General features: G+C 33.0%; 7 protein-coding genes across 10 annotated transcripts; 3 read left to right on the plus strand and 4 right to left on the minus strand.

Moving 5' to 3' along the window:
• Positions 1–1,594: 1,594 nt before the first annotated feature.
• Positions 1,595–5,381, minus strand: LOC139096380 (23 kDa integral membrane protein-like). The gene is made up of 7 exons (XM_070648083.1): positions 5,252–5,381; positions 4,277–4,421; positions 2,673–2,716; positions 2,391–2,519; positions 1,934–2,030; positions 1,793–1,871; positions 1,595–1,727 (listed from the first exon to the last, which is right to left on the minus strand). Exons 1-7 carry the CDS (start codon positions 5,318–5,320, stop codon positions 1,652–1,654), a joined length of 639 nt encoding a protein of 212 aa, XP_070504184.1. The 5' UTR covers positions 5,321–5,381; the 3' UTR covers positions 1,595–1,651.
• Positions 5,382–11,494: 6,113 nt separating this feature from the next.
• sprt (PDZ domain-containing protein sprite) lies at positions 11,495–17,858 on the minus strand. Its single transcript, XM_070648067.1, has 5 exons — positions 17,719–17,858; positions 15,350–15,416; positions 15,129–15,280; positions 13,003–14,151; positions 11,495–11,857 (listed from the first exon to the last, which is right to left on the minus strand). The coding sequence occupies exons 2-5, from the start codon at positions 15,386–15,388 to the stop codon at positions 11,533–11,535; spliced, it is 1,665 nt and encodes a 554-aa protein (XP_070504168.1). The 5' UTR covers positions 15,389–15,416; positions 17,719–17,858; the 3' UTR covers positions 11,495–11,532.
• A 473-nt stretch (positions 17,859–18,331) lies between these two features.
• mask (multiple ankyrin repeats single KH domain) lies at positions 18,332–32,310 on the minus strand. Of its 3 annotated transcripts, none has more exons than XM_070648065.1 (15): positions 31,742–32,310; positions 29,840–29,878; positions 29,071–29,441; positions 28,541–28,994; positions 27,890–28,304; positions 26,607–27,832; positions 26,444–26,528; positions 26,185–26,378; positions 25,742–26,117; positions 25,621–25,676; positions 25,115–25,357; positions 24,766–25,050; positions 19,635–24,707; positions 19,421–19,570; positions 18,332–19,356 (listed from the first exon to the last, which is right to left on the minus strand). In XM_070648065.1, the coding sequence occupies exons 1-15, from the start codon at positions 31,904–31,906 to the stop codon at positions 19,330–19,332; spliced, it is 9,159 nt and encodes a 3,052-aa protein (XP_070504166.1). In that variant the 5' UTR covers positions 31,907–32,310; the 3' UTR covers positions 18,332–19,329. The 3 variants fall into 3 exon arrangements, with proteins under 3 accessions (XP_070504166.1, XP_070504165.1, XP_070504167.1); XM_070648064.1 differs by having other exon boundaries at positions 26,444–26,549; positions 31,742–32,308; XM_070648066.1 differs by lacking the exon at positions 29,840–29,878 and having other exon boundaries at positions 26,444–26,549; positions 31,742–32,307.
• A 720-nt stretch (positions 32,311–33,030) lies between these two features.
• Positions 33,031–33,647, plus strand: LOC139096337 (protein FAM32A-like). The gene is made up of 2 exons (XM_070648034.1): positions 33,031–33,363; positions 33,431–33,647. Exons 1-2 carry the CDS (start codon positions 33,106–33,108, stop codon positions 33,503–33,505), a joined length of 333 nt encoding a protein of 110 aa, XP_070504135.1. The 5' UTR covers positions 33,031–33,105; the 3' UTR covers positions 33,506–33,647.
• MED27 (mediator complex subunit 27) lies at positions 33,371–34,687 on the minus strand. Its single transcript, XM_070648035.1, has 5 exons — positions 34,543–34,687; positions 34,301–34,471; positions 34,092–34,245; positions 33,938–34,035; positions 33,371–33,869 (listed from the first exon to the last, which is right to left on the minus strand). The coding sequence occupies exons 1-5, from the start codon at positions 34,612–34,614 to the stop codon at positions 33,516–33,518; spliced, it is 849 nt and encodes a 282-aa protein (XP_070504136.1). The 5' UTR covers positions 34,615–34,687; the 3' UTR covers positions 33,371–33,515.
• Positions 34,688–35,422: 735 nt separating this feature from the next.
• Positions 35,423–45,622, plus strand: LOC139096363 (inner centromere protein A-like). Of its 2 annotated transcripts, none has more exons than XM_070648061.1 (6): positions 35,423–35,967; positions 41,739–42,108; positions 42,292–42,594; positions 42,659–43,565; positions 44,051–45,197; positions 45,276–45,622. In XM_070648061.1, exons 2-6 carry the CDS (start codon positions 41,809–41,811, stop codon positions 45,355–45,357), a joined length of 2,739 nt encoding a protein of 912 aa, XP_070504162.1. In that variant the 5' UTR covers positions 35,423–35,967; positions 41,739–41,808; the 3' UTR covers positions 45,358–45,622. The 2 variants fall into 2 exon arrangements, with proteins under 2 accessions (XP_070504162.1, XP_070504163.1); XM_070648062.1 differs by lacking the exon at positions 35,423–35,967 and adding an exon at positions 36,226–36,438.
• Positions 45,623–45,755: 133 nt separating this feature from the next.
• Positions 45,756–48,582, plus strand: LOC139096334 (mitochondrial glutamate carrier 1-like). The gene is made up of 6 exons (XM_070648031.1): positions 45,756–45,896; positions 46,319–46,353; positions 46,608–46,707; positions 46,781–47,303; positions 47,367–47,470; positions 47,541–48,582. Exons 1-6 carry the CDS (start codon positions 45,844–45,846, stop codon positions 47,686–47,688), a joined length of 963 nt encoding a protein of 320 aa, XP_070504132.1. The 5' UTR covers positions 45,756–45,843; the 3' UTR covers positions 47,689–48,582.
• The last annotated feature ends 3,875 nt before the right edge of the window (positions 48,583–52,457 follow it).

Here is a 52,457-nt window from a genome sequence, read left to right on the forward strand (position 1 = left end):
TTGGTTCCATATACCAGAGTTGCAATCTGTGACAGGTCAACAGAAACAGTCCATCTGTGACAGGTCGTTACCTGTTGACAGGCAGAAAAATTTGGCCTGTCACAGGTCTGACCTGTCGCAGGTCACGCCTGTCACAGGTGATGGCCTGTCGACAGGCGAAATTTTTCTGCCTGTCACAGGCGCGACCTGTAACAGGTGTCACCTGTCACAGGTGATGACCTGTCGACAGGTCAAATCTGTCTGCCTGTCACAGGCCTGACCTGTCACAGATGTCGCCTGTCACAGGTCTTCACCTGTCGACAGGTCAAATCTGTCTGCCTGTCACAGGCCTGACCTGTCACAGGTATCGCCTGTCACAGGTCTTCACCTGTCGACAGGTCAAATCTGTCTGCCTGTCACAGGCGCGACCTGTCACAGGTCTTCACCTGTTGACAGGTAGACTTTCATATATCTGTCACAGGTTTGACCTTTTTTTGTTGTTTAATCTATGTTTTTTTGTTAAAAATATGAAAATATGAAAAATATATAAATAAAATTTGAGATTTGAACTCTTTTCTCTGAAAACAAAAAAAATTGGATAAATTTTGAATGAAATTTTATACTTCACAAGTGAAAATTTTTTTTAAAAAGATGACAGGTACATATAACAGAAACAGGTCGAACCTGTGACAGGAAGAAAAAATCTGCCTGTGGACAGGTGAAGACCTGTGACAGGTGTGGCCTGTGACAGATCGCGCCTGTGACAGACAGACAGATTTGACCTGTCGACAGGTGAAGACCTGTGACAGGCGACACCTGTGACAGGTCGCGCCTGTGACAGGCAGAAAAATTTCGCCTGTCGACAGGCCATCACCTGTGACAGGCGTGACCTGCGACAGGTCAGACCTGTGACAGGCCAAATTTTTCTGCCTGTCAACAGGTAACGACCTGTCACAGGTCATCTTTTGACAGAACCTGTCACCTCTACCTGTGACAGGTACCTGTCATCGCAACTCTGCCATATACAATTCGAGTCGACTTCGAGCTCTACTCTTTTTCATCTGCATCACTAGTGGCTGAAGTCTGGTAGAGGCGGTAATATTAATAAACTCGAAAAAACAAGTCGGTAAATTGATCTAAAAATTGGCACTAGTCCATCGTGTCACTGACTTGGTGCCGGATTCGGTTAAAATACTGCACCATGCCAGAATCACTCTGACCAGATTTTTGATCAATTGCCTAATTTGTGGTATTTAGGAAATGAATCCGCGACGAAATCTTGAAATTGTAAGACTTAACTTAAAGACTGTACTTAAGACTGTCTTTAACATTTACAGTCTACTTAGAATTTGCATGGGAATGTCGTCTTAAATCGACTATACCTCGTATAAAATTAGAATCAATTTCAAAGTCTGGTTTTAATTATTCAGTAATTAAATCACTTCCAAACACAAATGATTGTCATAAATAAAAGTGAAAACACGCAAACAACTCCAGATGTTCGCTAAAATAGATCACATTCAACATGAATAAACCAGAAACATAATTTGATGATATTGTCAAAGCCCTTTTATGAAATTTAAATTTATAAAAAAAAATAAAAGCATCATAACGGCCTTACTACAATAAATATAACGTGTGAAAGATACGAAAAAAATGAGTGAATAAATTTTTAATAAAAATATTTTCGATTCATAAAGGCATCATTAGCATAAATCATGCTGTTACATACCGTGTAAACGCGATCCCTATAAATAAATTAAAATATCATTAGCATCTAAAATGTTTTTAAAATGACATAATCATAACTTACATATACAAAGGAGCTGCATTCAAGCAATTTTGCGTTTCTCTGTCAATATATTGTGGGCGGCAGCAACTGGCGGGAACAGCTTTAAGAATAATTATACTCATTTGTAAATCAAACATATAGGAACAAATTTTAATTCCATACCTTCTTTTGTCTCATTCTTTTCGAACCAATTTCTGGGTCCATCAATTCCGCAACATTGTAATTTCTTCTGGACGGTGTCCCATGCCATCATATCGTCCTACATTAAATTGAAATTTCATTTTTAATTATTCATTAATTATATTAATTATAATAACATAAGAGGAACACATGTCTTAAGAATTCCCCCAAATTCATCAAAGGTAATTTCTCGAAGATAATGCGCACTAATGCATTAATCAACACTAATTTGTTAAAAAGAAAACACATTAGTGCATATTAAGGAATACTATTTTATGATTATAAAGGAAAAACATGATAATTAATAAGTACACATAAAGGAACCCTTTTTCACTTCTTTAATATCCTTAAATGCATTCGGTTCTGCCCAAATGCTCACAAAACAAAATGCAACAATAAGCTATAATTATAATACAGGAACACCATAATATATACTGACCTTATTTTGTCGAATCATAGATTGCCTTAATTGTGTATTAAGAATTCCTTCCAAATCATTTCGGAATGTTATGGCAGCAATTCCAACAGCAATTTCAATTATGAAAATGATGGCAAGCAGGAATGCAAACTGGCAAAATGGACATAAAATATTCTTAAGTTAATAATAATTTTTATCTAATTGCCGGTAACCTTGACAGGCTTTTTCACCCTTTCCACATGCTTTTTTTCTCGTATTGATTTAAGTGGAAGTAAAAAGAGAGAAAATTTTGTTTTCACTTACCGTATATAGAAGCTTTGGACTTTCTTTCAAAGCACCATAACATCCTAATAGGAAATTAATCATTTGTTAAAGCATGAACAATTTTTCATTAATTTTGGATAGGAAGAAAAAAAATGATGTTAATTTTGGGTTTTTCTTTCAATAATGACGTCTAATAGGTAGGTCAGTGAAATAGTCTTGAAGAATTTCTGGGTCAAAATTTATCCATTTTTTGGGCCGGGACCGGGAAATTTTGAGAAAGTCCCGTCTCCGTTCCTTCCCGAGTCCCCAAAATCTTCTGGACCGGGAAGTCGGGAAAGCATATCAAAATTAAAGAAATTCTTCAAATTGCAAGGGTATTTTGAGAAATTTCCTTGAAAAATTGGAAAAACCCACATTCATAAGATTATAGGCAATGTTGTTCGCATTGGTGATCAATTGAAAATTAATTTTGAAATTTCCAAACGTCTGATCTGTATCTATGGAACTATGATTTCAAATTTTAGAATATAGATCAAATTCATAAAATTTAACGAATTTCTTTATTTCTTTTGGAAATATGATTTCCTTCGACTACGAAATTCCGTCCTATTGTGACTTTGTCCTGATATTATTCGAATCTGACTCTAAATCATGGTATCAGATTTAAAGTTACGAGTCGAATTCTCATGACTCGTAAGTCAGTGTACTTAGACTCGAAACTCTAAGATTTGTCAGAGTCTCTTACGTGTCTCTACGTGACGCCGAGTTACGGATCTATTTCTAATATTCAGGTGAGTTCAAGAGCATTCATACAGCGATATAATTAATTTAACTTAGACTCGTAAGTCAGTGTCACTAGTAGACATGATTCTAGCCATTTTTACTCAAAGTCACTAAGATTTGTAACTAAGAGTCACGAAGATCCGGTTTAAATCTGGTTTTATGACAGAGTCACGCTAGGCTGGTACCGGAATTCTGATCGATTGACCGATTAGATATATTCAAGACCATAGATGATGCGTTCAAGAGCAAATAAATTCATATCAGCACATATTTTTTTGTCAAATTCCGTGTACGTTAAACGGTTATGGTTGACTAGACATTAACTAGACATAATTTAATTTTTTCCAAGTTAGTCGTCCCTATGTCAAGTTCCTAAGGCTAGTTCTTTTAACTAGTTTTGGTAAATTTCGACATTTCCAATTTCCAATAATAGACATCATTTTTGAATAACCCTTTTATAAATTATAAATCTTGCAACTCATCATAGCAACAGTAGAAAATTGTTGAATTCTTACAAATTATCAATTTAGATTTCCATATCCCTACTAGAAATGAGTTTGTAACTTTTTAAAATCACTCTTCAATTCATTATCTTCTAAGTTTGAGGTTTGTCACAACTCGAATAAATCTAAAAAAATTTAAAACCCTTAATTTTCTCAACTTCTACCTTTAAATTCCCCTAATTCTATTAAATTCGCAAAAACTCAAATCTCATCACAATTCTCAAAGTATTTTTTCAAAAAAATCATTAAATATATCCAAAGTCTATTCTGTTCTTATAAATTCCATAAGCCGTATTCTACATACATCGTGCTATGATGAATTATCATATGCCTCATAACATGAATAATTAATATTACCGAAAAATGCGATTAAAAATATTAATAATCCAGCAACAATGAGTATTATTGGTGGAGCAGTGATTCTGTCATCAAGGAAGTGATTGAAATCGGTTACATCATGAAGAACGACGATTCCAGCAATTAAAATTCCCAATCCAGATATCTGTAAGGAATAGAAAATGATTTATATTATTTTTCGGATATTAAATTAGGGGAAATAGTCAATGCATGCACATTTACGTGTCACTAATAATGATCAAACACCAAAAACTACACATCAATACTAATGACCATTGTGGGCGATTGACATTTTCAGCCTTTTTTTGGTGTCAACAAAAATTTATTAGAAATGAAATTTTCTTTTCCTTTTTAATATGTAATTGGGACAATTCATTGTCGAATGGTCAATGGAAACGGAATTTGTTCTATAGATTCCAAAAAAAAGTTTTTTCCCATTGGTCACACGTAAGTGAAAAGGAAAAATAAACATAAAAGGAAGAAAGTTTTGTGTGAAAAGAATAATTTATTGTTTGTTGTACTTGTGCCTTCATTAAGCTTGAATATTAAATGATCATGACCACCGATAGCAAAAAATTGGATTACTTAAGTTCATGCCTTAAGATAAACTTTTGAGGGTAATTTTGAAAAAGAAAGAACTTATGGTAATTTTGTAAAAATTTAGGGCATGAACATGCTGGTTGGCCTCAATTCTCAGCAATTTGAATTAAAATCCAAAATCGATTATGGAAAAATTATTCTAATTGAGAATTTATGCGGCTGTTCATTTGTGGAATGGCTTTTTCAATTTCTTGCTATTTTCACTTTCGTGCTGAGCTTTATGATCCTTTTTAAACTTTGCATGCTTTTTAATTCCTTTTAAAACTTCACATGCTTCCTTAATTCCTTTTTTTCAAACTTCAAACCCTTTAATTCATTTCAAACTTCAAACTTTTCAAACTTAAATTCCAAAAAATTTTTTCAAGTTCAACTCACCAAAAAAAGAAAATTGAAGAAAAACAGGAGATATTTAATAACTCCTTTGGTAACTTCTGAGAACTGCATTTCTAATTAAATTTTATAAATTCTTTTCCACTTTCACTTTTCAGTACTATTCTGGTCAGCGGTAAAAAATGAACTAAGTGACCTATACACGCTGCTTTCTCTTTGACTAAAAGTTTACTTACGATATGTACTATCGTGCTGGTGGCGATTATACTCATTACCATGTTAGAAAAAGAACGAAGATTCTTATTATTAATAAACTTCTGTGTGGATTGTTTGATGATTGAATTTCACTTGAGTATGATTAAATTTGTTTGATGTTGCATCACTGGGAACTGGAAATTTAGACTTTATGGTGATAACGGAATTGCATTTTAAGAAGTCTTGTGTCCTAATAAGGTAAAACTGTTCATGATTATTACGCACTGAAATGATTTCACTTGACCGTACAGGATCAATTCTTCCATAGCCTCACCCTAAGATGTCGTACTGAATTGGCTTATTATGCTTATTTTTCGCTTGCCAATTTTCAATACCAAGTGCAAAATTGTTTCTGTCAATAGCCTCTTTCCATGAATTCTTTGAACATCCTCATCAGATATTAGGCAATGAGTAATAATTTTTTGAGACGTAATAAAATCTCAACCCCCTTCCACCTATAAGCGTTACATAATAAGTGAACGACCCTAAACAATGATTTCATGTACGCTAAGTTTTCCCGAATAGCACCTTGCTCGCAAGGTTATTGCCACGTCGGCTTATTAACAGAAGAAGCAAAGTTGCCCTAACCCCGTTTAACAGATATTCGTTAAACTAAGTTCAAGGCAAGTTAATTTCTAGTCGATGACTAGTTCTAAAGGTTTTTTGTCCACTCGGAAATAGCAACATGACGACAGATTTAAACACATTTTTGCAGCAAAAAATTCGACTCGCCGCATTGTGTCGCTCGGGTCTATTGAACTAACAGTTTTTCAATGATCAGTCTATCAAGGAACAGATGGAAGGAATCTAAAACCAAATAATGTTCTTCACCTAAAATTAACAACAAAATTCCACATTCATATAAGAATACAGCACGGAAGTTTTTATATTGACCACTGCTATGGCATTTCTTACCCATTAGTCCTTTTTTTATGTACATTATTAGGGGAAAGTGTAATTAAATATTTAGTAGCTAACGAATAACGAACAAAATATACATATAATTTACTTTACTTTGATTTCTAACACTTTCGTGATATTTGTGCTGTATTCAAATACTTTCTCATAACTTTGACGCATATTTTGCCTTTTCGTTCTCAGAAAAAGAATTAATACATTTATATATTTTTATGTATTGTCGCCTTACAACTTACTTTCTCGCTTTTTCATTAGTTCATGAAACTATTTAGTAGCTTTTTTCAAATGCAGAATAAAAAGAAGAAACGAAAGCTTTCGTTCGGAATGAATACAAGTATAAGAAATTTTCCTTTTGATGATCTCATGCACGTTCGTCCTGTAAAAGCATGAAATGGCACTTTATCTACAAATTCATTTATGCTATTATTCAAGATTTATATCGTATGATTTTTTGTTTAATAAAAGAATTGTGATTTTTACTGGAAGGATTATAGCTATTGTATGTGATGTGGATATTGCAAAATTGATAGCTAGGCAATATTTTAAGTTGTTGAACGTTGATTAAAGTTCTAGATTTTGCAATATTATTATGTTAATATGGGACCATAATTTATTGATCTTGAGCAATGGTGGGAAAAATATTTAGAAATGCCATGAACCGCATAGGCTCTCGGTCGAGGTTTTCCACCAAGGTGTGCCGCGAAAAAAAAGGTTGGCCATCACTGACCAAGTGGAAGGAGCAAAGAGTTAGGAGATCTGGTGTATTCCATTCAAACTCTTCAAAACTAACATGAATTATTTTATATCCCAAAAATCCGTATGGTCGCTAATTTATAATACAGAAAATATGGGTTCCCAATGCTAAGACCAAGATCGAGACTTCTCAGGTAGTCTCGGTCTCAATCTCAAATTCAAATTATCGAGACTGACACTACAGAAAACCTTAACAGAAAACCATTAGCTTTTTAAAGCGTCATTGAGATCCAGAACTGTGCTAGACCGTTTCGCGACTAAAAATTATTTAACGAGTGAGAGCAAGCCAGCGTCTTTTCACTCAATAGGCCTACAGCTTATATTGGAATCAGTAACCACTATTATAAAAGCATTAATATCTGTAGCATACAAAGAAAGAATATGAGCCGCGTTTCCACTACATATGATTCGAAAAGGACAATCGGAAGATTTCTCCTAACGAGTCTCGAACCAAGGATCTTAAATTGGGTATTGAAATAATCAGCTCTTGCAGACAATGAACATATTCATCTAAATGAGCATGCTCATGAGGAAACTCAAAAAATACAGTTGAACAAGCTTACTTTTTTGAGTAAACTCATGAATTTGCTCCTGGTCTGTTCGGGTAGGTACCGAAGTACTATATTATTCCATCAGCGAGGCACTTCGACTCATTAACATATTAACATATCCCCATTAAAATAAAAATTATCCCTTTTTGATTAATAGCAACAATAACCGCCCGACAACAATAATTTACATATTTTTGATAATTCAATCAAAATTTATCACCTCCACATTTTTAATATTTAATGATAAAAATCATAAATTACTCATAACAGCACTCAACACTAGTAAATACTTTCATTTTTCTTCTTGCTTAAATTCTAATAAATGAAGTAGGTATTGACTCATTCATATTCCATAATAAATTTATTACATTAAATAATCGATATTAATGAATTTATTGACATCATGCGTACTATCTGGTGGATGGAAGGAATCGATGATGGAATTACATGTGGCTAAATTTATCATTTCCTTCCGAAAAAAAGTCTGAATTATATCAATTTAAGTGACATCAGAATGAATGATGGATTAAATGGAAAAACTTCTGTTGAGTCCAGAGTTCAATAAACTTTTTAGGCCTGTACAACAGGCATAGAAATGTTAAGGCATAATCTTGATTATATTCTAATTAAAAGCTGACTAAATAATGCCTCAAAATGTCAAGAAAAATTTTTATATTCTGTGAAAGCTCACGTTTAACGAAATGGAAATCCAACAAGAAGCTTCATTCTGAGAAAATAAACCTGCCATAATTTTAATACCTTCTTGAGCTTTATGTCGAGACAACATAAATAAAATTGAGTTAGAAACGAACATTTAAATAGAAAAAAAAATATTATTTGTGAACGTGCTTTTATGACTTACGAGTTCAAGAAACTTTTCTTATGTTCGGACCTTCTTTGTGGAAATTTTGTGGTTTCTATACATTTAGTTGCATATTTGCTACTTACTTAGTACGCTGGCGTACAACAGAAATGTGAGAATGTCAACTAGATGTCAAAACAGAGAATTTGTACAAACTTATTGACGTGGTTAGCAATAGAGCTAGATTCGAAGCCTTTTGTGATGACCTTGGCTCTAAGTTAAACCATGGTTCCATTAAGAATTAAGTAAGTTACTTTGCCGATCATATAGATCAATTGTGATCCATGGCATCTCTTTGTTTACGTCTGAAACAGACTTTATCGCTGGCTGCTTTATAGCTTCTCTACCAGCAGTCTCTTTTCAAGAGTTCTTCCTGGAATATTCCTTTAAAGGGCAATTTTAGAATCGGTCATTTTCTTTTCTAGTTAAGCTTTTGTCACTAGACATAGAGAATCATTCAATTCATAGGTATTTTCATGGATGATGTCTATATATTGTGATTTATGGATCTAGATCAGTGTTGTTCAAATTTTTTGTGCCACAGTACAGCTTGATGTAAACCCTAACAAGTAAATAAGAAGCTTTCATGGTACAGAAAGACCACTACGGTATCTAAAAGCAGTCTCTGTGTCTGCTTGGGCATGTTACGACCAAAACTCAAAACGGCAAGATTTTCATTGCATTTCCGAAAATTGCACTGGTGTGTTGCAGTACACAGTTTGGAAAACACTAGTCTAGATGATCAAATGGATTTGACATCAGAAATCTGAGGGTCTTCCTATCGAAACATGGTGTAAGATGGTAAAAAAGGAATGTCAGTTAGATGTCAAAACTGAGAATTTGTGCAATCTTTGTGATTCGGCCAGCAACAGAGTAAGGTCGAAGACCTTTTGTTTCAACCTAGGGTCCAAGTTCGAGCACTCCAGTTAGTAGATCAGAAAGTAAGTAAGTAAGTAAGTATCTTTGTATGAATCTGGGTACAGGATTTCCCCAAATCCAAAGTGTTTTTCTTAAAAACAACTCAATAACATCCAATTAAGATTAGTCATGACCGCTAAAAATTACTCAACAGTGTGGAAATATTTACATTTATTCATACATTCCGTGCCAATTATCTTTTTTTTGCTCAAACAATACAAATTTATTGTGGATTAATTTACCAACCTGATATATAAAAAGCAACTTTGATGAAACACATGTGATAAAAATCTATTCTATATTTTTACGGTAGAAAGTCACGAATAAAAATGTAACCTTCAGTAACACAAACTTTAATGTATGTCCAAATGATGTCTCAATTGTGTTTTTAAATTCCCATATTTTCTCTTTTTTTTGAAAATTCATTCCAAAATAAAAGCAACAAATTATCTCAGATCAAAAAAAGAAATAAGAAGCTCAAAAGCTTGTAAATTGTGTTTGCTTTGAAGATCGTTTTGTTCATGTCGCATTAATGTAAGTAGCTTTTCAGTGGGCGGTACATAAATTATTTATGAAGTCAAAATTTTTGGTTTAATGTAAAAAGATAATAAGAGGCTTAATGGATCTTAAATAGACAGATGGAATGCCTTTTGTAGAAACCTAAGCTCCACATCAGAGCATGGTTCCAGTAAGTAATTAAAGATCATGATATATCATGGCACACAGCGAGAAAAAATTGGAAAAAAGTGATCCTAGGCTTGTGAGACTCAAGCTTCGAGTCGGATACTGCAAAGTCCGGCTTCAATCCAATGTCACGCTGACCTGGGGACACGCCACAGAAACACACCAAATCCCGTGTTTGAATGATTCAAGTTACTTACTTACTTACTTCGCTGGCCGTACAGATCAAGTGTAATCCATGGCCTCCCTCAGTCGGCTCCTGGAGCTGACTCTATCGCTGACTACCGCTTGCCAATTAGAATGATTCAAGTTAAAGAAGTTAAATGGTGCAGTAGTAGCTTCCTCCTAATCTGTAAAGCTTGGTCATCATGAGTTCAAAACTCGACTAAGTAACTTATTGCTTTTACAATTTTAAGTCCTGAAAACGCAGCTTTAAGTCTATCATTGACCCAAACGACACACATCAGCCTATTGATCCAAAATGTGGCACCAGACTTACATGACTCTGGCATGATGCCGGATTTAAAATGAATCGATTTAAATCGAGTCCGGTACGTTTATGTCAATTTAAATCGGGGATTCGAGTTAAATCCGATTCGATTCAAATCCGGCAACATGTCAAGGTCACGCTTGTCTATATCCGGATTTGTGTTGTTCAAGTAAACACTTCTCTAAATTGAAGTTCCAGATTTAAATCAACGATTAATTTTTGAATCATTAACCACTATAACTAGGATTTACAGATCCTTAATAAACCTGAAAAAATCCATATAAATTCTTCAAGGACACACCGACATCCTTTAAGAACGGTCTGAATATATTCTCAAGTTCCAACTATTTATATATAATTTTTAACATGTAACGAAGTAATGAGTAGCCGAAATACAAATGAACTGCCGTTTAACATCCTTTGTAGCTCACGAAACTTTATGTAAATGTAAATTGAGTTCAAAGACCAAATAATATATTTAACGTACAGTGAGGAACGACGAGAAAGTCCAAAAAAAAAATTGAATATATTTGCAACTGCTTATTTAAAGATTCTAGGAATAAAAGATTAAAGTGTCTCAAGGATTTTTCACGATGAATATTTTATTGCTTTTTCGCATGTTTCAGGATTATTTTGGATTCTATATCATTTGAATTCTATGCTGACATGTAATTAAGCGATTGCTGGAAAAAGAACTAAAATTTAACTCAAAACTAAATTTTAACGGTTTTTTAAATTTCAAAAATTTGTAAAAAATTTTCCATAAATTTTTATTAAGTACACTTTGTAAATCTACACGCAAAATTCGAGGCAAGTTCCGTTTAAAATAATATCATTAGACAGGCTTATAACTTGATATATCAATTGACGTGTTGTCTATCTCATAGTCAGTCAGTTCCTACAGCTGCTGCTGTATTTCATTTTTATGGATACGCTTCATTGCACGCTTCTTATCGATTGAAATACTTAATGGCATTAATATATTATCGCTGACTTCCTGCAAACTTTTCGTACGTTGAAGAGATAAACGTTGTGGTTTTGTCGGTGGTGTTGGACGTACCTTAATTGCATTTACCGGCTCGGACGTATAATTATAATTCACATTATTGTCAGTATCGTAATCATAACCTAAGCTTTTCGTGCTCCTTGCGGTTGAGCTTTTTTGTTTCACATACAATTTATCCGTCTGATTTATCGATGTATTTGTTGTGGATTTATTGACGCTAATTAGAGTAATTTGTGAAAAAGAAAATTAATAAAATAAGCAGCAATTATGGTTTAAATGAGAGATTTCATGCCTCATTCATGCTTTAAAATTGCAATTAACCAAAATAAATTCAAGTTTAAATTTTTTTAATTAGCAACTGCGATTTGGGTTATTCACAAGTGACGTCTAGCAGGGAGCGATTTCTCTGGTAATAGTATTCCATGGTACGGTATATTACGGCATGGTACAATATGGTACAGCATGGTACAATATGGTACAGCATGGTACAATATGGTACGGCATGGTACAATATGGTACGAAACGGTACGATATGATACAGCATGGCACAATATGGTACGATGGTACAATATGGTACAGCATGGTACAATATGGTACGGCATGGTACAATATGGTACGGCATGGTACATGGTAGTTATGGTACGGCATGGTACAATATGGTACGGCATGGTACGGTATATGGTATGCATGGAACAATATGGTACGGCATGGTACACCATATGGTACCGTATACGGCATGGTACATGGTACAATATGGTACGGCATGGGCATCAATATGATACGGCACAATGGTCACGTACTATTTCTCCGTACCACCGATGCACGGAATAGTTCGATACTAGGTACACCACTAGTCGTACACCTGGTGCGGCAAAACTATCGTAACTAATGGTACTAGTGGTACGATGGTACGGTAGTGGTACACCAATGATAAGGTTGTGGTACACCAGTAGTACGGTATGAGTACGGTATAAATGCACTAATCTAGTACTATTTTTCGTTCCACCGGCGCACCTTTACCGTACCATTGGTGTACCAATATCGTACCATCGAACACTATTACCGGTGCATCTTTAGTACAGGTAGACATACTACTTTGTCATACTAGGTTACCACTGTACCATATCAGTGGTGTACTTATACCGTACCATACCATATCGTACCGTACCAAACCGTAGCATGCCGTACCAATAACGGAAGAACCGGTCCCAGTCAATCTATTTTCAAAAGACGTCATATGTGAGTGATCCCATGCTAAATTTTCAAACACAATAATTAGTAAGCATAAGAGAGTTTCAAGAATTGTATAATAAAGATTTATATGACCTAAAGATTTATATGATAAAGTTTTAAAGAACTTACCTTTTTAGAACACCTCTATTAATATATTTGAGGTCATATCGTTCTCGTTCTTTCTTTTCCCTTTCTTTACGATATTTCTGTAAATGTATATCAGTGCTTACAGAAATACGAGACAGAGAAGCTGATAAATTTTTGATATTTTTTGATGGACTATTCATTATGCTTAGTTCCTTTTGCATATTTACATTTGTTGTTGACGATGATTTCTGTATTGAATTGGATATGAAGTTCTCATTCGAGACATTCTTACCGCCAACAATTGTTGTCACGAATGAGCCACGTTGATAAATGACCGGTCGATCTTCATCGGATGGTGACGATGATATGCTTATACTTGTTATGTGAGTTCCACTAGTCTGTTTTCCATTTGGTACAATAGCTGTTGTTGTTGTATTTGATGATGATGTTGTTTTTCCTTTTTGTGTGTCAAGCAGTTCTTTAACTTGTTCTTCTAGATATGATATTCGATGCTGAAGTCTTAGATTGTCAGCTTGTGACTTTTGTAATTGATGATAGTTGGCAATATTAGCATTCAAAATGTTTGCAGATATAACTTTTTTACGTATCACAACCATGTCACATCGTGTACAATTAGCACATGATTTTTGCAGTTCATCCTTCTCACGACCACTCAGGATTTTACCATTAATTTCAATTATTCTATCACCACGTTGCAGCTCCTCATTGTCCATCACCCAATCAACATAAAATCCATCACTATCACATTTTTTATTTGCATTCCATCGTCCCGTTGAGGCTTGAACTGCATGTAAACTAAATTGATGTCCTTTTGATAAAAGGGCATACAAGGAATTGCTATCTGCCTTATAATTTTCACTTTCTAATTTTAATTGTAAATTTTTGACTTCTTCTAAAATTGTCAGTAGCTGCAGTTCCTCTCGTCCTAATGCATACTCTAATTCAGCTTGCTGTATCCTTAAATCTATATCTGATGTCGTTCCTTCACTTATACATTGCGTCACCCTATGTAGAGCATTTTTTAAATTTTTTATTGCCGACTTCTTATTCTTCACATCATTCTTCAATAAATCAACTCTTTTTGCATTATTCGTTATTGCTTCTTTTAAATCTTTTTCATTGTGCGTATCTAAAATACGTTGCGGTTCTTTATCCAGCGATGTTCTTGAACTAGTTTTATATTTTTTTGTGGAATAACAAAGAAAAGAGAAACAAAATAATGAAATGAAAATCCATAAATTCCATTCAATTATTCAATACTCAGGGGGGGTCCATGATTTGAATAAATTTGGTTTTGATCAATTCTCAATTTAGTTGGATGTTCACAAAAATAATGCTCTAACATATAAGCATATGCTTAATGTGCATCTTACGGGACTTAATGAGCATGCTCAATGAACATCTTACGGTATCTAGTGAGCATGCACCTTACGGTCTTAATCTCCATACTTAGTGAACATGCATATGTTTAGTGAGCATGTACTTAATGAGCATACAGATCAATACCGCAAGGTGCTCATAGAGTATATGCTTAGTGAGCAAGCCGATTGGTTCCATAAAGTGCTCTGATTGAGCATACGCTTAGTGAGCATGTAGATTGGAACCTTAAGATGCTCATTGAGTATATGTTTAGTGAACATATACTAAGTAAATATGCAGACTGGTACCGTAAGGTGCTCACTGAGCATATGCCTGTATGTCTTACAGTACTTAGTGAGCATGCAGATTGGCACCGTAAGGATGCTCGATCAGCATATGCTTTTAAGTCTTACGGTACCTAGTGAGCATGCACCTTACTGTACCAATCTCCATACTTAGTGAACATGTATATGCTTAGCGAGCATGGAATTAATAAGCATGCAGATTGATACCGTTAGGTACTTAGTGAGCATGCACAATGGTACCGTAAGGTGCTCATGGAGTATATGCTTAATGAGTACGCAAGTTGGTACCATAAGGTATTCTGATTGAGCATATATTCAGTAACCATGCAGATTGGTACCATAAAGTGCTCATTAAACAAATGCTTTTTTGTGAGGGAAGTCCATCAACAATTGAGATTGATTAGGGTAAACTCTCTAAATGATGCTTTTCAAATCAGTAACTCCCTTCATATTGAAGACACACAAAAAAAATGTTTAAATTACTTTTGTAAAAATTGTTTATGATCGTCACTCGACAATCGACTCATCGTGTCTATTTTCTGTGGTGAATGAATCGATAAACTTTTGATTGATGATCCCGATTTATGTCGCCGGGGTGATAGAGAGAAGCATAACGACTCCTCTATATTTGCCATCTGCGTGTGTAATTTACAACTTGTATTGTTCAAACTCAATCACGTAAAAATTAGTAATGAAAATATTACCTTCGCCTCCAGTGATTCAAAAGTCGTCATTGTTGTCATTTTTGTATGTACAAAAAACTACAATGTTCTGTATTGAGCGTTGGATAGGAAATAATGAAATGAAAAAAAAATGGAAGAGAGTTAATTTTTTAAATTCATCAAGTAAATTAAATTGCACATTTAACATTTTTTCATTCATTAAGTTTATGAGGAACAATTAAAAAATCTCTCGATGATTCGCTGGCAAAAATGCTGGTTTCATAACCGTGCACTTTATGGAAATCCTTTATCAATTACATAAAACATTTTTATTGCATTTTTGCAAAAAAATGAAGCTTATTAATATACTTTGTTCGACTGGCTGGTTGTCTGGCAAGCCGGTTGGGTGGCTGAGTAAACAACCAAATCTCAGCAACCATACCTCGTAAAAGTATCAATAATTAACGTGAATATAGATTATGGTGCGCTTCAACACCAATTGATACTGGAACTCGATGGCACAAATGTTGGGCGACAATCTGCTGCATTTTTGCCTGGACGCTGCTATACTTTTCAACCTTGCTGCTGTGCTCCGACAAATCCTCAAGATGTCCCTATTTTTCCAAAAGTGTCCCGATTTTTTGCGAAAATCCTCTGACCACCCTATACAAATGCTTTTGTTTGCATTAAGTCGATGATTAGTTATTCCAGTATCAATTGGTCTTGTAGCGCCAAATCATTTCTATTCATGTTAATTGATGATTTTTCATTTCATAAACATTTTTAGAAAAGAAAAACGATAAAATTTTAAAATATATTTAAAGCGTTGCTTTCAATAAAGAAAATTTGAAATTTTAGAAACCGTTAAAAATTTAAATTCTAAAAAATCCTTAAAAATATTTTTGAAGCCTGGTTTTAAAAACTTCGTTATCTGATAAATGGAAAAATTATTTAACTTTTATCACCAAAATTTCAACAATTGATTGGGAATATCAAATTGATTCGTGTTAATTCATGCCGTGGTACGCCTATAACTAATGGATAGCAACAGAAACGCGTTAAAGTCGCTCGATAAGGTCGATACATTTGTAATTGTTCATCATATTAATCCAATTAAGCCATAGTTTATTTATTTTTTAATTGCACCGCGGAATTGCTCACGGAAAATTTCCCATTAATAACCCGGAATGACCTTCAAGAAAGTAAATATTATAATTCACATAATGACGACAGTCAACCTAGTCTGCGACAATCAAAATGATCATCTATAATTCAGAGGGAAAATTGCGCCAAAAAAAGAACCTCGTCATTGTATAAAATTTTAAAAAAAGTCATTAAAAAAAATTTGACGTAGATTGCAAAATTCCAGAACTGCCTAATGCCTCTTCATGTGTGTTTGAGCATTTCAGTAAGACGTAAGTAGTAATTCTTTTATACTTTTTTGAAACAAAAATTTTTTTTTGTATTTTTTTCAAGAGTCTTATGCTCCGTCAACCGTATCGCCTCGACTTAATAGTCATTCTTATGTATATATATTTTGGGGTCAACTCCTCTAGACTTGAACACACACACATAATTCATCATCAAAAGAAATTTTTCCATTCCCAACCAAACAAGATGTTCAGATGTTACACATTTCTTATTACATATTTTATGATGATCACATTATTGTTTCTGATGCGAAAAAATTGGAAATAAATTCAGGGAAGAATAATTTATCATTGGATGTCTGTTAAGTGAAATGAGAGCAATTTTAATATAGAAAGTAAGTATCCACTATTTTCAAATGGGAAATTTGTATTTTTTTGGTAAGAAATCTTTTTATTACTACGCATTGAAGTCAAGACTTTCTCTTTCATTATGATTTCCTTTACTTGATCTGTAATCATCATCCATTAATTATTATATCGCATAAATGAAATGGAAATGAAAATTGTAGTCATATTTTTTTTTTTGCAATCTTAAAGTCACACACAGCGTAAGTGTTAAGTTATTTATCGAGCATAAAATTGGTTTTTGTTAAGCACTTCTCTGTTTTGGGATATCAACGCACATAATCTCTGTACGCGCACTAATACAAATGAAAAAAGGTTAAATTTGACTGTTGCTGCCTTCTCATAAATTATTGAAGTTCTTTGAATTCCATTGAATAATAATAACAAAATTATCGTAGGCTAAATGCCTCTCATAAACTACTCCTTATATGCACTTTTGAATTAATTATTCTGTAATTTGATACTTTTTAGTCAGTCACTCTCATGCATCTAATTTTAATATTATTTTTTTTTTTAACAGAATCCGACCTTACTTTATGTATTTTTAATAATTTAACTTAAATCATTTTAATGATTTTTTATAAACCACTTCTTCATTCTCTTCTTTTATTCCTTGATTACATATTATTGAAATACCTTCTATTCTTCCTTTCTTTTTTTTTCACCCTTATTCTATACACAAAATTGGTTTTTGTCTTTTAACTTCTATGAAATAAATAAAATATAAAAATTTAGATTAAACGGACGAGTATTAAAGAAAGCATCTGTTGTCTAACAACAACGATCAAATGTGAACTAACTACTCACCAACTGTTATTTCTCTCAAGCCGAAATTTGTTGATTGTTTCATGATGCTGAGTACATTGTTTAAGTATGTTGCGCATGTTTTATGCGAATGTTTTAATGTTTTCTTAACAGACATAGAATATAGAATAAAAGAGGCATTTTTTTTGAGGAAGAACGGAACGAGTAAAATATTAAATTTCCATTGGGGTGACTTTAAAAAATTGTATCAAAATATTGTCTGATTTTATGATAAATTTGGCAAAATAAAGTAAATATTTGCACGATGACTAATGCCAATGTTTTGTAACCTTTTGAACTTGCTCATTTCCTTCTTTTTATTTGAAGAACGTGTGAATTGACCTTAATCAACCTGAAAATCAACAAAAGTATTTGTGAATGAATGAAACACAATATTTTTTTTTATTCTTTTAATATTCAGTTTTTATATATTACTATAGTAGAATTTCATCATCCTTTTCCAGTGATTTAAATGTTTTTTTTTTTTTTACTTTTTACTTTTCATCATGCATAATAAGAATAGTAATAATAATTTATTATATTATCATTGCAATTTCTCTTGCATCGTTTTGAATTATTTAGCAAAATTCGTATTTTCTAGCATTGATTTTCACGAAATTTTTTATTTTTTTTTTTATATCTTCAAAGCATTTTTATAACTTACAACTTTCAAGAATCAAGTGATTTTTTATATATTTTTTTTTACCAATTTTTTAAAATAAACAATTTTTCTCTCTTCAAAAAAATTATTTCATGCCATAATTTGCATGCTTACTCTCTCAAATATATCTTATAACAAAACAAAACTTTTAGTTTTTTTATTATTTCCTTTACTTCCATGTCATCCACATTGACCATCTCTAATTCTGTTACGGAATCAATTCCAATTTTTTTTGTTTTATAATGTTTAGAAATATAAAGAATTACAAAAAGTTTTAAATCAAATAATAAGATATCAGCGTACACATCTCAGCATAACATGATCTAATTTAAAGAAGGATTATAATTAGAATGCGTAAAATGCACTAATGTTTTTAAAAATTCTTTCGTTTCCAAAACAATAGTGCTACATGTCTCCAAGTAACTTAGTCATTTTCTTATAATTATTCGCCCATTTCGTTTTATTTTTTTCGGTATTAACTTCCTTTTGAATTTATTCTTCTTGTTTAAATATATCAAAGTAAATCTCAGGAGAAAAAATCAAAAATCTTAGGAAAGTATCAAATAAGAAAACTTATGATGTTTGTCGTTGTATTCTGTCTTGTTGGATTAATTTCATTTAATATGAATGGATTTTTTTTTAAATAAAAAGAATAAGAAAAATACAATACACAAGCAGTCCTTAAGACGAATTACATAATTCAAAAATGTCATCAAAATAAAATTATTAAAAGGATTAATGAATTTTTAATCAAGAAGAAAGTTTCCAATATCAACATCAATTTAGTGTGTCCACTTTGCTGTCCATGGCTAAAAAGATATAAATATTTTGTTATTTCCAGCAACAAGATAGGAATTTTAAGCTTGATCATACCTGCTGCTTTTCATATGAAGATTGTTGCAAATCGTTAGTCGTTAGATTTGATAAATCGTTCATATATACATTTGTATGGTAAGGATGATTATTAGGAGCTTGTCCGCCATTTCTAGCATATCCCATTTGTTGATCCAAAGTATATTGTTGCTATAAAAAGGAATTAATAATTAACATCGTTTAATCATTAAGAATGAAATTATTCATTATTTACTTGAAATACATCTGGAATCATGTAGTCAGCTGTAGCTTCATATGGATTTCGAATTACAGCTATATTTGATTGGGCTTGCCACTGATGTTGAGTTTTATCCAACCAAGAGTTTGGTCCAATTTGACCTAGCATTTGACTATCCAAGTCCATTGGATTACTTGGTGGTGGTGCTTGATTCATGGGATATTGGAAACAATTATATTTAAAGTTATGACGTTCTGTTCCAATCGGTCGTGGTGCCTTTCTTGAATCATCAATAACGTTACTAGCATTTGGGCCATTAATTGTGTTGTTGTTATTATTATTGTTATTTGGTGACATATTTGGAGACGATCCGGCTGCCATATAATCCATTGTTTGACCAACAAATGAATGTCCTAAATCACCGAGCCATCTTGAAGGTTGATTATTCATAGAAGTACGATGATAATTTTGATGTCCAGACATGTTTCCAGCCTGTGACTTCATATAATTATTATTACTTGGATTGCTATTATTATTGTTGGTATTTGAGTTAGCAGTACTTGCTGATGCTGTATCATACTGATTTGAATTCATTTTATTTTGAAGATTACTAGTTGAGAAAGCAGAAGCTTTTGGATTTAAGCGAGACATTGAGGCAGGATTCATAAAGTTCATTGATCCATAAGATGATTCGTTTGGCATATATCTGTCGAACATCGTTCCACTTGATCTACCATACACATTAGATACACTAGAATCAATTCTGCTTGTATTATTCATCATGTTTGGTCTTTGAACAGGTCCTATTGGTTGTTGTTGTTGTTGCTGCTGTTGCTGTTGCATACCTGAACCAATTGGTTTAATAGAGTTCATATCACCAAATGTACCACTTGATTGTGATACATTATTTGAAGCATTTGTTGGTGCCTGAGTTGCTAAAACTGTTGATGGTGGTGTAGCTGAGTTACTTGAAGTTTTAGAACTCACTGGAGAATTGATTGAAGCATTTCCACGATATCCTGGAGCCTTTGATGCATCAAAAATTATCGGAGCTGAATGTTCAATAAATGGTGCACTTAACTGCTCATTGAAAGCCACAGATTGTTCCTGTGACCAAGTCTTACAGTTATCGAATAATGAATATTCCAATCCTTGTGCACTAACATGTAATTCGCTTAGTTTTGATTGAATTTGTGTTGTCAAATCATTAACCACTGGATGTGATGATGTAATTGGATTGTTGTATGGCGTACTTAAATCCAATGTGTTAACTATGTGCGAAGTGTGTGGTGATGCATTTGAATTTCTTGTTGGTGGGCCAATTGGTGTAATAGATCGTGTCATATTTGAAGATGTACTTGAACTAACAACTGGCTGAGGTTGTTGCATTTGTACATTACTGTCCGTTGATGCATTTGAAGTATTTGAGAATGGGGTTGGTAGAGATGTTGAAATATTTGACGATGAAAATATTTGCTTCATTGGAGATTGAATAATTTGCGACATATTCTTTTTTTCACCTGCCATTGTCATATCACCAGTGCTATTTAATTTCGATGCAAACGTTCCACTCACTGATGTTTGAGAATTCAAACTAGTTGCTGGTTTTGTTGGTGGTCCATTTGTTGCAATAATGCCCTTCTTTGCACCATCTTGCATAAGTATTTTAGCATTCGATGTTGGTGTTGGTCGGATAATATTGCTTCCAGTGAAAAGATTCTTTGCTACTGATCTTTGATTACTCTTAGCAAGTTGGGTAGGAGTGATTGATTTACCACTTGTGGTTGGAGGAGTAGCAGTTTTTAATGGCGCAGCATATGATGCAGGTTTAACTGGATTAGTGACCGTTGGGATAGTGTTCAAACTTTTTTCCCAAACGCTCGTTCCATTATTAATTGCTGCTGTTGATGAAGGTGATATAATATTGGTACTTGATGATGATCTTACAGGTTGGAAGTTATTTCTTGGAAGCATACTCAAAATATCAGCATCAGGATCTTTGACAAGTGCTGATATTAAGTTATGAGCCTGCTTTGTAGCCTCAGGAACACCTTTAATCGTAATTGAACGATCACCTTGAGTTTTTCCTTGTTTCTCAACTTCAATATGTGCGCCAGTAGCGGCTCTTATAGCATTAATATTAGAGCCTTGTCTACCAATTACTCTTGATATAGCATTTAATGGTACTTGAATCTTTTTATAACCGATTTCATTTGTTGCTGGATTTGATGGTGCAACATTTGGAGTTGTTGTTGGCTTTCTTCCAACTTCTTTCCATTCATCGTCTCCTTTAAATTGAGATTTTGATGCTGAAACATTTGAATATGTTGCTGAAGATGATACCGATGCTGGTTTTGAGGGCGATGTTGTAGATTTGTTAGTTTTTGCTGATGATTGAGTGAATGTGCTAGATTTAGAAAAATCGACATCATAATCATCGCTTGATCTTGAATTGCCAAAGACTAATGATTTCTTATGGTGATTTCTAGCACTCTCTGCATTCTTGTTATCTCTTGCCTTATTATTTGGAACATTTTCCTTTTCGATTGGTTTTGTAGTTTTGTTATCGCTTTCGCTTACTTTTTGTTGCTGATTCTTTTGGTCTCGATTCTTTTTCGTTTCAGTTTCTCGTGAAAATATTTTATTAGGAATTTCAGATACTTTAGTGCTTGTTGATGGAAGTGGACTATTCGATCTGTTTGAATTTTTGCTGCTATTCACTGTTGTGGTATTATTATTATTATTATTAACTTTTGGTGTTTCCTGTTGATTTTTCTTTCTATTCTTATTTTTCTGCGTGCTTTTCGGTTGTTGTTCTTCTGGTACTTCTTGATGAGTGGGCAACATTTTGGTTTTGGCTTCCGTTGATGAGCAGGAACCTTGATCAATACCGGAATCACCACCTTCTTCTTTATCAGGAACTAAATCATTTTCATTATCTTCATCATTAGAGTCTTCCTCTTCTGATTCTTCTTCACTTTCTTCTTGTTTATTATTGTTATTCTTATTCTTTTGATTATTGGAATTATTCTTAGCTTGAACATTTGTTTCACCATTCGCCTTTCTCTGTGCTTCTCTCTTCTCTTGCTTGCGACGTTTCTTTCTCTCACGTCTCTTTGCTGCAGCTGCTTTGCGTGCATCTTCTCTTGACTTTTCCATGTCTAGCTCTTTAAGTAAAATGGATGCATTAATGTTTGCTTTAGCGGCCTGTGTCTCTTTTGCAGCACGAATGATTTTAACACATTCATGACACTTATCAACTACTTCTTTGTCAACAACAGTAATGTAGCGTGTCATTTCTTGATCTGATGGAAATTGAGAAACATGATTAACCATCCATTTTACAACTTTCACATGACCTTTTCGGAAAGCAGCCATTAAACATGACACCTTTCGATTATCTTGTGAATCAATATCTGCTTTTGCATGATAAAGTGCTTCAACTACTCCAAGATGCCCTCCATTTGCTGCTAGCCATAATGGTGAATTTCCTTTTTTGTTTTTAACCTCAACTGCAGCACCTCTTGCTAATAATAGTTCAACAAATTTCAAGTGCCCTTTGTCGGCAGCGATTGTTAGCGCTGTATCTCGTGAGGATGGCACTGGTGCTGCATTAACGTCAGCTCCTTTGTCCAAAAGAACTCTTCCAACTTCAATATAACCTCCACTGGCTGCTTCCATTAAAGGTGTAAGTCCTGTCTTGGCACGATGTTCAACATTAGCTTTGCGGTCTAACAAAAGACTAACTACCTCATGACGACCTTGAAAACATGCAAGTGTCAGAGCAGTATTGCGGTTTGTTTCGATTTGCGCATTTATATCACTTCCCATATCTAATAGAAGTCGAACAGCTGCTGTATGTCCATTCATTGCAGCCAGCATTAAGGGAGAAATTCCTAATTTGCTGCCAGTTCGTGAATTGATCTCAGCACCATGATTTAATAATAGTTTTATAATATTAACGTAGCCACCGCTCGCGGCCAATGACAGTGGAGTATAATCGGATACATTTCTATGCTCCTTATTGGCACCAAATCGCAACAATAATTCAACAACTTCATAACGTCCACCGGAACATGCGAGTGATAAAGGCGTATCTTTAGTTCTCTCAGATTGTGCCTCTAGATCTGCTCCATTATTTATTAAAGTCTCTACGACTTTTTCATGGCCAGCTGTTGCTGCTAAGATCAATGGTGTAAATCCTTTTTTGTCACGATGCTCAATATTAGCCTTTCTACTTAATAAAAGTTCAACCAATTCCTCATGTCCACCAGCACATGCAAGAGTTAATGCTGTATCATGATTAGAATCTGTTTCAGAGTCAATTTCTATAGAACGATCAGTTGTTCCTGTCGAACTAGGAATATTGGCATACTGTAATTGTTGATCATACTGAAATTGATTTTGATTTGATGCCGCTTGCCTCAATGCATAGCGTGACTTTTCCTTTCTTTTCTGATCATTTGAGATATTCGGTTTCTTTCCACATACACTCGATTGTGCATTAGTAGTTTTACTTACTGTTTGTGTAGGGTGCGGTTGAATATCGATCGAATGTGCATGCGATTGGGTTTGAGTACCTACAATTTGGGTTTGTGTAGCAACTTGCTGATAATTTGCTTTATTCATTATTGGCTGAATTTTTTGCTGTTGCTGTTGTTGTTGCATATTACTTATTGCATTTTGAATGTCAGGTTGTAAATTTTGATGTTGTTGCTGTTGCAATTGGAAATTGAGGAAACTTTGTTGGTGGTTTAGCATTTGTGGAAGTTGGATGGGCTGCGCAGTGCTTGCATTTATTGGCATTGTTTGAGTTTGTGCAACATTTTGTTGAACTTTTTGATTTAAATTCGGTGTTTTCATTGTCACTGATGGCTGCTGTTGTTGCTGCTGCTGCTGACTATCATTTGGAAGTTGAAATAGGAGTTGAAGGGATTGTGATGTTTTTTCTCCATCGACATTAAATACAAATTTAGTCTGTTGAGTATCTGGTACACCTTTCTGTTGACCAGTCATAATATTGGAAGGTGACATCTGAAATCCTGTACCCGAGGGCATGAGTATATTTTGAGCAGTCTGTGGATCGATTTGAAGAAGAGGATGTTGTTGCTGGAAACATAAAAATTTTAAATTTCTTTTCACTTTTCAATATTTAACATTTCACTACCTGAAGTTGTGACAGTAACTGTAACTGTTCAACAGTAAATTGAGGTGTATATCCAGTCTGATCAATCATTAATAAATTTTGATCATCTTGCTTTCCATCCATATGATCTCCTTCATTATGAATAATTATGTTTTCTTCTTGCTCATTTGTCGGCGATGTACTCTGCGATGTTATTTGATGTGATGGCCAATGTGGTGTTGACCATTTAGATTTGCAGATTGAATTCAATCCGAAGAAATTAGCATATTGCTCCAAGTCCTGATTATTAATATTTGCGGCAATTTCCTAATATAATAAAAGGAATAATATTGTAATAAAGATTTTTAAAAGATAAATTGCATCTTCTTACGTGAAAAGCATTTGAAATATCAGGCGATACATTTAAGGTTTGCATTATTTCATCAACCCATTCGTAATTGTAAATAGGACCAGTAGCATCATCTGTACTAATTGCTGCAACATCTTCAGTATTGAATGACTCTATTGCCTCCAATGATGGATAAGTGTTACCGCATCCTGAGAACTCTTCGGGATTCAACTGATGAATTGATGTCAAAGTCTTCTCTAATCCTTCAACGTGCATGAGTTCATCCTGTTTCAAGAAAAAAAAAATGATATTTCATTAAGTCTAACGTCAAATTTACAACATATGCATTTGCTAGCAATATTTACTCAATTTTAACAGTTTTAATACGTGTAAATACACAACGTATTGGTATTCAAAAAAATCCGTTAGATAAGCTTACAAAAATTCATCGCACGAAAAATTTACATGAAATATTTTACATTATGTGTAAAATTGGAATTTAAGGCGCATTCTAATTTAGTAATAGAAAAAGAGTCAAGTAAACTTACATTGTTGTCACGTATTCCATTATGCATTGCTTCTTCAATGAGTGACTTAAATTCATCTAAAACAAAAGTTAACATGGAGTATATTAACTAAAGTTACTTTGAAATAATTAGCTATGCTTACTTTCAAGTTTTTTCTCCTCTGGTGAATTTGGACGACTATTGTTATGACTCTGAGGTGGAGTCTCATTAGGCGTTTTGGGCGGATCAATAAGCTGAGCAATTTTCCTGAAAACTTTCGGATCCCAATGAGCAGAACGATTCGACAAATTATTCAGAGGCATTTTTTGAAAAGCTTCAAAATCTACTAGACTGTATGCATGATTCTTTTCAAATGTTGAATTTTTGTTATCTTTGTTGTCATCGACAACTGCAGTTGGTTGATAAGCTGTTAGAGATGCTTCTTGAATGGTTTGAGGAACTATAGTTGCATTAGATTTCAGAGAAACTTGGTCGGCTATATCTTGTTCAATCTTAGATGCAGTGAGTGTTGTTAGTTTCTGTTAAAAATTAAATTAAGTCACATTTAGAAGGATATCCAAGTTTTAAATTCTCAGCTAAACTTACTCCACTTTGAGATTGTTGATTTTGTTGCTGCTGTTGTTGCTGACTCTTGCGAGAATTTTTCGCTTTTACTTTGGGACGATCACTAATGGCAGTTGCTTGTGAAACCTCAGATTTAGTTGCTAATTGTGTTGGTTTATTAATTATCGTTGAAGTATTTTGAAGTTGATTATTTGATGTTAAGTTAATATTTTTGCCTAGTAAAATTTTATTATTAATTCTCGTTTATCTAAATTATATCATATAAATTATTTGGTGTTACCTTGGGCAGCTGTTGTTATATCGACATAAGTTCCTGATGGCAGAAGAGTTGATGGAGGACCCGAATCATGAATGAACTGGATGTTCTTTTGGAGAGTATTATCGAGCTGAATTAATATTGATTTTATATAGTCTATCTAAAGACAAAATCGAATGAAATTTACCTTATCCAAACTACTCTTGATGTATGAAACATTTTCTTCTTCGTTGGTTGTACTCCTAACTTCAACTGTTCCTGTAGGTTGCATATCATTGTATGATCCAGAAGAACACTTTTTACGAGAAATATTTTTCTGTTTATTTGTTGAAGACGAGGCAGAAGACGATGATGACATGCACAAGTTATTAGTGATTAATGGAGGTTGTTGATTATTACATGTTACTACATTAATATTGTTTCCGTTTTGTTGATTTATAATTGAAGATACAGCATTTTGTCCTTTTGTTAATCCATACGCAAGCCCATCTTTAAATCCCGTTGACTGAAGGAGTTTCATTTGAGATAGCATTGAGGAATCAGACACTTGAGACATTAAATTTTGATCAATAATATAATTTTGATTTTGAATCATCTCTGTTTGTGACTGAAACATTCCAGGTGGATCTTGGAGGCGAATAACTTCAGTAACTTCATGAAGGCCTGGTGGAGTAACCATAAATTGCTGTTGTTGTTGTTGCTGTTGTTGAAGAATCTTCAACTGTTGTTGTTTGATTTGTGTTATATTCATTTGCGATGTCTGATGCGGCATTGTTGCAGGAATATAAACAGATTGTTGTTGAGGCGGAGGAATTGAAGTCGGATAATCAAGGAGAAGTTGTACAACACCTGTGTGTCCTCCTTTTGCGGCTTCAATCAACATTGTACTATTATCCTTTAATTTATGATAAGGATCAGCACCATGTGCCAATAATAATTCCACAACTTGCTGATGACCTCCTGCACATGCAAGTGATAATGGAGTGTGATCATTATTAGTTGTTTGACGATTAACATCAGCTCCTTTTTGAATTAAAAACTTGACTGTGCAAATATGACCGGCTCGACAAGCTTTCATCAATGGAGTTCGTCCACCTTCACTTAAATGCTCCAACTCAGCACCATAATGTAACAGGATTTCTGCAACATCTGTATGACCATTTTCACAAGCATATGTTAGAGCTGTATCGCCTGTTTGTGTTTGCGCATGAACATCAGCTCTATTTTCTAACAGAAATTTAACAAGTTCCAAATGTCCCTCTTGTGCGGCCTCCATCAAAGGTGTACTTGCTCCTAATTCTATATCAGCACCATGCTTTATTAAATAGTCTGCTACTTCAAGGAATCCACCACAACAGGCGAGTGTGAGAGCTGTTTCTTGTGTCTCTTCAGTTTGTGCATTTATATTTGCACCTATTAATAATAAAATGTTAAGTAATGTACAGATTTTTGAGACTAAAATTTACAAACCTTGTGTTAATAGTAAAGAAACCATTTCTTCATGACCCTCTCTCGCTGCTTCCATCAACGGCGTATATCCTTCATCATTAACTTCTTCTATGTTTGCACCACGCTCAATCAAGAGCATGGCAAGATCAACATGACCTCCACATGCAGCTAATGTTAATGGTGATTCAAATGAATCTGTTGGCATGTTAACCTGAGCTCCAGAATCGAGTAATAAACGAGCAACTTCAACATGTCCATCCATAGATGCTTCCATGAGTGCTGTATGCATTTCATCGGTCTTATGTTCTTGGTCAGCACCTGCCTCTAGCAGAAAGCGTACCATATCCAAATGACCTTTATAACAAGCAAGTGTGAGTGCACTCTCTTTAAATTCATTTGAATGAGTGTTTATTCCTGCTCCATGGTCCAGAAGAATCTAGAGTAAGTATTAAAGAAAAAATGTTTATGTAATGTAGAATAAAGAAAATAATAGTTTAAATATTTATGGAGAATAAAACATCAGATAAGATCAAAGATATTTCCCATTGCTTGAATCACGAAAATACTCAGTATTATCAGACTCTAAAGCTCAATCATTTGTTTATAATCATTTGTAATTAAAAAACCAATCAAAACAGCTTTAGCATATATATACTTTTTAAAAATAGTTACCTTTGCTACTTCAACATGTCCAGCAGAAGCAGATTCCATTAAAGGTGTGTGTCCATTCTCATTATGATCTTCAACATTTGCTCCATGTGCAAGAAGCACTTTAACCGCTTCCACATGACCACCCGCACATGCATACATTAATGGCGTGTTGCCGGTAGAAGATTGTGCATTAACATCTGCACCGTGTCGTATTAATAGTTCAATAATTTCTACATGACCAGCAGAGGCAGCTTCCATCAAGGGTGTACAGTCATTTTTCTGTCCGCGATCTTCAACTTGTGCTGACATTGCTAGTAAAACTTGTGCAAGTTCATAATATCCAGCTGAACATGCTAACGAAAGAAGTGAATCTCCATCATCTGTGTCATTAAGATTATTTCCTTCCACAAGCAATCTTCTAACTGCATTAACGTCATTATCTGTACAAGCCGCTATAAGCGTTCTAGACAAGAGACTAAAATAGAAGAAATAAATTAACCGTTTTGTATTGATTACTTTTTTTTAGGTGAGTTAGTTCCGAATATATTTACTTTTTATCACGTGGACTTGCGTCACTTCTCATTCTTGTGATTGTTTGGGCAGCTTCGTCTAGAGCAGCTGTAGCATTTCTAAGGACAGGATTTCCACGTTTATCTTTGCTAGCAGCAGCAGCTTCTAATATTGATTCTATTCTCGTTTGTTTTGACATTTGCTGATCGTCATCTATATTAAGGAGAAATTTCTTAGCAGGTCCACTTTGATGAGCTTCATCGGCAGTGGCATCTGAGTCATCGTCTGTGTTATCTTCTTCAGAATCCTCTTCTGATACATCCTCCTCCTGATCATTTTCTGATTCGCAGGACTCTTCATCTTCAGGAAACTCTTCAGTTGATATATCATCATTATCCTGTGGAAATGATTCCTAAAAACAGAATCGATTTTTGGATTGGATAGAATGTATTAAAAGTCTATTCACATGAGAATTATTGTTTTTCTTAGAAAAAAATTGGAGTCATGAATTAGTCGGCACACAAAATAAAACGAACTTCAAAGGATCTTGTTTTTTTATTCACCGCATATCCTTCAACGCCTTTTCGATTCAAAATTAAAGCATTTTCTATGTCAAGGCCACGATCTTTATAAGTTTTGAAAAATATTTAAAGAAAAAAAAAAAATAAAGCCATTCATGCAGAATGCATTTTTTTACATGGATGTATAGGTTAAATTTTTATCATACAAAAATACGTTTTTTTAGTAAAAATTTCATGAAACAATTAGAAAATAAAAGTAAAAGTAAATGTAGAGATTCGTTAAACTTACCAAAAGACCTGGCCTTAAACAAAGACATGCCAGCAGAATCTAAAAATTACACACGATTCCATAATGATTTTTTATTGTATGAAAAGCTTATTGGAATGTATTTTAGAAATAAAGGGGGATTTCTCAGAATTCCTACGTTCATAGTCATCTTGATAAATAATTTAATATGTGTGGACGAGAACATTTAGAATTTCATAAGTCTACCATAAGAATCAATATTGAACATTTTTTTCTTCATTCTGCAAATTTTCTACAAACTGACTTCTTTTCCGTACAAAATACGATAAAATTGTCGAAAATATTCATTATTATGTGTATATTTTGCATATATAAATAATGTAGACAAAAAAAAAAAATAATATTATTATTGACGATGATGATGATACAATGATGATGATGATGACGATGAAAAAGTTTGCAACACTGCGTGCTTCAAAGAGAAAATCACTATTTTTACACCAATACAATAAAATTTAAACACTGTCTCAGTAGTATCACTATTTTTTTTTTCTTTTTTTTTTCATATCGCACTAATACGACATAGTTTCTACCTTCATTAAGTATGAATAGAAGTAAAAAAAATATTTACAAAAATGCATTAATTCACTTTTTGGGAAGAAAGATAAAACGAAAAGAGAAGGATGGGATTTTCTCCGAAGCGGATGGCAGTGTAAAGTGTAAAGTTTAATAGACTCAAACATGAAAAAAAAAAAAAATAGTCAGACTCATTCATGTACACAAAGCGTACGAATTAAAAATATATATTTTTAAATTACTCCGTATAGGACCGGATAAAATAAAAAAAAAAAAATCAGAAAAACTTTCCAGTTTTTTTGATTATAAATAGGTCAATGATTGATAAAAATGATGTACAATGAATGACTGAATCTTGATTAAAAAGAATGAATGATGGATATGGGAGAAATAGTTTGTCATCGTCAGCAATAATAAACATTATTTAAAGTCTGAGACAGTAAGACTTGTTCTTAAAGTCAATGGATTTTTTTGTGGAAATTAAAATTTTCTATTCAATTGAAATAATTGTGAATGTAAGCTTACTATTAACATTTATTCACTGGCAACAATGCACAAAATCATCAGAAATTTCGCATTAAAATCTTTTTTTTTTTATTTTTTCATTAAAAGAAAAAGGCACGAATGAAATTTTCTTTTGTACATTTTGTATGTGGAACAAATAAATTTTTTTCTTCCAAAATAATTAAAGATAATTTCTTGAAGAAAAACAGGTTAAACTGAACTTTTATTCCTAATAACTAATCCATTAGACGAACGAAAAAAAAAAGAGAGGATGAAAAAAAAAATTGCAAGTTCTAATGTGCATTTGCAAATGTATTTTTCGGAATTTGAAATTGATTATCATAATTTAAGAAGCCATTTTGACGATGAGAAGACGTTTTTAACCCTTTTTAGCCACTTTTGGGAGCTTTATGATGATGTAAACACTTTAAATATTGTACTTAATGTCACAAATATTTCAATTTCATTTCATGTTTGAAGAAAAATTTTCCAATGCATGATTAAATAATCATCAATTTTATCTGTTTTATTATAGACTACAAAAAAAAAAGTTCCTTTCTTGTGAGCATAAATTTTATGCTCGAGACATGATAATTTAGTGATGAAATGTCAGAAAAAAACACATATTCATACATTACAATATAGAATCGACTTAAATATACTTCATTTCATATTTTTTTAAATGAAGAATTTTTTTTTTTTTGTAGTTTTGCCTACTTTTTATGTCTCTATACCCCTCTATACATACACTTACAAAATAACATTCACACAAATGGCCGAAATCAGAGAGAAAATTTTCACTTTGGGACAAATAAAGAAATTAACTAAAATCACTATTTATCCCATTATTTGTACGTTTATTACCTCTGAAACAGATTCCTCGTCACTTTCTGATGTATCCAAACGTACATTTTGTGGTGATTCACTAATATTTTGTTGATTTTGTGGTGCTTTTTGATTTTTAGACATTTTTGCATTTGATACTTTTTTATTCACTTTCTTCACTCTACTTTCATTTTCTTCTTGCATTACGAATTCTTTACACTTTAACACCTCTTTTCTAATAATTTTTAAAGGAATTAATAACTTTTAAGAATATTTTTTTGCGACGACAATTTTTTTTTTCTTTCTATAGATCTCACATTTTCAAAAGACAAGGGGGTTCGTAGCTCATGTGAAAATCACATCCATTTCAGCGAAGTTTCCAAAATTTTCGATATTCACACAGTTAAAACCTTTGAATTCTAATTAGTTTTTATGAGATTTCTATTGATTAAACATGCTGGATCTATCCGAAACTTATTACTTTGCAGGCAGTAATATTGTCCCTTTAATTTAATCAACTTGTTGTAATTAAAAATGATAAACTTAATTAACTTTTTTCCTCGAGTGTTTACTGGATGTTTCCCGTTCAAAAACGAAGAACAATGTAAAAATTGTAGGAAAATGGAAATGAATTATGTTAATCGATTCTGTTATGTTTTACTTATTAATCCACTAGTTATCTTAATCTTTTAATTATTTATTTTATTTAATATTACTTAAATTTACGTATTATTTAATTTTTTAAAACCCGATTTGTTTTTTGAACAGATATAAGAATTTTTAATAAAAGATTTTGAATTTCGAAAATTCGTTAAGAATAATCTTTTTAATTCGTAATTTCCACTTCCGTTCTAATTTGTCAATTTTCATTACATCTTTCCCCCTTTTGACAAGTTACATTAGATTAATTATGAGTTACATAGCCATTAGATCTGTCGATATGAAGACATTTTAATAGAATGTTGGATGTACCTAGACTAGTTGGTAAAATTCAATATGTTTTCTATTAAATTTCATTGAAATTTAAGACTTTTACCTTTATTTTATTTAATATTACTTAAATTTACGTATTATTTAATTTTTTAAAACCCGATTTGTTTTTTGAACAGATATAAGAATTTTTAATAAAAGATTTTGAATTTCGAAAATTCGTTAGAAACAAAACATTTTAATTCTAATTTCATTCCTTTCAAAAATTAACGATTTTCAAAAAATTTGAATTGTCGAGATGGAGAGATATTTTGTAGAATTTTTAATGGAATGCTATATGTACTTAGACGATAACGAATTTCATTACTTTTTGAAAATTCAAATTATTTGTAGAAATCGGAGAAAAAAAATCATAACAAAAGATCACAAAATATTTAATTTACTCATATCTCAAGCTTATCAAACGATTAAAGATGTCAGACGATTATGCACAATACACAAAAGGAAAATTGAAGTTGAAGACGGACAGCGAAATATCCAAAAAGAAGAAAAAGAAGAAGAGTTCCAAAAAAGATGAGGAACAAAAAATAGCAGAAACAGACAGAGATACAGTCAAAATTAAGGAGGGTCAGGAACGATTTACAAAGGCCGAATTGGCATTTAAAAAGATGCAGGAAAAAATGCAAAACAAAAGGATTAAGGAGAAGGCTCAAACAACACATAAACAACAGGTAAGAATATCCTTTATAAAGACATTACACAGTTTAATTAATATTTTCCATGATAATCCGTTTATAGGTAGAGAAGTTTAATGAGAAATTGGATCAATTGACAGAGCACTTCGATATCCCCAAAGTTAGTTGGACCAAATAAATTATACTGTCTACTTCCTGCATTCTTCATGAGTTGGGTCTAATGAACGTACATCTCGATGGGTTGGCGGAAGTGCATTCAACAAATGTTTTCCACACATTTTACACGGTTCACTGAATAAAGTACTATAACTTCCAAACCATGTTATGAAACTTCTTATTGCTAACTCTGCGAATGTTGGTGAATAAAAATGAAGCATTGCAGAATGTGCAGCTTTTTGTACTCGCCGAAAGACCTCATATCTCGATTCACTCCAATGATCATCTACATTATCCAAAGATTCGTTGAAGCCTTTCACAGTGACCCATTCGATCATTAAACCGCGTAATATTATTGCTGCTTTCAAAACACGACTCAAGTTTATCTATAAAATTATTAATTATGAATTGTAAGACATAAGAATTTCAATAAATTGTATGTTAAGTAACTCACATGAAGAAATGCATTTGTTGCAAAAGGTCTATAGATTTTCAGTTGCATATTATTAACGTTGAATGTGCTAATGAGATGGTCAACATGTTTTGGAGGAACTAAATGAGTTTAACTTATTAGATACATCAAATACGGCAATATTAAATTCTGTTACCTGTATGTGCTCCTGTAAGTAATCTCCTTCTTTTGTTGGACGATGAGAAATATGATCGTTTTAAGGAATTATGCTGTAAAAGAGTGCTTGCAATTGCTGAATACTGATGAGTCTTTTCATACCACTTGTATCCATTCACTAATTCATTGTACATCTAAAAATAATCTTCCAGTAAGCATTTTATCACTAAACCTATATTAATTCCTTACATTCTGTTTTTCCAGATCAGTTTCATAATTGAGGTACGAAGTATTTCCCAAAGTGAATGGAACGGATGGAGCATTTAAATTGTTTATGCATGTCTCGGTTTCCTTGAAGTTCTGAGTAACACAAGCAATTGATTCTTCAAGCAAGAAAGTTCCTTCAGCAGTTATTGCTGTCTAAAAATGTTTACAATTCGGCGTTTTTAAAAAATCATTAAATATCATCGTAAATTGATCGATTTACTTACTTCAAATATATTGGAGACGCTGGCGCGTAAATTCTTAATTCCATTAAGAGCAGCATTTATTTGTACGTCCATTATTTACTAGTTAATTCAATTATTTTGTAAATTTCGCACTGTCAACAAAAAAATTCTTTTTTTCAACTTCCGCGCGGTTGTTTATCGTGTTGATCTTGAACGTGATATAACATAACGGTTATCCAGAATTTAAACACTTAGCAAAAACATTCGTTACAACGCTGCAACATTGGTTAACAAAAAACAATGATCATTTGATCACACATTCTTGAATGTTTCATACTAATGTATGAATGGAATTTTTCAATATTTACCAATATTAACAGTGAAGTTGAATAAAGAGCTTAATAATTTATTACAGACTTAAAAAGTGACAATATTTACGAAGCGAAATTGAGGACAACGCAAGAATTAGTAGCTTTGAAATGTTAATTTTTAAAACCCTACAATTGTTCTAAAATTGTGTTCTAGAACAATACAAAGAACATTAAAACCGTACAAATTCTTGCAAGAGTTGCAACAATTGAATTGTTTACAAACACGTGAGAATTTGGAAATTTCAGCAACTTACAAAAGATCGATGGACAATGAAAATTATTAATAAAAGAACTTGCAATCGTGAATGAAAAAAAAAAAAATGTATTTAAATAGACAACAATCTATCAAAAAAATGCTTTAAAACCTATTAGACTAAAATATAAAGCGATTAGAGGTTTAACATATATTCCATTATTATGAATATAAAATATTATTTACGCATATCCTATAAAAAAATTTTATTTGCCACAAATTTCTTATGAATAAATTACAAAGTTTCGCAAGTGTTTATGCTTATTTTTAAGAAATAATAAAATAACAACTCCAAATAGTCTACGATATGTATGAAAGAAGCATTTAAGAAACAATGAAGGAAAATATTCATCTTGCAAGCACATACACTACTAAGCTTAGTCAGTCTTTTGGATATTTCCATTGCTTGTAAGTTGCTTTCTCAGTTGTTTCGCGTCAGCCGTGTAGTATTAACCGAAGAAACGAAGACTCTACAACCTCTTATATTATTCCACATCGCGATAGAAATAAAGAATCTAAAGATCTTAGTTGTAGAGCACAAAAAATTTTTCTTTACCTTTATTTTACGGTTTCGTAATAATGCATTTTCTTTAATATAGCATACTTTCTACTTGTCCACCTTTAGTGTGAATCAGTTCTTTTTTTTTGTGTATTATTAAGTTTCTCAACAACTGCTGCACCTTAAGAATCGCAATACAAAAATTTCGCGAGGCCTAAATTTAAAAGGCTATGATGATAGTGACATAAATTACCCCAAAAAAAAATAAAATAAAGTAAAACAAGCAACTTCAACTTTACTTTAAAGTGAATTCATTTATAGCGAGAAGTAAAAAAAAAATCAAGGTAGTTCCATAATTGATTGAAAAACTTTTGTAAAAATATTTAGTGTGCTAGAAAAAAAAACCGATATTTTTTTAATATCCATTAAGTTTGAACCTGCAATATAAAAAACAGTTTTTAATCATGATGTAAAAAATATAAAATTGTGAATTGAATTCCGATGTATTTCAAGTATGTGGCAACTTTCGCGTAAATTAAAATTTCTCTGATATTCATAATAAAATTTTCTTTCATCATCTATAAGATAGTGACGTGATCATCAATGGTGAAATGAAACGTATTCAATATAAAAAAAGCATAAAAATAAGTACGAAAACATTTAGAAAGTTCATAAGCAATACATGCATGCATGTTCCAAAAAAAAAGAGTTTTGTTAAGACTACTTCTTGTGTTTTTGAAGATCAATAGATTTATTTTTCTTAACCCATCGTGCATATTTTTCTTTGGATTAAGTGCCTTATTTTATACATTTTGGTAAGATGGCTGGATGACTACTTTATTAATTTAATTATCGTTGGGATATGAATGGGATAGATTAGTGCCTTCTAAAATACTTTATTAATCTTCGTGCACGACTGCATCTTTCTCAGAATGCTGTCTACTTACACAAGTCAGTCAGAATTATGTATGTACAATCACAGATGACTTTATCATATGCAAAGTCACACAGAACCTGTAAATATGTGAAACAATGTACAAAAATTACTAAGTGCCACGAAGTCTCGTCTCAGTAACTTCCAATTTTCCCTTAATATTTAATGATTGACACCTCGTTGGAATTCAAGTTAATAATTGGCAGTAAATTGCATGCTAATTCTTGATATAACAGAAAAAGTATAATTCCGAATGACTAATCCCTATTGAGATTCGAACCCTTGTTCAAAGACTCCCGATCGCGTGCACTTACTACTGAGCTATCGGGGGTTATTCGACTGAATGACAAAGTGCCAAATATAAAGTATACATCTTCTGTACCCCTTTTAATTCTGGAATACGAATGACATACCGTTCATAGACCTATATAGGAATTCTATTCTAGCACTATTGCTTGCATTTTGCATTGTACGAAACCTTATACAATGATAGATAGAGATCATTCTGATGGGAATCGAACCCACATACTCACAGAAGAGTGAATACAGAGTGAGAACAGATTGCTGTAATTCGGTTTGTTACGAAACTATTCAGCCACAGATGCCTAACTCTCGCAATGACAGATTCCCCTATATATGGCTCGATACCCCAGATTCCATTCTGCTCATACATCGCAATACCTTTAACTCTTAATTAAAATACTCAATAAATTAAAAGAATTAATCTGACTGAACAGTTCTGAACTGTTATCAATCAATCAGTGGAAATGGTCAATTTCACTCGTTGGTGGCTTTTTGTGAGCGCCTTAATCACCCATATCCGCTGACTTTTTTCAACATTTTTTTTTTCTTTCTTCTATACATATAGACAATGTAAAGAATGTATACAAGCATGAACACATTTGTATGCTTAACACACATATTTGTTTCCATACATTGCGCTGTATAAATACACAACAATATTATTTTTTTTTATTTCCATAAAAGCTTCATCCTCTTAATCAGCAGAATATTTTATTTTTTATTTTATTTATTTCGGCATTCCTATACACCTTAAAAATGATTTTTATTGACATTATTTCTATATAAGAAATGAAGTTTTTAAGTCTAGTAAAATTGTATTTTTTTTTTCGTGAGATCATGCTCATCTTATTTCCACAATTCTGTTCTTATTATTCACTGTTTTTCTTGTTTGATGCCACTATGCTGAACGTTTAACACTTTAGCATAAAACCGTTATCGCCAAACGGGAATTTCTCAATTGATGTTTTCAAGAATAGAATCAACATCCAATTGTCGCAAACTATTACACAATAATTATAATCACATCAACAATGCTATGGCAAATAACTATATAAAAAGAGATCGAGGGTCCTTGAGAAATAATATTTTTCATTGCTCTTTACATTTATTATTGTCATGACCGTACAAAAATATTTTTTTTGCTCTATAATTCAATTTTTTATGTGATTTTTATTGTGTGCATTTTTGGATCAAAATTAAATTAGACATTTCAAGTTATATGGGCGGCTCTTTGGATTGATATGCGTAAAATAATTATAACAATTGGCATGACCGAGGAAATTAATTTTAATTTTTTAATGATCGGGTCATTCACTTATTAAGTATGGCAAGTAGGAGGGGTAAGGAGGGTTGCTGGAGACACACAGCAGAATATTGAGGAAGTTGTGAACAAGGTTTTCTGTGTTCTATTCCACAAAGGTTGTCCGCCACTGCTCGAGTGACACGACATAATTGAAAAAAGGCTCTGTCACGATTCAGTTATAAGAACGTTCAGATATTACGTTATGCTGAAAATAGCTTTTTTAGACCCTATCCCCTCCTTTTTACTTAACCATAACACTTTGTATTTTACGAACATTTCAAAAGAAACCCATTTGAATGCTTCAAATGAATGGTCAATTTGATATAGAAAGTAGACATGAACAGCATTGTCCATAGGACAATTCTTTGTCGTCAAAAATAACAGTAAGATGCAGAGTTGTCTTAATGGCACCGTGTTACACCATGTAACGGCAAAAATCCGGCTCTGCACATTGCGTAGCTCGGGAGAGTTTCTTAAAGTCTTTTACTACAGCTCGAAAAATCCTCAAATTTTATATGGAGACCAGTCGACTTACTTACTTACTTACTTCGCTGGCCGTACAGATCAGCTGTGATCTAAAGCTTCTCTGAGTCGACCTCTAAATAACTGGCTCTATCGCTGGCTTCCCTTTGCTAATTGTCAATACCAAGACTGTTAATTGTCGACTTTTTCCTACAAAATCAGAGTCAACATCCAATTCTTCTATTAACTTGATAGACATCATTGGTGGACAAACCATCGAAAGTGTCTTAAAACTTTTACATTTATGGGTTTCTAGACAGTAACGTGAGCTGCTTAAATAAGACTCTTATCTCACGTGTATTTCTAACATTATAGAATAACATTTTTTAAGTATCAGTGGAATTATCTGAATTCGGCATGCGTATCTAGGTGATAAAATAGAGTTGTCATGAGAGAGAATCGGAAAGACATGAAAGAGGCATGTTAATTAAACGAAAGAAGCTGATAATTTATTCATTTTACAATCCATTCACGGCGAAATTTTGTGTTCAGTTTTATTGGTGAAATTAGGAGAAATTTAAAAGCGTTTTGCTTCTCATGTTTTATTGCTGAGTCAAAAAAATTAATATTAAATTTCTGAAGTTTATGCTGCAAATAGTTTTTGTTAATTCAAGTTCAATTATGTATTTAAGCCATTATTGATTTTTATTGGCTTTGTTCGTGAGTCATTTGGGTAGATGAATATTCATGAAATTTGACTTGGAGCCGTTTTTTTATTGTGACTGCTTTTTAGGGACGAGGAGGGTGTGGATAAAGGCGTGACATATTTCTAGACAATTGGCTGCGTAGCGTAATAAGTAAACAGCCCTCTAGCTACTTGCATAACCAGTTCTATAGAATATGACTGATTAAGAAATTGCTTAAAAACTGGTAACAGGCTGTCATTTGCCTAGCTCAGATTTGGAGAAATAGAAATCCCGAATCAAGTCAGACATACGACAGCCTGTGACCTGATTTATTTTCTCCTTTGCCACAACGTATAACTTTCGAATTAGAACCAGACACACAACTAATCAAATTGAAACCTGTTCCTTTGGGTGATTTAATACACAAGAAATATTTTGGCAACATGTCTCGAAACCATACAGCGAAGATATGACTGTAAATCCAGCCTCTGTCCAACTTGACTTTGGCATGTGATCGGATTTCATCTAATCTGGCCGGAAGCCAGAATCATGCTGAACTGGGGCTAGATATTCGATAAATTATACCCCGTGTACCTTCCGGAATCGCTGAATATGATGTTTAAATAAAGCCATTGAGCTTCAAAGCATATGTTAAGTGAACCTTGACCTGTCCTTCAAACTTTAAATCTTCAATCATATGCAATTTAAACAGCTATTATGATGCATGCATCGTCCATGATGCGTTCGAGGCTGAAAGGCAATCTATTCAGCAGTTGTGTCTAAATGCTATTTATATGTGATCATAGGAAGCTTAAGAGTTCTTGAAAATATTTTTATAAAATGTAGATCAGCTGTCTTTGAAATCATCCAAATGAAAGTATACAGCAAGCCTTCCATATGGTACCAAACAAGAGGTAGACCCTCACAATGACACAATTAAGTCACACGAAAGTTCAATTGTTGGTCAAGACTATTTTAAATTGCAGAAGTGCCGTTATTTGTCTTAAAATTATATAAAAGAGTGAAAACCTTGTAAGACAAAAGCTCATTGAAAGAATTGTCCATCGCGAGTGTAATTACTATAGTTTGCATGCAGAATTTTGAATCGACATTATGTTAGACATTTTCAAATCATATTACATTATTAAGTTCAACGCAAAAATAATAATAATGTGGCAATTTTAATGGTAACGGGTGACGATGAGAAAAAATTTCATTTCTTTATTCCGTGGTTTCGGTCATCATAATGAGAAATGAGCTTTTTTACACAATACGGAGTTGTCATAAAACAAAAATATTTTTTTTTAAACAAAAATATCTCCTTAGCGAGATGACGGGTCGGCGATAGCAATAAAGACAAAATAAAAAATTTCATACAACTTTCTCACTTACTTGCTTACCATTGTGAGAAACTTTATATTATATTAAGCAATGAATGAAAGAGATTTTCTACTACATTTCATCTTATTGTATCACCACATCAAAGAGGCCTTTGGAATGAATTTTTTTTGTTAATTGTTAATTTTATTAATTACTCAATTTATGAATCGCAAAAAGAAAAGAAAGAAGAATTGGTGATCCGTACGCATATTTTAAAGATGATGATTAAGTTTCGAGATGATTTTTTATTTATTACTACACTCCTTTCTATGTGCCTTTCTTCTCTCCATACTTTATATTTTCTTTCGCTTTAAAAGAAAGAAATTTCACTTGTCAAAACCAGATTTTTTAAATAAATAAACCTGTTCACTTTTCATTTTTTTTTTTATTTCGAATTACATGCGAGAAAATATGTCTTGCATTTTAGATCTGCATTCACTGGTTAATGATTACATTAAATTCAGTGTTGTCTAAACTGTGTGCCATGTCACAAGATGTGTCACCAATATGTGCTATGGCACACCAGTGTCATGGAATACCATAAACCACATGTTGCGTGTGATTTCGGTTCATGACATTTCGGCTACACACTAGTGCAATGATGGACAATCTGTTTGCTAAGACACACTAATGCGACGTTAAATTTTTGTCATGAACTGTATGCCATATGCGGTTTCCGCCGTTGTTTACCACTAAGATGTGCCGGAGCACACTAGTGTCATAAAATGCCAAGAACCTTATGTCATGTGCAATTTCGGCGGTGGTTTACCACTATGATTTGACGTCGCACACTAGTGTCATTAAAAACCTCCAACCACATACCGTGTGCGGTTGCATACATAGTTAAATACCAAGATGTGTCACGACACACTAGTCACACATGACATTTCGACATGACACATGACACACTAGTGACATAAATTGCCATAAACCTCATGTCACGATTTCGGCTTATAACTTTTCTAAACAGTTTCAACGACACACTATAGTACCGCAGCACACAGTTTACCCAACACTGCAACTAACTCAACATGATAATTTTTTTAGGATTCGCACATACGAGACACATAACTTGATTAAATAACGCGACAGGCAAGTGACACGCCAAGAAGTGAAAATGGGAAACTCAAATAGTATGAATAATCTATCAATGATAGATCATAAAAGGCAGACAACAGAGTTTTTAAGATACTCCCAAATTCCTTATGAGAGTCAATTTCGCACACCTAATTCCAATTCAACCTCACATTTAAATATTCATGAGATTGGTAAATTAAGAAGCTCCACTAATTATCCACCTAATCCAAATCCCGTGAAAGTGCTACCTGATGTTAAGTTTGAACCAAAACTGCGCACGACAAATAATGGAGCAATTCTTCAATCGGGTGGAACAATAAGCGGAAGGAAAGACTCAGAGGTAAGTTAAGTCTTTTCAATAGATGGCTTTAATTAGTTATCTAATAAGATGTAAATTACGTCTTGCTCTATTCGATTTCATATTATTTGGAGTTAAACTTAATGAAATTTGAGGAGATTTCCAAAAGATTTAACGTTTCCGTTGCTCAACAAATTAATGCTTAAAAGTTAATTTCCTTAACAGTGCGGCCTTCATCGTTCGAAAAGCATCTCAGAATCGCAAAATACGTATTTAAGTAATCCAAATGGAACGGCTCAGCCATCACCGCCTGTTTTCAAAATGCAGAGAGCCTCAACGCAACTTTCTATTAATCATAAAGCACCATCAAAATCTAATTTGCCTAGACACTATGATGACACCGTAAAAATGGATACAGTAGAAGTAAAATTCAAAAAGACACATGATATGCAAAAAGCTCATCGAGCACCACAGCCGCCAATTAATAATAATATCAAAAATATTCCGTATCGTGGAAATCAAAAAGAGGTATAAAAAAGAAGAAGTAATGCTTCATGCTTGAAACATTGTCATGAAAATTTATGTTTTATAGGTGGGGCCAAAGCAGCATCCCGTTAATCCATCACAAGCCGTGCCGAATCAAAATCAACGACTTTTTGGTGACACATTAACAAAAAAAATGGATCCACGAACAAAGACATCAATATCGGCATCGACACAAAATTTAAATAGTCCAAAAATTAGAATGCAAAGGCCAGAAGTTCCATCATTAAATCCGGTCAAACCGAACATGACATCATATTTGAGACGTGAGAGAACTTTTGATATGACATTAATGACTGATGTTGGACGAAAGAAGGAAGAAGTGAAGCCAAAATTTTCACCACAATTTCAACGTAAAAATCGTCAACTTACAACACAAGAGCGATATAAAGCTAATGTTACGTCACAGCCACCACCACCTCAAACTAGTACGACTCAAACTAGTGCCATATCAAAGCAACGCCCAGTATGTGTTAAAAGCCATGAAAAAATGAAAACTATTGATAGGAAGAATGTAAAGAAAAAGCCTTCAGAAACGTCTGTCGAGCAGCTTTTTGCTGATGCTCAAAAAGCTAAAGTATCGAATGAGAACAGCACTGTATCAAATACAGGCAATTCTGTATCATCATCATTTAATTACCTTAAAGGACCACCAACTCAGAATGCTCAAAATATCATTAAGAAACAACCTGAAATTGTCAAATCTAATTCACCGACAGCATATTCACGTGAAAGTCCAATTCGTCAAATACAACAACAGCAACAGCCACAACAACAACAACAACAGCAGCAGGTATCTCCAAATAATTTCTATTATGAACTTAAAGAGACACCTGTTGATTCAATTGAAACAAACGATGACAAAAATGAAGTGAATCATGCGCAAATGGATATAGTAAATAAGTTTGCTGAAGATATACTAAAAATGAGATGTATTGATGTATCACAGACCGAAGGTAAATCTTTAACTTTCTAAAAATAATTCCAAGAAATTTGCATAAACAAGTGTTGTCGAGGAAATCAAACGCATTTTTGCCCCACCGATCAGTATTTGATTAACAAGTAGCTATGTTTTAAGACAAGTTAGTGAAAGATTTAAGACACCTTTCCAGATTCCAAAATTAGACATTTTTAATTTTTTAAAATAACGGTCAAAACTTTTTTGAAAATTAACGTCCAAAAAAAATTCAAATCATTGACAAGGGGTTTTTGTATGGAAAAATTCAATTTTTTAAACCATTAATTATACCATTTAGAGATAGTTTTAAGTTTCCAAACCAAGCGATAAGCCAGTAACTCGATAATACTGAATTAACGCTTTAAACTAGAATTCTGAACGATGTCTGGTTTCAGAGATTTCTTATCTCAGCCAGTCAGTCAGCCAAAATGAAATTATAAACATTCTTTCAAAAATTACGCTAAAAATAATGTTATCTTTCAGTAATGACCGAATCAACGACATCAGAAGACTACGAAGACATGAATATTTTACTAGCATTACGTCCAACATTACCTCGACGTCAATTACAAATTCCACATTTTAGTCCATTGGCAGCATGGCGATCTATTGAGATCGATATAAATAATTTGAATGATTCGAAAAATTCCAAATTGAGTTCAAGCAGTTCGCAATTACAGCTTATAAATGAGGATACAAAATTGGAAACGAAAATCGAGAAAATTTACCGCGAACCATCATTTAATTTACAGCAATTGGATAATAAGAGTGGTGATAGTGGTATTTCCGCTGATAAAGAAATTGGAAATTCACCAGACAGTATGCAAATACCGCAGGCATACTTAATATCATCATGGACACCACAACAAGATCTTGAAGAAGATGAAGAATCAATTGATGGACATGATATGAATTACCAATCAAATGGTAATAGTAATAGTGAACAACAAGCGGCAGCAAATGGACGGATGTTTAGTCTTTCACTCCCACGTGACAATCAAAGTTCGTCAGATAAATTGAATAATTTCTATAGTCTACAAAAGTTTAAAAAAGCTGTTGTTGATGTATATGAATATAGCGATGCCCGAATTCAATGCCATAATTATGGAAGCGATAATAATTGGCTATTGAGCTCACAGCCAAATTCAATTGATGAATTGTCATCAAAAAAGGAGAAAGAGAAAAATCAAATAATATCACAAATGAGAAGTGGAAAGCATATTATGTATCTACCATCACATTGGAATCACGATAGTCGACAATTGGAATCACATAAAATGATTCAACAGAGCATAATACAGTCTAATGATTTTGAAAATGAAAATGTTAATAATATACACTATTTGCATAAAGAAATTGAAGACACTCATGCGAAGAAATCATCTTCCTCATCAAAGAATCGATTCAAATTTCAGAGTACTATAAGGCAGGTTGAGAGGCGAAAAATAGCTGAAAAATTATCGAAAGAAGCCGAGGAGAAAGAGATGATGAGATTAAGTGAATTGGAGGCGATGCAAAAAGTCGAAGAGGAATTTCAGAAAAAGAGGCTTCGCGAAAAGAGTCGCTTACGGCATCAATTGCGAATCGTCTCGTTAGAAGAGAGCTATGATGGTCCACATTATAATTTTAGGTAATTGTCTTGATCTAAATAAATCAAAATGGAAAATTTCAAATTCTTTTCACTTTTTCGCATTATTTATTTTAATAGAAATGACATAGATCCGACTGTAGATACCAGAACACCTTATATTTCGAAGTTAATTGAAGCCAAGAGCCCAAAAAAGCTCTAGAAATTCTCTATAATAATAGATATTAATAGATATGTATCGTCTAGTCTAAGTGACTTTGTTATAATAATACCTATTATTTAATTGATCTACAATCAAGTTTTGTATGTCCATTTACATCAGTCTATGCCACTTTCTGTCATTAAAAAGTCTGGCATTTCACTGATTTGTGTTGTTAATTAATGTATTATTACTATTATTATTATTTGACCGATCAACTTAAGTAATACGAATAGTGTGTAATAATTTTGACGATTATATTTTTGTCACAGTTAATGTATGTAATTAATAACTACCTAAATTGTTGAATTAATGTTAATAAATTATTTATAAAAAAAAGTTCGTTATATGAAATTTTTGAATTTCAGTTGTTTGGTTGTTTTCCCCTCAAAAATGATTTCTCGAGTTATTGTTCCCCTCATAGAATATTAGTCGAAGAAATATCATATTTTTAGTATTTTAAGGAATTAGAAGACATAATCATCAAGGATGTCGGACAATAAATCTGCAATTGGGCAACCAGCTCCACGAAAGGAATTTCCGTAAGTATATTATAATAAATTTAAGTGAAAAAAATAGAAAAGTGTAAAGGGATTTATTAATAGACATTAATAATTTGTAAATAACTAGCAAAAGTGACAATGATTTATAATTTACGACAGCTACGCAGATTATATATAGCACTTATGCTCAAAGATAACACAATCCACAAGAGGATCTTGAATGATAAGATTGAAATTTGAGCTTGGAAATTGTTGCTATGTCTTCTTTTTATTTCTTGACGGGCTACCTACTGTTTAGTAATGCAACTTGAAAATCAGGAAATCAATAAATTTGCATAACATGAATTAGACCTATATTAATTTTTATGTCAACATACGTCTGGATATAATGTGTTAATTTATATGATACATAAAAACATTCATGGATCTTCTATATGATTTCATTTTCTCTATTTTTACAGACTAGTTCCTAAAATTATGAATGGAGGAATTGCAGGTACTTTTCATTTTCTTTCTTCTTTTGTTTATTTGAAATTGAAAGTAAAAGTTATGCGTACAATGAACAAATTCCGCAAAATGAACTAGTTTTATTAAATTATACTTATCGACTGACTTGCTAACGTCATTAACTTTTACTTATTTTATTTTTACAAAACAGTCAACTACGAAGCTGTAATAAAGAGACTGTTTTTTAAAAGTTCATTCCACTTGAAAATTGTGTCATTTAGAGATTATATTCCCTATCAATAGGAATTATTGGTGTTAGCTGCGTTTTTCCACTTGACCTTGTGAAGACCCGTTTACAGAATCAGCAAATTGGTCCAAATGGCGAGAAAATGTACAAAAATATGTGAGTTATCACCAGATTTTTAAAGATTTCTTATCTCACTCTAATTGTCAATAAATTACTCATTTTTGATTAGGCTTGATTGCTTTAAAAAAACATACAAAGCTGAGGGATATTTTGGAATGTATCGTGGATCTGCTGTCAATATTCTTCTTATTACACCAGAGAAAGCTATCAAACTTGCCGCAAATGATCTCTTTAGGCATCACTTAACAAAACAGGATGGATCATTGCCAGTTGTACGTCAAATGGCGGCTGGTGGTCTGGCTGGATTATGTCAAATTATTATAACAACTCCAATGGAATTACTTAAGATTCAAATGCAAGATGCTGGCCGTATTGCAGCACAAGCCAAATTAGCTGGAAAAGTTGTCCAAAAGACTTCAGCTACGTCAATTACTCTTCAATTATTGAAAGAAAAGGGAATCAGTGGATTATACAAAGGAACAGGAGCTACAGCTTTAAGAGATGTCACATTCTCAGTCGTATACTTCCCACTTTTCGCATTTCTCAATACATTCGGTCCACGACGGGCTGACGGAAGCGGTGAAGCTGTTTTCTGGGTTTCATTTTTGTCTGGATGTGCCGCTGGTTCTTCTGTAAGTTCAAATCAATTTTAAATGTTTGATCAATCAATTTATATCATTTTATTTATATTCAAGGCTGCCTTATTTGTCAATCCATTTGACGTAATCAAAACACGTCTTCAAGCACTCAAGAAAGCGGAAGGAGAAATGGCATTCAACGGAATTGGAGATTGCATAACGTAATACATCAAACAAAAAATCATTGATTAAAAATTAATAATCGATTATTTTCCTCTCTATTTAACACAGCAAAACGTTGAAGCACGAAGGAATAACAGCATTCTTCAAAGGCGGTTTATGCAGAATGATTGTCATTGCACCATTATTTGGTATCGCACAAATGGTATACTTCTTGGGTGTAGCTGAAAAGATTTTGGGCGTTCAAAAGACTCAATAAGAATCTTCAGGCTATTATTCAGCATTAATTGAATAAACCTGTACTAAAATAACAAGAAAGATATGAAAAGCTTCAGACCTGAAAACAAACTCCACAATACTACTTGACTAATCAGTAACGCAGTAACGATTTCGTAGAAATTAACATGCTTTTCAATTATATATTTTTTTATTTTAAACATCAATTAACTTCTCTACAGTATTTTTTATGTTCTTCTTGCCTTTAGAAAGAGTGAAAAACAAAATCCCACAATCAGTAAAAGACTAGTATTTATGCATATAATGAAAAATTGTAGATCATCAGAATTGTGCATTGTAAATTGTATTTATGTTTTGTGTTATGTTCATACAGTTAGGACTGTGTTCTGTTAATCTATAACTTGAATCTTTGACTATATTGCAACATATTTATGATATTTTTTGTCGTTATCCTTGATAAAAGACCTGTTGGGTTTAGGAGTTAGTGACGTCTAAGAGTAGTAAATGGGAGATTGATAGATATGAGACTTAGACCTAGGTGGACGTCATCCCTACCAACATATGTAGTGTATTGCGTTAATGCAATCCAAAATAATGTTTAAAATTGATTTAAATTGAGACTATTTGAATATGATAAGTGTTGACATTTTAAAAAAATTAAATCAGAGATTAGAAAATTATGCTTTAAACAGCACACTAGAGAATTTTACCCAAAATCGAAGACAATAATATTTAAAAATATGTATGAATAATTGTTTAAGCCAAAAAAAAATGAAATATCAACGAGAAAAACTGAATGTGTTAAAAATATCTGTAAAATTTTACTCCTACTATTTTGAATACCTAGTTCTGTTTTCACTTTGTGTTCAATTGATACAATTAGTAAAGAAAAAATTAGTCAAATGTATCCATTTTTGTTGTTAAAAAGTTTATATTTTTTTAAAATTTGCCTTTTTTTAGTTGCATTTAAATTAAAAATAAAGGATGATGAAATCGAGCAATCGTTAAAAAATAATTGCTTAAATTGGTCGGGGAACGTACGGAAATTACGTAACTCTTAGGGGCAGAACTCCAAGTCTACTTGGATTTTGTATTGAGTCGAGTCTTTTTTCCAAACAAAATCCGAGTCGGCTTTGAGCTCTGTTCAGGTGGTGGGCAACCTGTGTACCCTCAAAAATAGCCGTGTGAAGTTACGGTCGAAGTTTACCACGGAGTACATGATTGTGTTCCTTAACGTTGCACATTCTTAGCGACATAGTGCTTGACTTTAAAAAGCTATATTCAGCGTTACCTAATTTCCGAACATTCCCATCACTTATGCATCACAAATGAATAATTTTATTTCATTTATTCACAGAGAAATGACACAAATAATCATGAAAAGCAGCACAATTTTTGTGAGTAAATAATAAAAATCTGAAAGTCATGAACAGCATGCAATTTTCGTCGAAGAAATATGTCAATGCCATTTATGATAAGAATATAACAAGATAAGGTTATCAGCTGTTCCGTGAATCAGTAGAATTTGAAGACACATTTCGGCTTTGTCTGCAAAAAAAGAAGACAGTTTCAATTCAATTAATTAAGCTCCGGTCAAAAGTCACAAACGATAAACTTTGTAAAGTCAACTATCAAAAATTTGGGGACAAGAATGATGAAGGATTGGGGAATGTCAGTTCAACGTGCGGACAAAGAATTTGTACAAACTAGGTGACAGAGTCAAGCTCCACATAGTAACATGGTAACAGTAAGTTCATTGGATGGTACAAAATAATGAAGACGTCACCAAGAATATTGAAGAAAATATTAAGTCAACAGGGGCAATTTACTTATTCCGTAACTCGTAAAAACCTCTCTGTTGTGTCTCAACTATACCAACATTATCTACTCGCGATGAGGGTTTTCAATTCAAGCCACAATGTGGGGTGTAGTCAAGGCTCTGGTTATTACAGGGTTCGTTGGCCTAGCAATCCACCATCCTTAAACACAAGCTATGTGATCCAATGAGCCAATCATTCCTAATTCCCTTAATTTATATACATCATTTTCGGATGAATCCCATGTCGTCAACAGCTTTTGGATTTTTTCTGACGTATACCTAATATAATACTGAAGATGATTGCTTCGTAACTAAATCAATTATCACCAACCTGCTAAAGTAAATTTATATGATTCAATATCGGGGAGTATCTTGCATGCTCTTTTTATTAACATTTACATTTTACATATTTACTGATGGACATATGATGACTTTCGCAATTGATGACATTTATCTGCAAACAGAACTAGAACAAGAACTGTTTATGGCTTTTTTTATCAAATCTTCTGATCAGAGCTTTAAGTCACCCTGTCAAATTTAGCTTGACTTTCTCTTGGTGACCCCTAGCAAGCAAAGACCTTTGGGTGCCTTCCTGTACCATAAAATCATGTTCTTTGTCTGTTAGGGGACTTCGTTCTATACACTTAGGTCAATGTTCCTAAAACATATGGCTGCAATTCAAATTAGTGTCAGCAATTAAGTACTTAATTTTCTTGAAGCACTTGAAAACTCATCAGCTGGCAGTCTTGAACATAATAAACTTGCCAGCTGTGAATTTTCACGGTTCATTGTCAAATTTGCTTCTTGTAAAAATCACTGATCACAGAAGTAGATATTTGCATCTTGTCCATAAAGCAGCCACAAGTCTCTAGATGTACAATACCAATTATCTCGCTCACTCAGGAGGTTGTGATTCATTTCTTTACAATTGTATATCATTGCACCTATGAGTACTTAATTTCAAAAGCATATTATGCATTATAAAACAAGCAGCATGGGCAATGAACGTCTATTTATTCAATCACACCAACTGTGAGTGAGTGGGCTATTGGTAATTCCTTTGATGAGCTCCTGGTTGTTCCTTAAAGTTTGATTTTTAACGCACTTTTCACTAAACTGTTAGAAATTGGAATGCCTTAATGTCGAGCATGCGACAAAATAATAATTCTTCTCGTGTCTTCTAACCCTCTTACGCTCCAAATTATAAATGAAGAAAAAAAACAGAATGTGTTAAGAGAAGTTGCGCATATGAGACTTCAATTAAAGCTCATCATAAATTTTAATTCAAGCAATTGGGATCAATTGATGTGATCAATAAAAATAATTAAAGAAATATTGCGGGTAACAGTGAAGAAAATGAATATGCTCTTTACCTCATGATATTACTTGTATTTTGACAAGTAAAAATTGGGAGGAGAAATTTGATGGTGGTATGGGGTTAATAGAAAGTTTAATGATGGTATGGCGTGATAAGAACTCAGATTGTGAGCAATTTTGAAATTTTTGAGATTTGGGCTAAACTACTTCGATTGAATGCTTTTTTAAATTTTTTAAGGCTTTGCAACTAAACATAGCTGATTTCCAAAAGCTTGAAATCGAAGAAAATGAATGAAAAAATTTTTACGAGCTTCCAGACAAGGCTTAATTTTGCAGGCTTGTCTGGAAAACAGTTTGGAGTGTTCGGATACTATTACTTCTGCATCTAAAATTCTAGAAAAAGCTACACTTTCACAAAAGCTTCGAACCAGAGTAGACAAGACTTTAAAAGTTCGGACTCCAAAAGTCCAAAAAGGCGCCTCCCAAAAAAAAGTATAGTCACCTCCAATGGAGTCCTATCAACTCTGTTGTAAACCCCACCCTCTTGATTACATTCTAAGTGATCTCATCTACTGGTCTATCGAGGTTTGTTATGGATCTACTGATCTACCGTGGTACAAAGCTAAACTTAAACCGTTTTCTATATTCAGTGCTCATTCCACAGCCCTTATCTTTGTATTGGACTAAATCACAAATCTTTTACAACAATCCAGAAGTGCTGGGAATTAGAATTTATCTTAAGATAGGTCCAGCTTTCGACGAATTCTAAATGGGGCAATATGTACACCCTAGTGTGCCTTCGCCAAGGAAATAAGTAAGTAATTAAATTCTATAGGAAGACCATTAAGACTACGTACAAATTGCATAAACCAGAATATGCACCCAGTTCAACCTGACTCTGACTTGATGCCGCATTCGGTTTAAATTGATTTGTGCTATTCAAAACGGATTCTGTTGCCTTCGTAATACGTCTTACTTGGGTACGGCACCATAAATATTCTTCAAAATAAATCAAAATCACAATCATTTCTTATCATTTGTTAGATTGAAGATCCGCTCATCTTCATTTTGATGTCAAATAATAACGTTGCAAAAAATTATTTTATTTCCCAAAAGCATAGAAATAATAAAAAATCTTTAATTCTCTAAAACTTAATGATGTATCACTGCACACAGTTAAAACAAAACTAAACTTGATGAATTCCATTCCAATAAATTAGTTAGAGTGACCACTTGCTTATGACATTTTCTGTTTCATGTCAATTTTTCAAAGGAGGTAATACAATCAAAACAGAAAAACGGCGGCTTGTTCTGCAAACATCACACAGTTATCTCAATTTGTAGACTTGTAAAAAATTGCTTTTTTTATCAACTTTCGTCACAAATTATTTGTTAAGTTCTGTTCCTTTATATGAAATTGCATCTGTTGCCTCAATTATACTTAAAAACTCTTTAAAAAACTGAACAAATTCAAACAAAATTTATATCAAGACTGTGTATCGCACTTGGCGCAACAGATGATTTTATATTAACTGACAATATGTTAATAATTTGTCGAATGATGGCATTGCTGTCAGATCAACTGATATTATTTGAACTAAATGAAAGAAACAATTTAATAGATTTCAATTTATTTTTATTAAACATTTAACGGA

The sequence above is a fragment of the Chironomus tepperi genome, unplaced genomic scaffold, assembly GCF_022539635.2.
Source record: "Chironomus tepperi strain 1889 unplaced genomic scaffold, CSIRO-AGI_Ctep_v1 contig_386, whole genome shotgun sequence".
Taxonomy (NCBI): domain Eukaryota; kingdom Metazoa; phylum Arthropoda; class Insecta; order Diptera; family Chironomidae; genus Chironomus; species Chironomus tepperi.

Bases quoted from the DNA above. Each gene is read 5' to 3' on its own strand.
- sprt (XM_070648067.1), bottom strand. From the start codon at position 15,388: ATGACAACAATGACGACTTTTGAATCACTGGAGGCGAAG. The intron at 15,281-15,349 runs GTAATATTTTCA...TTACACACGCAG, and splicing joins TTGAATCACTGGAGGCGAAG to ATGGCAAATATAGAGGAGTC. The intron at 11,858-13,002 runs GTAAGTTCTTTA...TACTCTAATTAG, and splicing joins AATAGAGGTGTTCTAAAAAG to CGTCAATAAATCCACAACAA.
- LOC139096334 (XM_070648031.1), top strand. From the start codon at position 45,844: ATGTCGGACAATAAATCTGCAATTGGGCAACCAGCTCCACGAAAGGAA. The intron at 45,897-46,318 runs GTAAGTATATTA...CTATTTTTACAG, and splicing joins GCTCCACGAAAGGAATTTCC to ACTAGTTCCTAAAATTATGA. The intron at 46,354-46,607 runs GTACTTTTCATT...CCCTATCAATAG, and splicing joins TATGAATGGAGGAATTGCAG to GAATTATTGGTGTTAGCTGC.
- MED27 (XM_070648035.1), bottom strand. From the start codon at position 34,614: ATGGACGTACAAATAAATGCTGCTCTTAATGGAATTAAGAATTTACGC. The intron at 34,036-34,091 runs GTAACAGAATTT...AAACTCATTTAG, and splicing joins ACTTACAGGAGCACATACAG to TTCCTCCAAAACATGTTGAC. The intron at 33,870-33,937 runs GTGAGTTACTTA...ATAATTTTATAG, and splicing joins CAACAAATGCATTTCTTCAT to ATAAACTTGAGTCGTGTTTT.
- LOC139096380 (XM_070648083.1), bottom strand. From the start codon at position 5,320: ATGCAGTTCTCAGAAGTTACCAAAGGAGTTATTAAATATCTCCTGTTT. The intron at 2,717-4,276 runs GTAATATTAATT...ATTTCCTATTAG, and splicing joins ATTTTTAATCGCATTTTTCG to GATGTTATGGTGCTTTGAAA. The intron at 2,031-2,390 runs GTCAGTATATAT...AATTTAATGTAG, and splicing joins CTATGATTCGACAAAATAAG to GACGATATGATGGCATGGGA.
- LOC139096337 (XM_070648034.1), top strand. From the start codon at position 33,106: ATGTCAGACGATTATGCACAATACACAAAAGGAAAATTGAAGTTGAAG. The intron at 33,364-33,430 runs GTAAGAATATCC...ATCCGTTTATAG, and splicing joins AAACAACACATAAACAACAG to GTAGAGAAGTTTAATGAGAA.
- mask (XM_070648064.1), bottom strand. From the start codon at position 31,906: ATGCAAGAAGAAAATGAAAGTAGAGTGAAGAAAGTGAATAAAAAAGTA. The intron at 26,550-26,606 runs GTAAATTTCATT...ATATTAATTCAG, and splicing joins TCAAGAGTAGTTTGGATAAG to CTCGATAATACTCTCCAAAA. The intron at 24,708-24,765 runs GTAGTGAAATGT...TTATGTTTCCAG, and splicing joins AGTTACTGTCACAACTTCAG to CAACAACATCCTCTTCTTCA.
- LOC139096363 (XM_070648061.1), top strand. From the start codon at position 41,809: ATGGGAAACTCAAATAGTATGAATAATCTATCAATGATAGATCATAAA. The intron at 42,109-42,291 runs GTAAGTTAAGTC...TTTCCTTAACAG, and splicing joins GCGGAAGGAAAGACTCAGAG to TGCGGCCTTCATCGTTCGAA. The intron at 42,595-42,658 runs GTATAAAAAAGA...TATGTTTTATAG, and splicing joins ATCGTGGAAATCAAAAAGAG to GTGGGGCCAAAGCAGCATCC.